Source organism: Cricetulus griseus, chromosome 4 (assembly GCF_003668045.3).
Source record: "Cricetulus griseus strain 17A/GY chromosome 4, alternate assembly CriGri-PICRH-1.0, whole genome shotgun sequence".
NCBI lineage: Eukaryota > Metazoa > Chordata > Mammalia > Rodentia > Cricetidae > Cricetulus > Cricetulus griseus.
The window spans coordinates 5,227,631-5,299,296 of record NC_048597.1 but is presented as its reverse complement, the minus strand read 5'-3'; the positions used below and the strand labels follow the sequence as shown (position 1 = coordinate 5,299,296).

Here is a 71,666-nt window from a genome sequence, read left to right as displayed (position 1 = left end):
CTGCAGGAAGCTCAGACTTCAGGGCTGACCAAACCCAGTGGGGGCTCTGGCTACCAAGTTACCTTCCAGGGACTCCATAATGCCATATTTCTATCAGCCATAGTTGTCAGTTTCATCAAAACTTTGCAGACTATGGGCTGAGGAGATAGTCCAGTCGTTAAAGTGCTGGCTATGCAACCACACAGGCCTGAGTCTGACCCCCAGAAACCATGTTAAAAAGTTTAGGCATGGCATGGGATCTTGGAGAGCCTGGAACTTGCTGGCCACAGCCAGTCAACTGAATCAGAGAGTTCCAGACCAATGTGGGAGCCTGTCTAAAAGAACAAAACAGAACGAACAACAACAAAACCAAGGAAGACAGCGTCCTAAGGAATGGTACCTCAGGTTGACATCTGACTTCCATACACGCACATGTTTACACATGTGTACCTGCACACACAGAAACGCACGCACCCACGAGTTATTGTCCACTCTGAAGTGATTTCAGACAAATTTATGCTGCCACCTGGGAAGAAATCCTAGTGCTAACATGCCCGCTGATGGCCACGTACGGCCTCCAAATCCTATAGAGAAGGAATCTTCCTCACTGTCCAATTTCCCCTGCATGAAGTCTTCTCTCTGGTCTCACCAGGATTTCGATTCCCACAAAGAGAGCCAACATAGGGCCAGCCCTTGGGAAGCCAGGGAGGCTTTGGAGCCTATGTATCTGGGCACAGAGACATGCCAACTACCCGGTGCTGTTGGACATGTCATAAATTCCAAAGGCCCTCCAAATGAGGGACTTGGGCTCCCTAATCTGGGGCTTTGGTAGCAAGTTAAGGCTTCAGATTCCTGGAGGCTGATCACCTGCCAAAAGCTCCTTAACAGGTGAATGCATTCTGAGAGGGGGGCTCACACACCTTGGATATATGATCCATCCTCCTAGCCACCAGCCCAGCATTTTAAAAGCCTTCAGGGGGGATGGTGGCAGCGGAAGAAAACTGGAACTTTGACCTCCCAGAGGCTATGGGTCTTAGTGCAGGATCAGGTGACCCATTCAAAAGCTTCCCAGGGGGGAGAAATGCATTTAGCAGGTAAGCCAGAACAAACAAAGCTCACCCAGACCAGACCAGACCGAGGTGGCTGGCCCGCTTTTTTTTTTTTTTTTTTTTTTTTTTATGACGTGGGATACACACTTGCTTGGTACATGTCATAGGAAATGAGCAGGATGTATCCTGCCATTTACAGGAAGTATACAAAATAGTCCGTGTTGCTTTTCAATGAGGATGTCACACGTTTATCAAGAAGAAAGGTCGTTAGACAAACCTGGGGTCTAGAATGGGGTGGAAATTTGGAAACTGGACTTGCTCATCTCTTTTTAAAAGATTAACTGTTATTTTTCAGATGGCCGTGACTCAAAGATTCCAAAGTCTAGGCCATGCTGAGAAGGGACTCACTGAGGTACCTGCTCCACCTCTCACACTTCCCCTTTGCCTGTTTAGTCTTCCAGGGTTTCTTTAGAGAGATGCAAACAGCTCCTCACTGTGATCTCCCCTGGTGAGCAGCAAGAAAGGTGGGCAGTTTAGATGTGGTCAGAATCCCATGTGACCAAGATGAGCCGGTCAGTGCAGGCACCATTCCACCTGGTCACCCTCGCCACCATTGAAATGGAGCCTTCTGGTTGGGCATTGGTGGCGCACGCCTTTAATCCCAGCACTGGGGAGGCAGAGGCAGGTGGATCTCTGTGAGTTTGAGGCCAGCCTGGTCTCCAGGGTGAGTTCCAGGACAGCCTCCAAAGCCATACCTAGAAACCCTGTCTCGAAAAACAAAAACAAAACAACAAAAAAGAAATGGAGCCTTCTAGCCAAGCACAGAGAGGCAGGCCCATTCCAGAACTCATGAGTCATAGTTGGAAGTTAAAGCAACCGAGCATTTGCCTCAAGCTCTATTTGGTGGAAGCCATAGACAATTCTTTGAGGAACCAGGTAATGAGCTTTCCATTCCAATCTCAATTTTTGGAGGCTAGAAATTTCTGGTGTAAATATTTTAAAGCCCTGGAATAAACAGAACAAACTTTCCCAATCTAGTCATCACAAATCTCAGCCTTTTGAGGTGCTTCCCCACAGCCCCGCAGGTAGGTGTGTGTGTGTGTGTGTGTGTGTGTGTGTGTGTGTGTCCACCAGCGTGCGTACATGCATATGGGGTGTCTGTTGAGGGTTGAACTCACATGTGGTAAACACATGCTGAACTACTGGCTATACCTCCAGAGCCCATAACTTTTGACTAAGTGCCTCTGCTATTAGTGGGGGAAAAAATGAAGCACATAATCTCAATATTCCGATTTGTTATCAATATATTAGTAAATTTCTCTACATAGTCACGCACACAAAATGTACTTTACCCATGTTTTCTATGTTAGTAAAGACCTTACTATGCTTGCACGTTATTTGTGCTATGAAATTGTGCAAAAAAGTATGTAGTAAGCGTGAGGTGGGCACCCAGGATGCCCCAGTATGTTCTCAGGAGGTCATGGCCTGAGTCCTGGGGTGTGGGCGCCCCATCCCCCTAGGGACCACTGCTCCCGTCTGCTAGCCCTTTGAGTGAAGTTCTATGCTGGTTTGGATGCTGATCTCAGCACCTCACTGAGTGTTCTAGACTGCTAAAGCCGGGGGTGTGAGGGCTGGGTGTGAACTGGGTGTTTGTAAGGAGCCACGCACATCGTCAGCCCTTCATGTCCTGGACACAGGTCGCCTGACATACCATCCGAGGTACCCGAAAGTCTGGGGTGGGTGATCTGTTTACTTGGCACTCCTGGCTGTAGACAGGTGTGACCCCCTCTTTCCAACCTCCTCTGGGGTGTCAGGGACTAGGAATGGATTTGAAAGCCAATGTAGTAACATGACATTTTATTTTGTCTGTGTTACTGTGTATCATTATAAAAAGATTTATTAATCGATCATTTTAAATTATGTGTATATATGTGTGTCTATGTGTGGGTACACAGATGCAGAGGACCTAGGTGAAACCCACACAGGCTCCTCCCAGATTGTCACTCCAGTCTCTGTGAGCCCCAATGAGCCCTGCTTAGTTGATTCTATGGGAGGTGTTCTGCTGGTGTCAGTGACCCCCTCTGGCTCCCACAGTCCTTCCTCCCGTTTCTGTCTGACTCCCTGAGCTCCACCTAATGTTTGGCTGTTGGTCTCTGCATCTGCTCCCATCACCATCAGCTGCTGGAGGAAGCACTCTGATGACAGTTGGGCTAGGCACTGATCTAACAGTATAGCACAATGTCATTGGGAGTTACTGCATTGACTTTTTTTTTTTTTAAGTGGGGGTGTTTGGATCTTCCCTAGTTCTCTGAGCCATTCAGCTTCCAGATCCTGGCCATCCAGGCAGTATCGGGCCTGGGCTCAAGTTAGATCAGTCATTGGTTGGCTACTCACACAGGCTCTGAGCTACCATGGTCCCAGCTCATCTTTGAGGCAGGCCAGGTGGGCCCTGGGGTGTGTGGCTGAGTTTGTATCCCGGCCCCACCAACAGGAGCATAGCATTGCTGCAGAAGATGGCCAGTTCAGGTCCACGTCCTCCATTGCTAGGAGTCCTTGCCAGGGTCATCCCAAGGGCCACCCTCAGGGTCACCCTCATTCCTGGGCTCCAGGAAGTTTGCATGCACTAGATGCTGCATATTTTTCCCTGGCAAAGGTTTCTCCCCCAGCTCATTTCTCCGTCTACCGAGAGTGAATGCCGTCTCCTACCTTCTCATTTTGGAGGGGGGGTCCGTTAAGCGTCTCTTCTTTAGTGTGTGCCTTGGAACTTGGATCTGAGTAATTCTGTCTCCACCTTAGTTCCAGGCCACATGCTCCTAAATATAGGGACCATCTCATCTCCCCATGGTGTCACTACTCTCTCAATTGCTTGAAGTCTCCCAGGAAAGTGGCTGCATGAGGACATAATCTGTATGGCCTTGCCACCCCTGTGTCCTCAGCCCCAGCACAGCTACAAGTCCCTCAAGCATGTCTCCGCTCATATCTTCTGAGTGTGTGCACACACAGCTCAGTGCCAGGAATCAGCGCATGTTGTCCAAAGGTGAGGGAGGGTTAAGCTCACAGACGCTGGGGCCGAGTTGTCTAGGGACATTCTTGGGCTCTGTTGCTTTCCAACTGGGCGCCCTTGGGCCAACTCCCTCTCCAGTTCTTTTTCTTTAGTAGAGAGGTGACAATAACCATATTCATATCAGAGATTACTATTAAAATCATATGAGCTGATGTATACCATATGCTTCAAGCAGGGCCTGACTTATAGGCCGTGAGAGTTTCTTGTAGTTGCCAAATATTTCATAGAAATTACTCTCCCTAGAAGGACAGACTTTTGATTGGAGGAAGTAGGAGGTGATTGTGGTGGTGCAAGGAATGATGGGAACTAGGCTGGGGGAAATCCGCAGTAAGATAAGACAAAAGCCAAACCTAGAATTCTCAAAAAAGACATCAGGTGGGTTGGAGAGATGGCTCAGTGGTTGCTGTCCCAGTGGACCCTGCTTCAGTTCCCAGCACCCACGTGGTGCCCCACAACTGTTTCAACTCCAGGTCCAAGGAGTCTGATGCCCTCTTCCTGCCTTTAGGAGAGCCTTCAGACACTGCATACACACAAGGCACAGACACGAATGCAGGCAAGGCACACCACACACACACACACACACACACACACACACACACACACTAAATAGAATTAAAGAAAATGGCATCAGGCCCTCAGAGAGGGAGACAAGCATGAGTAGGAATATCTCAGAGAGTCAATCATTTTACAAGAATTTATGATAGATTACTAATTTTGGATCCATGAAAGGAGAGTAACATACTCTCTTTTCCTTTCTCCTCTTCTGGACTTTTTCTACCCAAGACTCACACAAAGGAATATTCTTGGCATCTGGTGGCTGCTTCATCTAAGTCTGAGTTTTAAGATCCAGCCCTCTAACTTTCCTAATGGAGCCATTAAGAAAAGGGACTCTCACCAAGCATCTCTAACTCCATGTTTAGCCACAGGATACTATGCTAATCCAAATTCCTCTATTTGCATTTTCAGTTTGCATTCAGCCAGAGAGAAATCAGCAGTGTCAGCTCTGGGTTTTTGTGCATGCAGGTGTCTGAGTTACTGCTCTGTCACTGTGAAGAGACACCGTGACCAAGCCAAGCCACCTCGTTGTTTTTCATCTGAGTTCTTCTTTAACCATTAACGACTCAGGAATTAGATATTGTGGTGCAAACCTGATAGATCAAAGCAGGGGAGAAGGAGCGACCAGTTGACCTTCCCTTTTTACCAGAGCCCCAGCAAGTACGTCTGCAGCATGTCTCCACGTTCCTACCTACTATTTCTCTCTCTCTCTCTCCTTTCTTCTTCCTTTCTTTTTCTTTTTCTTTTTGTTTTTCGAGACAGTTTCTCTGTGGCTTTGGAGCCTGTCCTGGAACTAGCTCTTGTAGACCAGGCTGGTCTTGAACTCACAGAGATCTGCCTGCCTCTGCCTCCCGAGTTCTGAGACTAAAGACTTGCGCCATCACCACCCAGCACTCCCTATTCTTTCTTGTGCATCTTCTCTGTCATCCTACCTGGGTCCTCTGTACTCTCTATGGCTAATTCTTGTCATTTAGTCACTGCCTGCCCCCAGATGGAAGGTTAATTCTAGTAACACAGTCTTGGAGTTTCACAGTGTGATCAAACATCTCACAACAGCTTATGAAGGAAAACATTTCTCTTTATTTTATTTTTTATCAGTTTGTTTTTTACATTCCAATCCCAGTGCTCCCTCCCTTCCCTCCTTCCCTCCCCCAATTCCCTCTCCCACCTCCCATCTGTTCCTCAGAGAGGGTAAGGCCTCCTCTAGGAAGTCTACTAAGTCTCCACATCCACACCCCTGTGTCTAGGCCGGGCATGGTATCTCTCCATATAGAATGGGCTCCACTAAGGCCATTTGTGCATTAGAGTTAGATCGTGAACCCACTGCCAGTGTGTTACGATAAATCTTTCCGCCAAAAGCCGCCAAGCCCCACCCCCACGTGTGCGCTTTACGCCAGCTGCTCGCCCGAGTTAGGGCCCAAATTAACACACAGAGAGACTTGTATTAGGTTCAAATGCTGCTTGGCCAATGACTAGGATTCTCATCTATTAGCTCAGTCTTAATTATCATAAGTCTATATATTTTATAAGACTTATCTTATCGGATGCCTTATTGGTGTCCTCCCTTGGCAGTGGATCACATGGTGCTGCTGGAGGAGGAAGGGGAAAAAGGACATGTCCTGTTTCTCCTTCGCTTAAATATGAGTCTCCTTGCTATGTCATTTCCTGCCTGGACCACCACTTCTCTACTACATTTCCCAGAATCCTCTTTGCCTTCGAGTCCCGTCTAACTTGCTGTCTCATTGGCCAAACAGAACTTTATTCAACAATCAATAAGATAAACATACACAGAGATACTTCCCCCTCATCTCCTCTTTTCTGTCTAAATAAAAAGAAAGATAACTTATCTTTTATAATAACTGAAGGAAACTATAACCATAAGTGTCTGTCTTCAATCTATCAAAGACCCCAGAAGGATAATATATAAACTCTAGAATTGACAGGACATCTTGCTACCTGGACAGTCACCCAAAGTTCCTCTGTAACGTTGGGGCATCCATCTTCAGCCCATAGGCCACAGTGTGTCTGGCACACTTCTCCATTTCAACAGGAACCCTTCAGTATTCTCTTGTTTTGTAAGTTCAGCAGTCACTTTCTTGTGGGTCCTGCATGTCCAGTTTATACAGCAACAAACAGTATAGGCAAGAGCAGTTTCTTGCCCAAATGGCTAATCTTGTCATGTTGAAAGCAAACTCCATAATGAGTTTCTTCGCTGCCCATCCTCATTTCTGACGTAATTGGTGTGCCAGGAGCAGTTGTGTCTCACTGACGAGAAAAACCCTAAACCATTTAAATGCCATATTTCTGTAGGTCTTTGAAAGGTTTGAAGAATACCTATTCATCTCAAATACATCTCTGTCTATCTAGAAAACCTAACTAACCTAATTATAAGTTCTGACTATTATAGATGACTATATAACCTGTATTTAATTTTGTATATCATTTTAAAAGATCTGTATAAACACAATACCTAAACAATAGGAGACATATACGTATCACAAAACTGACCTTAAAGTTGTATCAATAAATGAAAATCTATACCAATGCAAAGTATTCATTCCTATATCCTATTCCCCCTTTTTTTTTCTTTAAAAAGAGATTGACTATGCTCATTATTATTTATAACCAACCCCATTTAAATGAAAACAAACATTTATAAACAACATTTGGGAATTTGGGCATCGTTCCTTCTAAACTGCTTCCTGCTGATTAGGGGCGATGTTTATACATACCATGGGAATCATGATAAAACATAGAAATTTGACCAAGTCCTTGTTTTTGTAGTCTGAAAGGCTTTATCGTGTCAGCTTCAGGGGGTCTTGCTTGATCAAACCATATTAGTCTGGAAGGAATCAACAGCTTTTGATTTTCTTTGAAAACATAATTAAAAACTTTTTTTCCAAGTAGCCTGTCCTTAGACTTAAATTTTGAAGTCAAAGCATTTTTAAAATGTGTAAGTTGGATTAATTCAGCAGCACTTATAATCAAATGTATATTAGCAGCAGTAAGTCTTTCCTCGGCAATCAAACAATTTAAAGGCAAGATAGCATATAGTATCTAGATTCTCTGTGTATTTTTCATCTTTAGGTGGCTTTTCTACTATTCTACTTTTACTTTCTTTTGTTTCTTTATTTCTGAGACAGGGTTTCTCTGTGGAAATCTGCCTGCCTCTGCCTCTCCCGAGTGCTGGGACCAAAGGCGTGTGCCACCAATGCCCCGCCTTCTCTATTTCCTCCTGTTACTTTTTTTTTTCTACAAGCCTACATATATTTTTAAACACAGTGTAAAACTTTAGCGGTTTTTCTTCATCTGAATCTGTCTTTATTGTAAATAAATCTTTACCTTCTTTTGGCCACACAATCTTTTAACTGTTAAGCAACACCACCAAAATTAAAGTGGCAGTTTTCTTAGCCATTGTCTTTGTTTTTTTCTGCTTTTGTTGAGTCAGGAAATCTCTCTTAAAGCAACCACTAGAGTCTCTGCTCTAGCAAAACAGAGACCACCCAAGAAAACACTAACAAAAAGTCGTGCTTGTCTCTGATCTTTTGCTGCTAAAATCCCCTTTTACGCTTTTGTAAAGTTTACATGGAAGTTTGTAACACTACCTCCCGCTGCCCGGGTTCTGCCGCTGTTTGACCAGTCTCTGGAAGGCAGGAAGGCGGCTTGTGGCGGTGAGATTTATGGTAACAGAATGGTGTCAGGAGTGGGAAAGATTTATCGTAACACCGGTGGCCTCATATATTGTCCCAGTCACACCATTGTCACCTATGTTAGAGGAGTCTAGTTCTGTCTTATGCAAGTTCCTCATTCGTGAGACCAGAGTCAGTGATCTCTCACTAGCTCGGGTCAGCTGATTCTGTGGGTTTCCCCATCATGATCTTGACTCCTTTGTTAGAGGGTTTTCTTAAAGACGGGAAGAGGTGACCAAGGAACATAATCCCACTCATTTCTGTGACCTCAGAAACTGCTTGTCTTACGACAGTGAGTGCAACAATGATTCCTTCAGCCCTAATGGAAGAGAACGTGAACAAAGCCCCAAAAGTTCTCTATGCTAGCAGAAGGACTAATCTGCACCTTTACCTCTACCTGGGAAACACGACGCCCAGGCTTATCACAGCGTCCACACACCAAACACAAAACCTGAAAGAGTGAGAAGCAAGAGTTCAGCTAAGGGTAGAAAACACACTCAATGATTTGTGAGCTCAGAGTTTCTATTGAAACAGGGGCCAGTGTGATTCTGGGAAAACTTCCTGGTTTGAAGACAGGCTTAGAAAAAGCTTTGAGTTTTACGTATATCAAATGCCTCCGAACTCACCCAACAGGATTTTCTTCACAGGTCACGAACAGGAGTGTGCCAGAAATGTACAGGCCAGCGATGTCTTACAAACCACATACTTCACTTATGAGTAGAAACACATTGAAACATCCTGATTCTACCCCAAGTAGGGTTGTTGTGAAGTATATTCATTCACTTATCTTCTAATTCCTAAAACAAACAAACAAACAAACAAACAACTTCTCCATTTCTACCACATCGTTAAATTACTTTTAGAATCACAGTTGCCTTAGTTACGTCCATATTATAATAATACATATGTTGAGATTGTACCTCAATTACATTCTTTACAACATGGCATAATAATGTCAGCCACCTGTCAAAGCACACACACACACAACATCTCACTTGATATTCAGATGTCTTAAAGTTTTTAATGGAAGCTTTTATTTTTCAGAGACGGTGGGTGGGGGCTGGGGATGGAGGGGAGACTTAGAGCAATTGTTCATTGGCCTAAGTTACTTTGAAGGTATGGTTGGCTGTTTGATTCTCAGAGAGGTCTTCCCCAGTCTGGAAGAGCATGAGGCATCACTACAAAGCTCATGGAAACAGATATCAAGACCTGAGGCTGCCCAGCTGGAGAAGTGTGCCAGCAAGTAAGAGCTAGGCATGGCCGTCCTGAGACGCTCACCTGGAAATTCTAATGTGCAGCTGACTTCAGCACCCCTACCTTTGAACACCAACAGTCTGGATAACAGAGTCTTTCCTTTGTATGTCCGCAGTTTATGGATTTTGCTCATAAAATGAGCTTGGTCCTAAATAAATGTGAGGCTTACAGTAGGGCCCACTTTCCTGTAACACATACAGGCTGGGGAACTGAGGGCTGGAGGTATTAAAAAGGTCAATGAGAGGAACTCAGGCTCCAAGTTGAGAGAAGAAAGAGAAGAGAGGCTGAGCTTGTCCTGGCCCTCTTGTGAAACTTTGTGGAAAAGTGAAGTAACCCACTGCATTGATACAAGCCATGAGCATCAGCAGTGAAAGCCATGGGCTTGCATGAGAAATAGGATCTTTTTTAAAAGCTTGCTTTAAAAAATGCAGGCAGGAGCAGGGGAGATGGCTTGGTGGTTAAAGCTCTTGACCCACAAATGTGAGCAGTAGAGTTGCAATGAGCAGAACCCACAAGGAATCTAGGTGGGTGTGGCAGCCCATCTGCAATCCCAGCACTCTGAAGGGCACGGCCGGCTATCTCCAGAGCAAGCTGGCTAGCTAGATGAGATGAGTGAGCAAGCTCCATGGTCAGTGAGACACCCTCCTGCATCACAAAAGGTGGGTAGAGGGAGACGTCTGATGTCAGCCATACACACACCCACCCATACACACACACACACACACACACACACACACACACACACACCTGAACACACATGATCTACACATGTGAATATGTACACACATGCACACCACACACATATACATGCAAAAATAATAAAATAAAGAATAATGAGTGAAAGCCTTCCAGAGGGTCAGTATGCTGAATGTGAAGCATATATATATTTCTATTTTGAATCCTTCACTTTTGGTAAGTGAAGTTACCGTCTGTGAGTTTGCCTCTAGCAGGAGTGCTGTGTTTTGAGGGTGAATGAAGAAGCTAACTCACATCAAGAGAGGCAGGGTTGCCTTGTGGCTTATGTACCCTGACATAGGGCATTCAGACTCAGGACATTATATACCCAGGAAGGGACTGGGTATATTAACCCGCAGAAGAGTTTCCTTGGAACTAAGTGGGGGATAGCCTCCAGACATCATGGAGGCAAGGGACAGTGGCATGTCCTTTACAGATTTTAGCTGCTATGACTCTTTGAGATGGGCAGGTCTCTGCAGAAGGAAATGCTCTCATCACCTGAACATCAGCTTTGGGTGGGTGGTGGGGCATTGGTGGTTTCTGCCTGAAGAAATTCCTGGGGTCATGAGCCAGTCATTGCTAGGGAGATCCTAAAGGAAAATATGTGAACACCACATGCAAATATACACAAATATTTCCAGTAAGAAAAAATAAAGGAGTGGTATTGAAATCTTGTTTTTATACACAGTTCATAATGTGAGTGACTTGTTCAGTTCCATCTGGGCACTAACTAGAGTCATTTGGCCAATGTGTGCCTGTTTGATAGTTGGCTGACAAGAGGCATACATAAGAATTTTGTGTTTGTATTGTCTTTTTTAAAAATTATTTTACATTTCCCACGAGAGAAGTTGTCATCTATATAAAACAGCAGTGTTTGGCTCTGCTCTCCAAGAAGAAATCTTAGTTGTGTAAGTGATGGGTGTTTCAGAGTGGAGGAGTCCTCCCCACTCACACTTCCAAAGCTACTGATGGGATCAAGGCAAATTCTGCCCATGGGGTGGAGGGTGGCTGGGCTTCCTCCAACACAACTATTGGTATTTTTATCTGATGAATGATTGTAGGGGGTCTCTCTATAGATTTTAGGGTATTTAGCAACATCCCTGGCCTCTGCCACTAGGAGCTGGTAGTGACAACAATTATGACTACCAAAACCTGTGTCTAGACATTAGCAAGCGTCCCTCAGCTGAGACTGTTTCTCACATTGTCATCTGCTTCAGCAGGCCCAGCATCCACCTAGGTTCCAGAGTTCTGTCCGGAAGAGGAGAGGAGAGCGGGAATGGATTAGAGGATACCAAAAGTTCTTTAAAATACAGAAAATACAGAAAATAGCTTTAAATGCATATATACAACAAACAAAATGTTCACAGGTAGCCGTGGGAGGTTTAAACTGAGTTTCTGTGAGTTTTAGTGTTGCAAAGTTTCTAGAAGAATTGTCACTCTTGGTTCTGGGCCCAAACGTGAATGCAACTTGGGAGGGAGAGGCTTGAACTGCAGACTCCAGGGACCAGTCTGGCATGAGGACTCCGCTGTTTCCACACCTCTTCTTACATCTAGGGACTGTGGACCCCTCTGTTTCCTCCCAAGAAGAACTTCCAGGAAGTAATTTATAAGAAAATCGTGGAGGGGTTCTTCTCAGTCTCTCCTCATCCATCTCTCCAACCATTCAAGGAAAATTTGTTCAAAATCAGATCTGCTTTGAGAGGAGTACAAGATTACGTGGGGCATCTCAAACAACCCTCTGTCCTCCAGTTGGCCCTCTGGGGTGTTTCTGTGTAATTTATACTCCATCCCAGGGCGTCTGAGAGTGGCAGGGGTGTCCTTGCAGTCACACTGCAGAGACCACAGGCCCCATTTCCAGCATCGTCACTGGGTAAATGACAAGGGTCACCCTAGTCCTTGTGACTTTCCTTGCACTTATTACACACCGCTGTCAGGGTGTGATAGCATTGTTGTCTGAGACAACACTAGTAAGGTCACCACGCTAACAATAGCAAACCATAGGCAAAGCACTGATAGGTTATCAGACGTAAAGCTCACAATGACAACGATCCTATCAGGACCACCATTGTCCCAGGGGAATGATGGATCAAGATCTTAGTGTTTCTAAGATAGGGTAGTAATTCAGGTCAGCTAATCAGACCGGAGAATCTACCCATTTTCCCCTGTTATCATTTAAGTTAGTTCTGCACAAAGTTTTTTAATCAGCTTGCAAGGTGATAGTTCAGGATTCTTCAGAACTTCTTGACTGATTAGCCAACTCTACAGTCCCTGCTTCCTAGTTTAATTAAGACTATTCTGTGCTGACATCCACTACCACCCGCTGGTGCTGGGGATGAACCCACAACTTTGTGCATGCTAGGCAAATGTTCTACCACTGAGCCAGATTCTGCCCCGATGAACCAAACTGAGCAGAGAGAGAGAGAGAGAGAAGTGATTTTGGAGCCACTTGTAGGAGAGGAAGACTAGAAAGAAATCACAAGGTGGACTTTAGCTCACCGGTAAACAAATGCTAGGGCTGAATGTTATAGATACTGTATGGGAGAACAGGTAATTGTGTGTGTGTGTGTGTGTGTGTGTGTGTGTGTGTGTGTGAGAGAGAGAGAGAGAGAGAGAGAGAGAGAGAGAGAGACAGAGAGAGACAGAGAGAGAGAGAGAAAGAGAGAGAGAGACAGAGGGAGACAGAGACAGAGAGACAGAGAGACAGAGACAGAGACACAGAGAGAGACAGAGAGAGACAGACACACAGAGAGAGACAGAGAGACAGAGACAGAGAGACAGAGACAGAGACAGAGAAACAGACACACACACACACACACACAGATGGAAACGAGTCTGTTCTTCCTGGGAAAGGTAGCAGGAACAACCGAGTCTTGACTTGCTACGGGTCTATGACATCTCCTTCATCATCCCAGTTCTGAACCTTGTGATTACTTTTCCTGTGTGGTGGGAGAGCACTATGGTGACCAAGAGCCTCTTGTCACCCCTCCCTTAGGCTGCCACCTCTGTTTAATCCTCCTTAGTATTTAAATAGCTAATCTAGCGATGGCGGCGGCGGACTTCTTAACAGTATACAGATCACCGAGTGGCCTTAGAGAGACCCATACAATCTTCATCACTATTTCCTGTTTCTTTAGTGGCCCCTATAGGACTTGTCTCTTGCTAATAATTAACACATCTGTTGAAGTCGTCGCCAAAGGGAATAGGAAAGGGTCCCCATGGCCAGCATGTTTCATGACGTCATCTTTTCCCCTCCCACATTGTAAAAACCAATGGAGAAAAGTTGTTTGAGAAACCAGTTCAGAGTGATGCATATGGATCTGAAGACATGTGTACTTGTTCAGTCAACACATTTCTACCAGGATCCTGATATGTGCCTCATTCTGTTCTAGATAATGGTAAACAAGAACCCCTTACTATCATCATGGAAACAGCATCATTGTGGGATGATAGACTAGATGCAATGAGAAGGAGAAAACTGCTAAAGGGAATGTAAGGTGGAGAAGGACTCTAGGGTGCAGGAGTTGTGCTATGCCTCTCATCAAAACCAGGAACAACAAAACCAAAGCCCATGAGATAAAGTAGCTTGTATATGCAGGTCTGTCATCTCAACAAAATGGGCTTCGTTAACCTGTCTTTGTCCAAGGGCACAGCCAAGACTAAGGCTAACGCAGTCAGAAGACAGGCTTGCCTGGGCTGTGCCAGCTCCACAAACAATTCAACAGTTTCCTGGAGGTATTGGCACCCTTATTACCAGGACATCTGCACACAGTTGCTTGAGTTAAACGTTTATTAAGTATCAGCTAACATAAATATAGACCCTCACTCGGTGGCTCTGTGAAAGGCGCAGAGCACATTGGCTCTGTATTAAGAAGCTCCACATGGACTTAGGCTCACAGTTTTCATAACAGTGCAAATAAACCTAGGTACAGTTCTCCAGTGGCTCATATCCACAATCCCTATTCACACTCAGAAATCCCCAACAGCTCCAAACACTGCAAGCTTTTGGGGGGCACTCTCCTCGAGGCAACCCAGTTTGACTGGAACTCATTTGAAGGTCAACTTTAACTGTATGTCAAGTTATGTAGTTTTTCCATTTATTTTTGGTTTTTGGTGTGTGCATATGCAACATGTATGTGATGTGGGTGTGTGTCATGTAATGCATGTGCACACATGTGCCCACACATGCAGAGGCCAGAGCAGGACACCACATGCCCTGCTCTCCCACTGTCCACTGCCTTCCCTTGAGACAGGGTCTCCCTGAACCCAAAGCTAAATTGGTGGCCAGCAACCCCCAGAAATTCTCCTCTCTGTGTTTCCCACAGTTCTGGGCTTACAGGTGCTTGTCTGGCCATCACACCTACAGAGGCATTGTTGGGGATCCAAACTCAGGTCCTCATGATTGCACAGACTGTGCTCTTACTAGTTGAGCCATCTTCCCCGCCCCACCCCTGGTTACATATGTTACACTCTCCATTCGTTGCATAATGTGCTACTTATCTGTGTCACTAAGAAATCACCTCCATATTTCATCACAAGGTGGTGGGTCACATACATCAAGTTATATGCGATATGAGAAATCATGCAATCAGTTTTTTTCCCAGAGCTCTCTTTTCTGCAGTACATCTGGTCTTGAATATTTCCATAAAGGAACATAAACACATGCCACTTGCTGTTGGGATCCCGATGCTGCCTTTGCTCGTCTCATAGAGACAGATGCGAGCGATGAATGCTCTCTGGCCCTGCTGAATGCATCAGGATTCCCTTTCTAGGTGTCTGGAGCCACGTAGGTTCTACCCGCCACGCCCATTTATCTTACCTGTGTGGGTGGCGTGCTTTGAGTAGCTGTTCTGTAGCATCTGTTCAAAGTTGTGGCTTCAGCCCTGTTTCTTCCTAGGTAGAGTTCAGCCTTGGAGGAAGGCGACATGAATGTGGGTGTCACTGGGTTTCTGTCCTCTTTGTTTTGTGCTTCTTTGACAGAAGATCTCAGACCGGATAATTAATAAGGGCAAAGAGTTTGTTGCTCACAGTTGTGGGGTCTGGGAATGACAATATCCGATGTGTTAGCCTCTCATAAGTACTCTTTTCACGCATTGTCCCGTGGTAGAAGGCGTTTCTTATATAGGAAGAAAGGGCAACAGGGAAAGGAGAAGGGAAGAGAGAGTCGGAAAGATGCACACTAAGAGAGAGAAGGAGAGAGACAGAGACAGACAGTGTGGGTGGAGAGTTAGTTCACGCCTTCCTTCCTTGTCCTAAAGCCACCAATCCCACCATACACTCACCTAACTGCATTCACTAAAGGCCACCTGTAAATACCACTAAATGTGAAGTTTAAGATAAGCTTTCTCTTTTCTTTTGAGACACGGTTTCTCTGTTTTGCTTTGGAGCCTGTCTTGGAACTAGCTTTTGCAGACCAGGCTGGTCTCAAAAACTTGCAGAGATCCACCTGCCTCTGCCTCCCAAGTGCTGGGACTTAAGGCATGCACCACCACTGCCCGGCCTCAACACATGGGTTTTCAACACATGGATTTTTCAGGGACACATTTAAACTGCAGCTCTAGCCATTCCGTCAGTGATGGACAGTGGGAATTGGAAGGGAGAATTTAGGTAAATGGCTATGTGAACCACTTCCAGAGACAACCCACGCTTGTGGGTGTGATGGCTAAAACCAGTAAGAGCCTGAGAAGTTGAACTGGAATCCCCACCCCACCACCATTTTTAGGCAGCATCCTCTGGGGTGCTTGCATGCATGGAAGCCTTGGGTTCAACCTCCAGCATTTCATGAAGACTTGTTAAGATGATGAATGTCAAAAGTCAAGGCCATCCTCAGCTATATAGTGTGCTTGAGGCCAGCCTGGGCTACAGGAGACCCTGCCTCCAAAACAACCAATTTCAAGGTTTTTATTAGGAAGGGATGTTGAAGGTTATCAAATGCACACTGTCTGCGCCCACTGAGATGAACACATTATTTTAAAAAAAGATTTATTTTGTCTTTATTGATTGGTATGCGTTATATGTGTTATGCGTGTGGATTTGTGCATGGGTCAGTGCAGGTGCCATTTGCAGCCTGAAGAGGGCACAGGATCTGTGGAACTGGAGGAAGCTGTGAGCCACCTGGTGTGGGCACTGGGAATCAAACTCAGATCCTCTGAAAGAGCAGTACCCACTCTCAATCTCAGAGCCATCTCTCCAACCTTCAGATAGTTTTAAAAACTCATCCATTCTGTTGACAGGATGAATTGCATCTCTAAATTTGCATGTGTTGAATCATAATTGCAACCCTGGGAGGAAACCGACTTGACAGCTGCGAATGCTCTTTTTGACCTGCTGTTACATTCAAATCCTTGGTGTTTTGCTAAGAATTTTTGCACCTATATTCATCAGGCATATTGGTCTATCGTTGGTGTGTCCTTTGATAACAGGGAAATACCGGCCTCACGGAATAATTTTGGGAGGCTCACTGTCTTTCAATTCCTTGGAGTGGTTTTGAGAAGATTTGGGGGCTTTCCTTTTAGACCACAACTCCCTTCTCTTTATGGGGAGGTTCTCTGACGGGTGATCCTAGGAGATCCCTAGCCCAGAGAATCCCGTGACGTTCCCCTCTTTCACATCCTGACGGCTCTTTCCGCTCCTGCAGCCCCAAACCCCTTACCACAGCACTGAGGCCCAAGAACTTGTCATGAATTAGAAAAGTGGGGGTCCGAGGATGCGGGTTCTTAGCATCTTCGGGGAAAGTGAGAGACAAACTTCCGGTGAAGAACTCTTTCCCTTGGTAAGAGCACAGATGTCTCCCTTTGCTCTCACCCGTAGGCTTCTGGAATTCACGGAAGTGGGAAGGCAGCAGGCCCACCTCCCCGATTCTTCCCTTTAGGGATTATATCTTTGCTTTAGAACCAGAGGCTCGGGAGGGTCTATTCCACTCAGTACCAGCGGAGCTTATGTCTCCTTCATGGTGAGGTAAGGGAAGGCGAAAATTAGATACTGACGTATGCGATTTAAATGGCACCGAAACTTGAAGCTGTTCCAGAAAATACCAAAGTGGCTAGTAAACTCAGTCTTTTCATTTAAAATCCACAAAAGCCACAGAAAGGCTATCATTGGCTAGGTTCCCGGGCCACCCAAAAAGGCTGGGAGGTGGGGAAGACAAACCCCGCCCAAGCCCTAGGAGGGTAGAGTTGCCTCTGAGGACTTTTGGTCAACTTCTGAGCGCTCAAGAGGCTAGCTGCGTTCTTTAGCCTTACCCCCTGGCCTGCACATCAGGACTGGGGTCTGGGTGAGAATATAGGAGAAGCACGAACGTTAAAGGAAGAGCCCAAGGATCTTGAGCCAGAGGGAAGGGACAAAGCTCTTGGGGCCGGCTGGATTTCGCATCAAGCGAGGCCGGAGTGGGGTGTCCTCTCGGAGGGGGCTTGGCAGCCCCTGTCGCTCACCTCTGAGCAGCGTCGAGAAGAGTGTTTCACCATGGCTGAGGCCGCAGAGCCCAAGGAGGTCGCTCAGGGTCCCCAGGGGCAACCTGAAGGTGCGAGGATTGAGGGACTAGGAGAACCTGGGGCGGCGGACCCGGAGGGGCAGGCAGCGAGCAAGGGAGCCGCAGAGACGCCGGCGGACCAGGGGGCGGGCGCAGAGGCGACGGCCTCGGGGAAGGAAGAAGGAGGCAGCGGGCAGGACGGAGGGATCGGGGGAGCGCGGACAGAGACTCCGAGTGCCAGCGGAGCGCAGGGTGAAGCCGAGGCTGCAGAGCGCGACCCAGAGGGCGCTGGGCTCCTGCCGGGAGCGGAGGAGGAGCCGGGCGCCCAGCCGGTGCGAGAGCGGAGCCCCGGGCTAGACCAGCAGGGCGAGGTGCCCGAGGTCCCAGAGGACGACCGCCAGCAGCCGGAGGACCCCACAACCTCAGAGGCGTGGAAGGAGGTAGAGTCCAGTCTGGAAGCGCAGGGGGGCAGTGCCCCAGGGTCGCAGATCACTACGGAAGCCCAGGGCCCTGCAGGGGAGAGCATGGACACAGATGCACCTGCAGGAGAGGCCCACGGGTCAGAGGGCGAGCCCCGGGGTGGAGGGGAAAGCAGCCCTCAGCCTCAGGCTGAGGCGACTGAGGTCGCAGCCTCGGAGATCGGGGGTCACGACCCCGGGGAGCTGGCGGGAGCTCCAGCCGAAGATGCCTCGGGGGAAGCGGGAGCCCCGGGGAAAGACGGGTCGGAAGAAGCTGCTCCGGAGGAGGCGAGGGTAGACGCTGGCGAGAATGGGAAGCAGGGCGGGCTCCAGGAGGAGACCGGGGAGGAAGAAGCGAGGCCAGAACCCCGGTTGGAGGGACGCTGTGAGGAGGGCATCCAGGAGAAGCCTTCTGACGGCAGCCCTGATGAAGAGGAGGCCAAAGCCACCGGGCAGGAGGAGTCCCAGGTGGAGCTCAGCAACCACCTCGCTGAGGAGCCCAGCGCCCAGGGCGGAGAAGAGTTGGAGCGAGTGAATGACGGCAGGGAGAACGGCCCAGCATCCGAGGTGGAGGACCCGGGACAGGAGCATGACATCACCCTGTTTGTCAAGGTAAATCTCGAATCCCCAGGCGTAGAACTACCCCGTCATTCTAATCTGGCCGGTGCAGAATCAAAACCGTGCACAAGCGCTTCCATACAGCAGCCAGAAGGGACAGCTAAGATTTCGGAAAAGCTAGGGCAGTAAGTAGATTCAGTTCAGTGGTCGAGCATTTGCCTAGCATGTGTGAGGTGCCAAGTTCCATGCCCGATACTGCACAAGAGCCTGCGGTACGCACCTGCAGTGTAAGGTTTGGGAGTCGGGTGTTCGCGGTGGAAGTGTTTGGAAGTCAGGTCTGAGGTGTTACTAGTGACATCCTATTGTCCTTTGTCCTGAACATCCTAACTGGCCCTTCTAGTTCCAAGGTTATTAAAGAATTAGGAGGAAAACAAAAAGTGGCTCGCCTTATCGGCCTTCAAAAGATTTCTGCTAAAGGAGCCCTTAATCCCTGAAGTGAAAAAATGTGAATAGGTAAGTTCAGTGTAAGAATCCCCAGACTTAACTCCCAGATGCCCAGGGTTGCCCAACATTTTCAGCTGCAAAAAGACATTTTGTTTTGGTAGAGCAGATTACGTGCTTTTGGAGGGGCGCTGTGGAAAGTCTCCTATGCTGTTGTTTACTGGACATTTTAAGATTTACTTTGGAAGAATTAACGATGCTGGAGACTTGAACATCATTGTGGAGTATGCCCTCTCTCTAGTCAGAAAGAAAGCCACGATTTCATTTTTGAAAGAGTCTGTAGATGCACGAGGAGGAAGTTTTGAGTGTAAACAGGCAATTTTTACAAGGCTTCAGAAAAAAAAAAGTGGACAAAGTCCAGCAGTGGCTCACACCGAAAGCTTTGTTTAAAAAAAAAAAAAAAGTCCTTCTTGGGACGTTTGCTGAGACCCCAGGAAGCCGGAGATAATAAGATGAAGAATGTGTTTCATGTAGAACCCTAATCCTTCAGAAATGCTTTCAGGCTTACAGGAGCCACTTCTGCTTAAACCTCCTTGGCTGAGATTTTAATAAGTAAAAAGAAAAATGTTCCCAGGAGATCAACACCAGGGTTTAACCAAGTGTCTTGAAGGCTAGGATCGGCCTGTGTCTCTAAACAGTGAGATGCTTCCCCACTCCCAGTGCTGTTTTAAAGCCCCGGGAGAGTGTGAAAAGTGATGGGGTCCAACATGTGAAGGCCCAGCCCAGGCTGGTCCTGCAGGGACTGGAGTGCATGAGCTGGGTGATTCCAGTCCATTTCACATGGGGGAAATTTTGCATTGCTCTGATCACATGGCTGTGTGATTCCAGCCAACCTGCATGGGTTGCAGTTATGAAGCAAACCAAGGCTCTTACTAGTTCCTCTGTTTCATTGTCTGACCCTCTTTAATCTGTTTATGGCCCAACTTCCTGGCCCAGGCTCAAGCCCTTTGTTTCTCCCTCCTTTCTCTCTGGCCTTCCCTTAGCATTGTGGGGGGTCCATGTCACCACCGGCACTGCAATCCTGGCTGTAGGAAAGTATTATGCACTAGAGGAGAAACACCGTCCTGGTCCTGCCAGCCTTGAAAACTGGCGCCCATTGCACCCTCTGCTCGAGTGGAGTCCCCGAAAAGTGCTCTGCCCTTGCCTTCACTTGGTTGTCACCTGCATGCAGGGGACTCCCTGCATCTTCCTGTCCTCTTCCCTGGACAGACTGAATGCAACATTACATTTCTAGTGCAGACTGCAGGCATGCACATGACGAGGCTTTGAATGAGGAGCTGGCCACTGGGTCTGCATCGAATCCTGGCTTTGTCACTTTCTTAATACTGATTGTTCAATTTCACAATAACATGGCGCCTACCCTGGGAGGTTATTACGGAGTCTCAGGGATAGATGTGTAAAGCCTTTGGAGCTGTGCAAGGCTCTGCCTTAGCATAGTGTCAGAGAGTGTGCTCACTGCTGCCTTTTCTCTCTTTGTGCCTCCTTTCTTTGACATGGTGCATTCCACTCCTGCCATTTTTAAGGGAAATTCCCTCTAGGCATTGAATTTTCATTTGCTAGGGATTAGAATGTTATGAAAACTCAAACAATGTATCTTTGTGGATATTGTGGTTGGTATAGACAAAGGTCAGGGCTGCACTGAGGGAGCTGGCCCATCGTGGATGCCCATACGATATGGGTTGGCTGACTCCAAACTCTCTGTTTGTCTTTACTCTTCTCTAAGAAAACAAATAGATCTCCCAACACTGAGGTCGGGTAGCTTCTGAGGGTCACTTAAGATCTGCCTTATTTTGATAAGGTGTCTTGGTTTCTGCTGATCTACTAATCACTCCCCCTGACAAACAAAGAAGGAACAAAGAAACCCAAAGCAACAAAGACACCCAAAGCAACAACAACAAAAACCTTGTCACCCTGTCTTCTAGATTTGCCACATTGTATGGAAAAACCCTGGAGTTGGGTCAGAATTACATTTGTTACCAGTTCGGGCTTGTTTATCTTCTTCCCAGGCCTCCTTGCCGGTGGACTCCAGTTCTCAGCAACAGGCTGACCAGCTTCGTCAGGGAGTTAAGTCACTTGCTCAGGGTGGTTTTCCTGGGGCCCAGCTGACCTGTTGAGCTCCTGAAGATGTTTGAAGTCTGGCTTTTGGCTACAGCAATATTGTTTCCAGAACTGCACTTTGCATTCTGTCCATGGCCTTTTCCCTTTTACTGTTTTTCTTACTTCTTAATAAATAAATATATATATTGGCTACAATATTTTATCTATTATTATATATACATTTATTTAGAAACAATTTATTATAATATGCACTAGAAGTTATCGAAATGCCATGGACTAGTGATAACCATAGCTTTTTTTTCATCATTTTTTAAAACTTGAATTAGAAACAAGATTGTTTTACATGACAATCCCAGTTCCCTTTTCCCCTTCCTCCCCTACCACCCCCCAACTAAAACCCTACCTATCACATATCCTTTCTTCTAATCTACACCTGACTCAACCTTTCTGCTCCCTCATGACCTCTGCATCCTTCCTCTTCTTCCCTTCTCATTCTCGTAGCTCCCTCCCCCCTCTTCCCATGCTCTCAATTTGCTCAGGGGATGGTGACCCTTTCCCCTTCTCCAGGGGACAAAGTTTGTCTCTTTTAGGGTCCTCCTTGTTTACTAGTTTCTCTGGCAGTGTGGATTGTAGGCTGGTAATCCTTTACTCTATGTCTAAAATCCACATATGAGTGAGTACATACCATGTTTGTCTTTTTGTGATTGGGTTACCTCGCTCAGAATGGTTTCTTCTAGTTCCATCCATTTTCCTGCAAATTTCAAGATTCCATTGTTTTTTTCTGCTGAGTAGTACTCCATTGTGTAAATGTACCACATTTTCTCTATCCATTCTTCGGTTGAGGGGCATCTAGGCTGCTTCCAGTTTCTGGCTATTACAAATAGTGCTGCTATGAACATCGTTGAACATTGTCCTTGTTGTATGAATGATAACCATAGCTTTAAGTCAGCTTATGATTTTGTCCGTCTGGTAGACTGTATTGCTCATCATTATGAGAGTTATCATGTTAATAACTTGTTATTTATTTTATTCTGTCAATGTACAAGGATATATTCTTGTTCAGCAGCTATGGCTATGTGCATCATGTTCAAGGAAGACTCCCTTGAGTTTTTGTGTGTCAAATTAACGGCTAATCATTAATTGCTAGTCTTTTTTTTCTTTAGAGAAGAGTTAACTAGGTCACCAAACTATAGGGTGATTTCCTAAATATATTTATTAAGAGAGCTCTTTTTCTTCTTCTCTCAGGACTAGGAGAGGACTTCATGAGAGCACGAACTGGGGGGGGTGTGGAGGGGGGCAACAATCAACAAACTAAATATCCTCGGTGGTTTAATGATCAGGGAAGTCTGGTTCACAACACTGTTTGAAATCCAGCTTGTGAGAAGGGTTAGGGCTGGGGGAGTCTGAGATAGGGCTTTTCTGACATGTCTTACATGACATCAAAATCCTCCTTATGACTACTGAATGACCCTGGGCCAGAGTCTAAGGATTCTCAAGCTGTATTTTCCACAATTCACATTTAACTAGAACATATAGGTGTAACTGTCTGTTGGCTTGCCTGGACCATCAGAAAAAAAGAAAAAGTAAAACTGAAATTTGATGAAAGTAAATTAAAACTCAAGGAAGATGTAGCTTTGGGCTATGTCATTAGAGGTGCCCCAAATAAATAAGCTAATTAAAAGACCATTAAACACTACAACACTACACAGCTGGATGGCAATATACCAGGACCTGCTTCTTAGAGACTACTGGTTGACCAGCAGGCTGTTGCTCCCTGTGGATATTCTGCCTGGAGAGAACATGCTGAGACCTGTTGTGTGGAGTTTAGGTTCTCTAGGGAACCTCTGGGAGGAGATGTTATTTTCCCAACATAGTGTGTGCACTATGTGTCCTCACTCAAGGAGAAAGAGCAGCAAAGTACCCCTACAACTTTATCTTTCCACTCTTTGTTTTCTGATTATCTTCTAAAATTGCTTTGAAAATGGCACACATGAAATCAGCAGTGTTGCTTAGCAGAGTGATAAGGAGGATGTGTGATTTTTTTTGCTTCTTTCCCACAACTGGACACAGTGTGTGTATTGTATATGCCACACTGCGGTGGGGTGGAGGAGATGGGTAGCCACACCCCTCCCTAATCTGAAAGAGATAGGGCCTACTTGTTTCTACCCTCCAACCTCATGTTCCTCATTCAGTCCCTGTGACAGGTTGATGGTTTCAAGGTGACTGAAAGTGAGAAGCAAGTTCTATACACAATCCTAGGTCCCCACAATCCCAGCCCCATGTCCGTTGGAAGAGAAATTCTCTCTGGGGACATCTTGGCTGTAGGGCTATGGATGCTGGGACTTGGCGTTGAGGCATCTGTTTCTCTGCCCCACCCTGTGCTCACATGCCACAGCCGCTGTCACTGAGCCTTATGGGAGCAGTTGTGTCTCCTGCTCTTCAGCACAAGCCCCTCCTCCTCACTTGAGGTCTCTTAGGGCCCAGATTTCACACAGCCAGAATTTCTCAGTGTGGCATGCTCGGCTGCCCTATCTCTGGGGGCATCTGAAACAAGTAGATCCTTTAAGTCTTTTACCCTTGCATTTTGGATACACAGATAAGACCTAAGACTTGAAGGACCATGTAAAACCCCAGATTCTGGTTAACGTTTTGGGGCAGGTAATATACTGGGTTTCAGGATAATCTGTTATCTTGAAATACACCAAGTACTGTATTTGGACACTGGGTTAGAATCAGAGCACATTGGGGGCGTGTTTTAGATGCTATAAATGATAGACCTGAAGTTACCATAACAAAATACTGGATGCTGTGTTGTTTATAAAGCAGAGAAGTTTATTTGGTTCATGGTTCTGAAGGATGGGATCAAGAGCATGGCATTTGCTTCTGGATGGTTGGGTCTCAACATGACAGAGGTGTCATTAGATGAGACTGCAGGTCTAGCTACTGTCTCTACTTGATCAATGTTGTCATGAGTACCTCACCCTAGTGACATCATAATCCTAACCATTTCCTAAAGTTGCCACCTCCAAAGAGACCAATATGTGAATTTGGAGACCAAGTTTTGAGCATTTGAATTTTGGGGTTCATATTGATACTGTAGCAAAAAATCGAGACCACGAAGGTTCTTGTCCTCTCAGAGCTTATTTCCACGGAGGGCCGATGCTACTCAGCAAGTGATGCAGAGGGAGTATCTCTATCAGGAGCGATAACCACCAAGTTACACAGATGCAGTATCTCGTTAGCTTGGAAGCTGATGTGTGAAAGACACAGTGGTTGTTGCTTTCTTCACAAAACACACGATGACACCCAGTGAATGCTGGTGTGAGTGGAAGGAGGCACAAGCTTGGAGGGTGAGGTGCAGGCGTGTATAGCAGCAGGACCTGAAGATGCCGCTGTCTCTACTAAAGGTCTACCTTTTAGTTAGACACAAGCATTTTGCTTTCTGCCCCGCAGAAAACAGGAGACCTGCTAATCTTCAGTACAAGCTCTTCAAGTCTTTCTAAAGTGGCTGGCCTACATTTGAGCAGCTGCATCTATCCAGCAAAGCTTTTCTTCCAAGCAGCACTAACCTGTGGTGACTGATGTTGAGAAGGGCGCCAGAAGACATGTATTCAGTCAGTTACAGTTACAAGGGGCTAAAGCAGCTTCTGTTTGTCCTTATGCAAGAAATAGGGTGCAGCAGTTGGCAGCATCAACAAGAGCAGTCTGACACTCTGTGTCTCTTCTCGCTTTGCCACCTGCATCAGGCCTTCACCAGGGAGGTCTGACACAGGTCTCCTCAGGCCCACTCCTGAACCCTTTTACCTGGAAGTGGATTTCCCCTCTGCTCTGTTGGCTAGAGGTGGCTAATGGCCCTGTCCCTTCCATATCTCTCCCAGGCACAGGGAGGTGAGGAGACAGGTTGGTTCAGTATCTGTTCACTTGAAATCCAAGACTAGCTATTCATTTCTAAGTGGTCGAAAATATCAAAGGAAGAAGAATATTTTAGGACCTTGAGAAGTAGTTAAATTCAGATTTCATCAGTACCCATAGAAGTTTTCAGAGCCAGTTCTGATTGTCCCCAAATTACCTGTTTAGGATCTCTTTTACTTGGTGCCGTCAGAGCTGAGTAGTTGTGATGGAGACTCTGTAGAACTCAAAGCCTAAAATATTTACTGTTGGGCTCTTTAAGAAAAAGTTTGCTGACCTCTAGGGACACTAACTCCAGGTTGGTGCCTGAGGTAGACATGTTGCCACCTGCACAAAGCTGGGGTGTGGTTTATACGGAGAAAAGGGAGTAGGCTGTGGGGAATAAAGGACCCTAGGTTCCACCAGAGTGAGCAGGGATTATATAAGACCTAAGCATCGTATGTAGTGTTAGAAACACATTTTCTGTACAAAGCCCATAGCTTTGATTTCAATAGAGTCAAAATAAAACACAGGTTAAATATGTTCATATTCAAATCAGAACAGGAGGTGTATGTAGTCTATGTGGCTCTTCCATGAATGGGCTCTACATTCTTTTTTGTTGTTGTTGTTTGTTTTTTTTGAGACAGTGTTTCTCTGTGTAGCTTTGGAACCTATCCTGGCACTTACTCTAGAGACCAGGCTGGCCTTGAACTCACAGAGATCCACCTGCCTCTGCCTCCCGAGTGCTGGGATTAAAGGCGTGCGCCACCAATACCCGGCTCTGCATTCTTTTGAAAGGATAAAAATTAGCCTAAGGGAGAAATGAATGTAACATGTATGCCACAATGAAAAGCAAGTACTCTTCCACCTTTGAGTATGCGTTTTCCAGCTTGTCTCCCTAGAGATAGCCACTAAAGGTCTTTTAGAGGCATCTGTGCATAGCAAACTTGGACGCAAGTCCCCTCAGTGGATTTGTTATTAATTGTTTTGTAGGATTATGCCAAGACTTAGAATCCTCAAGCTTAAACATTTATTGTTTAGAGTTACTCCGATACAGGAATTTTGGAGCAGCTTGGATGGGTCGAAGTCAGGATGCTGGCTCGAGGTGAAGGATTGATGGAGGCAGGGCACCTCCTCCCGAGATGGCTGACTCACTTGCTTTTTGGTGGGAGGTTCAACTCCTCACCATGTGGGAGACTGTTGGGCTGTGTTCTCATCTTCCCACCTGGTTTGTGGCCGTCCTTACAACAGGAATCCAAGGAACACCAAAGAAAAAGCCATATGCCTTTTATGGTTTCATTTCAAAAGTTTCAGAGTGTCGTGGCTGAGGTTGTAGCTCAGTTAGTGGAATATCTGCCCCGCATGCTCAAAGCCTGGGATTTGACCCCTGGCACCACATAAATAGAGGTGGGAGGTGGAGACAGAGAAAAGAAAGTCAAGGTCATCCTCCACTATATACCAAGTTGGAGTCCAGCTGGCAGTATACAAGACCCTGTCTAAAAAACAGAACATGACTTCTACGATATTTTGCTCATCAGACTAGAACTACCAAGTCCAGCCTTCAAATGCCAGGCATCACCATTTAAAGGGAAAGTCAAGTATTTGCCGATAGGTTTTACCAGTATCAATTCCAGTTCTATTGTGTCTTACAAAAACAGTGCACCAGAAACACATTGTTCGATTTGTTTCAGTATGTCACCATTTTCTTAGAAAGCATCCTTGATGCTTGTTGAAAATGTCTTAGCATTCTCATGATACACCAACCGGCACTGTGCTGAACATCCTTCCCACCAGGCAGCAATACCTGGAAGCTAAGTTCTTAGGAATGAGATTTCCAGGATAAAAGGAATGTGTGTGTAGAATGTGATAATAATTTTCCTTCTCAAAGATGAGCTTTGTAAAGTCCTCTGATGTCCTGACAGCACTCTGCCTTCCCCAGGGCCTTCCCCTGAGTTATCAGGTCCTGAGTTATCAAACTGGAAGTGGAAAAGGATGGTGATGCCATTTAATGCAGGGTTCTGTCTATGATACAGATGGGTGGGGCTGCTTTCCCATGGCTGAATCGCCTGCTTCCCGCTTTCTGTGCTTGATTATGTAGGCCCTTTGTCTGATTTTCAAACAGGCTTTTGAAACCTTATTCTTCCTGATTTTTGTCCCAAAGGAATCAGACCTTTGTCTGTCTTTGCATATTCTCCACGTACTTTCACGGGAATGTGTTTGCTGTAGATTGGGGTGACCTGTTCTCATGGTCATTTCTGGTCATCGATGCTTGGGAATCAGTTTAGGCTACTCCGGCCTGGATGTCTCTCACTTCATTTGCTGTGATATTTAAGTACTCTTCTTAAATGTCCAGGGATTCCCTCTTCCACCTTCCATTTCTCCTTTGGGTTTTAATTATCAGGAACACTTGACAAGCAGAGGGGTAGGGGTTGGGGGGCCAGGTGGTGACCTGGAGCCATCCTGCTGAGTGCCTGCCTGATGCTTGTGCTATGCTCTCTGTTTTGGACATGGGATGCAGCAGCCCAGCAAGGAGAAGTTCACTGTGTATCTTGACAGGACCACGATTGCATCTCAAGCCACAGTAGGATGAAGGGATGAGTGCAGGACAACCATTGCTCCCATCCCTGAGCTGAGGCACACACCGTGTTCTGATGTGGCCCTAGAACAATGGCCAAGCTATTTGGCACATCACCACCATCACGTGTGTTGGAGCTTCCCAGAACGCCTTGTTCTTGGTCTGGATAGGCAGAAAATCAACACTTTTTCTGGTGCCTTTGGTGTCAGGACCTTGGAGGGCCATTCAAAGAAACCCGGGAAGATGCAATCGTTCCCCCAGCTTTGTTTTCTTTGTTCGAGCTCCAAGCTGAAGGCCTTCTACTCTGCTCCCATGAATAATCAGACTGGATGAAGTTTTAGGTTGCACTTGATGGTTTCCCAGCACCATTTAATACTCCCGGCAGAACCCAATACTCAAGAAAGCTCAAAGGTGGCAGCGATCAGGTATGAGGGGCCAGTCTTTTCTTCACTGGCATCTTAACCAATGTATGATGACTCTGAGCTGTAAGCGGCAGCCACCATGGAAGAGTTGCTGCAGAGACTGGGGTTGCCAAGGCGAGCATCCTGCATGCAGCTCTTCCTGTCTCTGGGTGTAAGAACACAACTCTGCTGCTCTTAGGCTTTGCTGAAGTCTTCTGCTGTGTTCAAGTCAAAGGCTGAGTCTATGGACCCCCTGAGTGTGGTGGGTTAAATATGACTCTACCAGGCTTTTTCTCTTAGGCCACCAAGCAGCTCCCAAATCCTGACACAGAGACTTTATTAGTTTTGACTGCTCGGCCTCGCTTAGGCTCACTACTCAACAGCCCTTTTTGAGCCACCATCCTCCTAGCGTAACTTAAATTAACCTGTTTATCTACCTTTTGCGTTGGACTTTTTGCCTTTGTTTCCTCCTGTATGTCTTACTTTCTTTCACTGCTTCCTTTGTCTGTCTGTCTGGCGGCTGCCTGGCTTCTGGCCCCTGCATCTCCCTCATTCAGCCTTTCTTCTTCTCTGTTCTTTTTCCAACTGAGCCCAGATTTCTCCTCTTCCTTTTTCTCTCTGCCTGTCAGCCCCGCCTGTCCTTTCTCTGTCTGACTATTGGCCATTCAGCTTTTTATTAGACCAATCAGGTGCCTTAGGCAGGCAAGGTGAAACAGATGCAATTCATTTTTTGATAATTAAACAGATGCAGCATAAACAAATGTAACTCATCTTTGCCTAGTTAAATATTCCACAACATGACTGTATTCTGTGACATGCTGGCCACTGAGAATATGATTTGGTTTTCCTCCCTCTGAATCTGATTTAACCTTTTTGACCCACGTGATGACTGGTAGACTATCACCCCCCCTACAATGGTGGTGTTGGTGGTCTAGGTCCAGCCTGGGGGCCTCCAGGTTTGTTTTGTTTGTTTGCTTTTTTGGCTTCTTATTCAAGGAATTGAAGCAAATGCTTAAACAGATGGCAAAAGTAGCACTGAAACTTTGTTACGGTGGACCACATGAGTGAGGGGACTCAAGTAGTGTGACAATTGTTGGGGCCTTCTTTTCTGGGGTTCAAGGGGAGCGAGAGTTCGGTTGCTAAGGGGTGTATTATGGTGGTTCTCTATTTTGACAGATGGTCTTAGATTATGCAAACCTCTGCTCGATACACCTGTCTTTTTCCATCATCATGCATCTGATTTTAATAATATGTACATCCAATCATGCCTAAGCATAAGATAAATAGGCACGAGTCAAATCACAGATTCTCCTAAAAGTTCTCTCAGATAACAGTTTGTCTTATACGTACATCTGGAACCAGTCTAGGCCAGATTGGCTCATTGTCTTTCGTTCCCATGTTTGTTTTAGAATGTTTTGAATAGAAATGGGACATTACTAAGGAGCTGCCAAGGGGAGCAGCTTACTTCCATTGTTAAAATCAGATAAACATATAGCTCAGTGCAGGTGTAGATGAGTGCAGGTGGGGTCCTGGGTTGTTAAGGGGTTGCTAGGCATATTGTTCACAGAGAGGTGTGTGTATTAGGCACAGGTAAGGGTGTAAGACTGCCAGATGCATTGTTAGGAGGAAGGTGTGCAAAGCCCAAGGCAAGTATAGCCCCAGGCAGCTGTCCTCATATTTGCCCATCTCAGTGCTAGGTGCTTTTTACTGCCGAAGATTGCATGACTTCTGCCCATTAACTGGTAATCCTAAGGCCACCATGAAGGGGACACCTCCTTCAGGCAGTCCATTTGATGGCCCTAGCTGATCTCACCCTGACAGCCATGTTCACAGGGCACTGAGCACCTGTGTGAAGTTACATCATGTTTCCCACAGCTAGCCCATGTACAGGCTGAATACTGAGTGACTTTGTCAATGCCATGTGAGGTGCAAACATCACTTGGACAGCTGTGTCTAAATGACCCGGCAGGACTGGCGAGATGGCTCAAAGGGTAAACAACAACAACAACAAAAAACACTTGCTGTGTAAGGCTGGAAAGCGGAGCTGGAAGTCTGGATCCCACAAGATGGCAGGAGAGAACCAAGCCCTGAGGAACTGTGTCTCCAGACTCCCCTGTGCTTGCTGCGGGGACATGCGTGCAGCTGGTCACGCACACACAAATATGATGACTTCTAAACTACCACGATTTACAGCAAATCACTTTAGATCCCTGATTCTGGGATAGTCTGTCACGTGGCAATCAGTGATGGCTCCGTGTAAGCTCGTGTATTTCTAGGTTGGTCAAATATGAGCAGATAAGACAGGAGGGCCCAAGTTGGCAGGGATGGAATGGGCAAGGGCAGCAGCAGGACGGTGGGTAGAGGGGGTGGCTCCCAGCCACCGTCAGTCTTTCAATTTGGTTTCTGCATATTTTCCCCTTGGAGTCAGTCTAGGGATTGGAATACTCTGTCATTCAAGAACTTACAGCATGGGGTATGCAGCAGCAGGCTTTCAGAACAAGGTGTTCCTTTGTTGTAATAATTCCCTGTGAGAATTTTACAAGGAACTAAGCTTTTCATCTCCATGTAAAAGCTCCGGCTGGTATTGGGCCATATTATTAACTAAGGATTAAAATAGCCCTGCATTTTCTGAGCTTAATTCATATAAGGAAAAAAAATGTCAAGGGACATTTTATTTGTTTACTTACTTTTCATGACTTGATTTTACTTGCTGTGACAAGGAACACCGACATCACTAAGCATTTGAAAGCCGAAAGCTATGTGGTTAGTCAATTAAGCTATGTGGGTCAACTCCTTGATCTCTCTAATAATAAATTAATTGTTACAACAATTGACAAGAATAAAAACTATGCACAGTTTAGGCTACGTTTAGGGCTAGGGGACTGTTTGAAAAGGTAGCGTCTGAGTTTCATAGTCTTGACCTCTAAAGTGTATCTGGGAGTGGGTGAGGGTGGTGAACAGAGCCATTTCTGAGTTAAATGGGGAGGGGACTTTTCTCCTACTAGAGCAGAATTCCCAAGGAACCCGCAGACACAGTTGATCCAGGGTGAACAGACAATGCACCCGGCTCCCCCACAGGGCCAGCTCACTTTGCAGATTTTCATTTGAGAGGGGGGGAAAAACACTACATTTTATTTTTGCTAAAATAAGCCTTGCTTCACTTAAGACAGTTTTCCCCTTTGTGGTCTTAAGAGAAGTGTGACCCATATTTGTGTGGTGGGATCGTGAGACAGGGTAATGAACAGTACCGAGGGAGGGCGTGGACTTGAGGCCACCACAGCTTTTCTTTTCCTTTTCACTCTGCAAGGAACCTCATCTCTGCCTCAAGTTTGGGGCTTTTTGCTGTCCTTGCTGGGGCAGATAAGGGACAGAGGGACACAGAGCCAACCGGGTGGCTTCTTTTGCAGTTAGTGAAGGTCCCAATCCCTAAGGAAGCCAGAGACTTTCCAAGGTGTCTGCAGGCACCTTTTTGTGTCATGCCAGTCTCTGCCCTCTCTTTCTCAACTTCAGGGTGGTCTACTGTGGTCACCCCGGTGGCCCCTCCCTCCCTCCCTCCTCCTCCTCCTTTTTTTTGGGGGGGGACATAGTTTCTCTGTGTAACAGCCCTAGCTGTCCTAGAGCTAGCTCTGTAGAACATGCTGGCTTTGAACTCAGAGATCTGGCTGCCTCTGCTTCCTAAGTGCTGGCACTAAAGGCGTGTGCAATCACCCTCAACCTCTTTCTTTCTGTCCTCCTCCTCCTCCTCCTCCTCCTCCTCTTCCTTCCTTTTCTTAGTTTTTCAAGATAGGGTTTCTCAGTGTAGCCTTAGCTGTCCTGGCACTCCCTCTGTAGACCAGGTTGGCCTTGAACTCACAGAGATCCGCCTGCCTCTGCCTCCCGAGTGCTGGGATTAAAGGCATGCGCCACCACCCATGAGTCTTTGTGTGGTTTGCTCCATGCCTGTGCTTCAGGGAATGATGTCAAGCTGATCCCAGGTTGGGGAACCCTGAAACAGGGTTAACCCCTCTCCTCCTCTATTCCCAAGTATGGGGTGGGGATGGAGGACCTGCCAAAGAAAGCATGTGACATCGAGAAGACTTCCTTCTAGCTCAGCCAGTGTGTTGGCCTTGGCCGGCCGGTTGTGTTTCTCCCTTTAGCAAGCAGCTGATCCCGCTGGGCCTTGGGCCAGCGCCCTTCTCCTTGTGTCGGTCAAGCCAGGCTGAAGTTGGAAATGGGGAGGATAAAGCTTCCAGATAATTCTGTATTGTCTGAAGTATCCTGAAATGCTCCATTTGAACTGTCAACACCTACAGAGTGGCGCTGTCTTGGCTGACGAAGAACTTTGAAGTTTTGTGTATTAATCATCCTGACCCAGAGCCCTTGACTGTAGAAAGATTTAACTGTTACAAGATGTCAAGTGACACTGGACCATTAAAAGTGGAAGAACACTGCTTTGGGACAGAGTTCTAACAACATTTTTGTGGTTCCCCCCTTCTCTAAATACTACACGATTTTGTAAAAGTCATGACTAATTTTCTGCCTTGAAAGTTCACCCTCACCTTCTGGTTCACTCACCATCACCTTCTGGTTCACTCTGCACGACGTGACCCCACAGCCACCTCATTAACCACTGTCCCTTCTCACCAGCAGAACCACAGCCTGGTTTGCTCCTAAAGCTGGTGAAGCCTGGCATTTTGGTTTAGCCAAACAGGCTTATTTTATAGTCTCCAAGTGTCAGCAGACAGGAGGAGGCTGACACAGCCTGGGGTTCTGAAATATGGAGCTTTAGATAGACTAAATAACCCTGGAACCGAGGCCCACTGCCTGTGATGTCACCAGGCTTGGGGTCCCACTGTGACTCATGCTGTCACCTATGTTTTCTTCATAATCATTTTGTTAGCGCTCAGAGTTGTTCATTTGTTTTTGCTTTTTATTTTGTTTTGTTTTTATTCTTGTCAAAGTTCTTCCATTAAGGAAGACAACTTCAAGACAAACTAATTACCCAACTGACGTGACATAGCTCTTGTTCTAGTTATTAAAATGAAGCAAAACCTGTCAAGGACCACGCCACTCATGAGCCCCATTAAGAACTTCAATCCAAGGAGCAAATGAGCAAATTACGCCCTGTGCTGCTGTGCCAAGGTGATGAAATTATTCTGTGACCGTCCTTCAGAGTTCCAGTGACTAGCTGCAGTCATTAGTACATGGTCTCAAAATGCCCCAGCAGTTTGGACAGAGATCTGGCAAGTGTGTCTTTAGAAAATGGAGTTTATGAAGAAGGGCCAAGAGTGTTCACCTGGCTATCCCACCCCCCAGCACCTGTGAAGGGGCGTTGCCTGTAAGAAGGTGTAGAAGATGTCACATGCTTTCTTTGGCAGGTCATCTTGGTGAATGCTCCTCTCACAGGAACATTATTAGCACCTTCTTCGAGTTGTCCCTGTGCAAAGTTACCACCCTAAAACATCATTTACTGTCTACGTAGTCCTCTAGATTCAGGCTTGCGAACCAGGTTATGGGAATATGTTTTAGGAAAAATCTTCCGAATCTCCCAGATTTTGTCATGTAGGTGATCATCGCCTCCTACACAAACTGTGGACCACAGAGCACTGGTTTCTACAGTCTTTGCATGTTAAAAAGAAAGCATTCCTAAACCCACAGGGCCCCAGATCCCTGTCACATGTAACTCCCCTTAAGAGCCCCGAAGAGACTTCTGACTTACTGAGGAGCAAAAGTTGCTGTAGAATCACCAGTTCCCAGTGGCAAAGAACTTCATACATTGGCCACTGAAATCAACCTTACACCTTTGAGGCCCTTGGACCTTTCCCCTCTGTTAATAAGAAGTCCCAGGTCCTTTGTCTCTCTAGCACTTACAAATCTCACAGAGGAAAATGGAGAGAGAGCAGGTGTTCTGCCCACCTCAAGTGCCCTAAGCTATTCATGTCTGAAGAACTTTGTGAATGATCAGGGAAATTCTGAACAAATTGAGAAGCTGCATTTGAAGACACTGAAGGTTTCTGACACATGGTATGTCCTGCCCAGCATATGGCTGTCCGTCTGCGATGCTTGCTTTGCTCCTCCCTGTCTCCACCCTCCAATTCCAATTAGAACTGAGAAATAATGAACAAATCTAGAATTGTTATTTTCCTAACAAACTGTCCATGATCCACCTGCTGGTCTGAAGTTAAGATGCACTTTTAATGGTACACTGTAAGGGCCCGGGTATGTGTGGAATGGGGTGTGCAAGAGAGAAAGACAATGTCCCCATAATAGCTTTCAGTAGAATATTCAACGGTTGGGTGGGGAGGACATTTTGTTCTAGTTTTTCTAGACTTTTTATATTTATTATTTTCTTTCTCCCCATGTATCTGTGGTATAAATGCATATTCATGTGTGTGTGTGTGTGTCCTTGCCCATGGTGCCATGTGTGTGTGTGTGTGTGTGTCCTTGCCCATGGTGCCATGTGTGTGTGTGTGTGTGTGTCTTTGCCCATGGTGCCATGTGTGTGTGTGTGTGTGTGTGTGTGTGTGTGTGTGTGTGTGTCTTTGCCCATGGTGCCATGTGTGTGGATGTGTGTCCTTGCCCATGGTTCCATGTGTGTGGTGTGTGTCCTTGCCCATGGTGCCATGTGTGTGGGTGTGTCTTTGCCCATGGTTCCATGTGTGGGTGTGTGTCCTTGCCCATGGTTCCATGTGTGTGGTGTGTGTCCTTGCCCATGGTCCATGTGTGTGTGTGTCCTTGCCCATGGTTCCATGTGTGTGGTGTGTGCCCTTGCCCATAGTGCCATGTGTGGTGTGTGTGTCCTTGCCCATGGTTCCATGTGTGTGGTGTGTGTCCTTGCCCATGGTGCCATGTGTGGTGTGTGTGTCCTTGTCCATGGTTCCATGTGTGGGTGTGTGTCCTTGCACATGGTTCCATGTGTGGGTGTGTGCCCTTGCCCATGGTTCCATGTGTGGTGTGTGTCCTTGCCCATGGTTCCATGTGTGTGGTGTGTGCCCTTGCCCATGGTGCCATGTGTGGTGTGTGTGTCCTTGCCCATGGTTCCATGTGTGTGGTGTGTGTCCTTGCCCATGGTGCCATGTGTGTTGTGTGTGTCCTTGTCCATGGTGTCATGTGTGGGTGTGTGTCCTTGCCCATAGTGTCATGTGTGTGTGTGTGTGTGTGTCCTTGCCCATGGTTTCATGTGTGGGTGTGTGGTCCTTGCCCATGGTGCTATGTGTGGTGTATGTGTCCTTGCCCATGGTTCCATATGTGGGTGTGTGCCCTTGCCCATGGTTCCATCTGTGGTGTGTGCCCTTGTCCATGGTTCCATCTGTGGTGTGTGCCCTTGTCCATGGTTCCATGTGTGTGGTGTGTGCCCTTGTCCATGGTTCCATGTGTGGATGTGTGTCCTTGTCCATGGTGTCATGTGTGGTGTGTATCCTTGCCCATGGTGTCATGTGTGGTGTGTGTCCTTGCCCATGGTGTCATGTGTGGTGTGTGTCCTTGCCCATGGTGCTGTGTGTGGAGGCTGGAGGCGGTCATCAGCTGTTTCCCTCTATTGCTTTCCACCTTATGCTGTAAGAAGTGTATGTGCTCACTGAACTAGGAACCCACTGATTCGGCTGGCCACCAAGCCCCAAGGACCCTCTCACCTCTGTCCCCAGCCCTGGGGTGTATGTGAGAATTCCCGGCTTTTCATATGGCTGCTGGGGACCTGAACTCAGGTCTCCATGCTCACACAGTAAGCACTTTACTGACTGATTTGTGTCCCCAGCCATAAAGTTTATTGCTCAACACTGAAATCCTATGTAGAAGGAACCTTCCCCAAGTTCTAGGGACATCTGGTTGATTAAGGTGTCTTAAGAGGTTAAATCCTGGTTACATTTCAGTCAGGACTATTTCCTGGGGGCTATGGTGAGTGGAGAGATACACGTGTAAATATATCTTATCTCCACTAGGGGGCACTGATGCCCTCCCAAAGCTGTCCCTGTGGCTGGGTCTCAGCGGGCAGGCTGTGAATCCAGCTACAAATCTTCATTGTTCCAGAGGTGGAGGGCAAAGAGGTCTCCTGTGTTGACACCAGAACAGTTTTGGGATTTCTGGCGCTTGCACAGAAGTTCTGGCCTCTCAGCTTAGGACAAAGGAAGCTCGCTGACCATCCTTGGCGCCTGTGCCATTACACAAATCCCTGGAGTGGCTCCCGAAGGAAGTTTCTAGAAATGGGCTAAGCTGTGCCACAGGTTGTCCCTCTTTCTGACTTACTGTAGCTCGCCTGCCAGACTGTCGCAGGCAAATGTTTGGATTTCTGATTGGAAGTTCAGCAGTAGAGGCTTTCTGGTTCCAGTGTAACAGATTGCCCCAGTCTAGAAAGCTTGGGCAAGCCTGGGTTGTTACCTTATGGCTTTGCTGGGCCGAGCATGATGGCCTCTCGCTGGCATCTGGAGGGCTGGTTTCTTCGGAGGCTCTAGGGGACAGTCCACATCCTTTCTCCTGGAGGCCACCTGCTCTCCTGGATTTGTGATCCCCTCCTTTGACATTATCAGAACGAATAATTTCATCTCTGATTGTCCCTCTCCAGTGTAAACTTTCCTCACTGCAGCTAGGAGAAGGGTGTACTTTCAGGAACTGCCACGATTGGGTTAGACCATCTTAATGATACAGGGTAACACCTGTGTCTCAAAATTCATCACATGGGTAGCATTCGCACAGACCTTTCTGCCTAGTGAGGCAATGGGCTCAGGGTGCTGTGAATTAGGGTGCTGGTGCCTTTAAAGGGTCATTTTTTTCCCCTCTCTATTGCATCAGTACGTAATCTTCAAGCTGGTTTCCCTCCTTTTTGTCATTGTCAGTCAATCGTAGAGAGAGTGGTGGTCAAGAGTAGGCCTGCTTGGGAAGCCAGGTGGGGAGTATTTCCCAAGCTTCTCATGAAATTGAGCATGGCAATGGGTGCTTCCTCAGAGAGAAAATGGTAAAGGTAGTCACAGTGTTAAGGAGTGACTTGGTTTAGTACCCAGCACTTCCCCCGATTCTACTGAAAACTCTTTGTGGTCAGTGGGGCAATGGCTCTACCTGCTTTAAAAAAAACTTCAGATGCAAACTCCTTGGCTGGCCACATGAAGCATGCGGCATGGGGCTGTGGTGGCCTGGAATGGGGCAGACTCCATGGGTATTCCTTCGGAGACCTTGTCCCTGCCTGCCCTGTTGGAAACAGAGAGAGGACAAAAGCCACAGCTCACAGATTTTGTAGGTGCCCCTCCTTTTTGTTTGGGATGGCATCCCTGCGGGGTGTGGCTACTCCCTGTTAATCAAGCAGGGCTTTTTGCACTCCAGGGATGAGGGTGGAGTTACAAAGTCAACCTCATTGCCCTTTTCTCGGTGAGAAGAGGTGTTATATCGTTTATGAGCTCCAAAGGTGCCGCCACCCACTGTTTTGGCACACAAGATGGCACAACCAGAGCCCCAGCCCTGCTCCATCTCCCTTCCAACCACAGCTGCTTCTGATACGCACTCTCTTATTGTCACTGTGATTCTTGCAAGCCATCCTTGTACAACAGGGATGAGGGAAACAATCCCAGAAAGCATCACCCAGCTCTGGAAAGGCTCCGATGAAGGAAGAGGAAGGGCAGGAATCTTTCCCATTTGCCTAAGCATGAGATGATCTGGATACACACTAGCCGGGCCCTTTCATTCAAATCCTGCTGTGTGGCCCTGGGCAGGTCCCTTTGTCTGTCTGTGTCTTAACTTTCTCACCTGTAAACGGAGATAGTTCAAGTACATACATCCTTGTTAGGATCGGTTGTAGTAATTTAAGTAACATGTTTCAAACAGTAAGCAGGACAGAATAAATGCTGTGTATGTCTAAGTCACTCTTAGGATCATGGTCACTGATCATCGTCACCATTGATATTTCACAGTGTGACTGCTTAGTTCATGATCCCACCTGTAAAAGACAGGGTGGCTGTGGGCTTCTCAGGGCCTCAGGCCTATTGCTTGGAGGAGGTGACTGTAGCTATGGAGTGGAGGTGGGAGCTGGAACCCAAGGGAACCTGTGTGGCTGACTCAGGTCTTTTGAGCCTCAGAGGAGAAGCTTCACTAGGACCAGCTGCCAACAGTGTGGGGGACTCCTTCCTCCTGCCAGCTTTCCCTGCTCAGTCTGGTTTGAATTCAGGGAGCCCCCTGGAGGATGGAAGAGAAACGGACGCCTTTGTTGAGAGAGACTTGGGGCTTTGAGAGCCAGGAGGGACTTGTTCCCAGCCCGCCTGTACAGTGTCTGTTGGTCAGGTGTGTCTGTTATGTTCTGCACTGTGCTGTGCTGGGGGTGTCCACCACCTGATGCCTTGCTTTGTCGGTCCAGCTCAGCGGAAGTCAGGCCCAGAGCAGGGTGTGGATGCATGGAGAGCTGATTTGGGGTTAGATCTGGGCAGGCTTGGGCTGCCTCCTCCCTGTACCCCCATAGGTCTCACCCATTTGTCTGCTCAGTCTCCGTGGAAGCCAATGGGTCCTCGCTGTGGGGTCTGGGGCCACCTCCTCAGCATTCATTGTCAGCGGTGGAATCTGCTGTGCCCTCCCCTGTAGGTATTCTCTGGTAGGGGTGTGTCGGACTGCTTCTGGGTGACCTAGGAGGACTTTAGTAACATCTGCCCAGGTATTAGGGTGAAGAGCCATCCTGGAACTTACACTATTGAGAGACTCAGGTGGTCCTGGGCAAACCAGGCGAGCTGACCCCTGCTTGGGTGCCCTAGAACTAACCCAAGTCAGAAAGGAGACGAGCCTTTTAGGAGCATAGTGTCAAGTCTTCCCTTGGGCTCATCAGCCCTGCCACGGTCAAGGTGTGCACAGCTCACCTCAATGGACACTTTCTTAAAAGGTCAGGGTGGCTCTCTGACTTGAGTGCCAGCCCAGAGTCTTGCCTCTTTGCTTCCTGGCTGAAGATTTATTTACTTTTTCTACTAAAGACATTTGAATTTTTCCTCAGAGTAGGTATGGGATGGGTGACTTGTTGAGAGAGAAAAGAATCCGTTTCCCTAAGAAGGACATGGGCTGGCATGAAAATCACACTAATTGAGGCTTGTTAAGAAGTAGTCTAAATTCCATAATTGTCTGTTCTGATGGGCTCAGGTTTGGGAAAGTAGCGATGCTGCTGCTGATAATATGACAATAATAGCTCCCTTTATTGGGCCCCCAAGATGTTTAAGCATATCAGTAATTTTATCCCTGCCCGCTGCACCCCCCCCCCCGTGTGTGTACCCACTGTACCTCAGGTGCTGCCCACCTTGTTTTTTCAGACAGGATTTCTCATTGGCCTGGAACTTTCCAAGTAGGCTGTCTGGCCTGCCAGGGAGTCCCAGGGACCTTTTTGTCTCCATTCCACGGCACTGGGATTACAAGCATGTGCCATCATGCCTGGCTTTTAAAATTTTAATGCAGGGTCTAGAGAACCAAGCTGTGGTCCCCGTGCTTTCAAAGCAAGCACTTTACACACTGAACCATGAGCGCAGAGCAAATCTTTGTTTTTAGAAAGGAGAAAACAACTCCAGGAGTGCAAATGAGCTGACCACGGCTCGCAGGCAGTGGGGCTAAAGTCTTTGCTTTCCACTGCCTCATTAACTCTTCCCATCCCTTCTGATCACATTTTAAAGAAACTTGGTGTTGCTTAGAAATGGAGACGTCAGGCTCAGTGAGTAAAGGACATGATTGCTCTGCAAGCATGAGGACCCAAGTTCAGATCCCCAGCGTCCATGTAAAAACATGGTGCCCTAGCGCACATCTGGGACATCAGCGCTGTGGGATGGAGACAGATAGACAGATCCTAGGGGCTCAGTCAGCGAGAGACTCTGTCTCAAGAGACTAAAGAGGGAGAGCCAGTGAGGAAGACATCCAGTGTCACTTTCTGACTATCACACACATGCTTGCATGGGCAAGCACACAAGCACACCTGTGCGCGCGCACACACACACACACACACACACACACACACACACACACACACACCACGAGGGAAAGGGAGGGAGTAAATTAGAAATAAGTAAAGTTGGATCCTGAAGAGGATTGCAATTTTTTTCAGAATCATAGAAACTCAAGATGCCTCAGATTCCAACACTAGGCCATCACCATCCACCAGGAGGCTTGGGGCTGAGATGGCTTGGGGCTGAGATGGCTTCGGGACGATGCTTTTGACTGTCACTCGGGCCTCTTGCTGCCTTCCTTTTCTACTTCCTATTCTCTTTCTTTGTGGTAGATGTGACTCAGCATGTCACATTTCTTTGCAGTGGCCATTACACAGGCCCAGAAACTCATAGCTATTGACACAACAGAAGGAGCAGGGTGCTCCCATGGGGTCTTACTGGAGGGGCACTGGTCCAATAAAGTCACTGCAAGTAGTGTCCCAGTCACTGTTTGAAGATTCCTCTTTGCTGGCAACTGCTAGTGCCTGTGAGAATGACCACACAGGGACAGATAGGGTCCCTGGCTCTCGGTACTCGCTGAGGCTTAGAGAACTCGGTCCTCCCTGAAAGGCCCAGCGGGACAGTCCCCATGTATCCTGAAAGGTCCCCACCCAGGAATGGGGCCATTTGCTTGGTTTTAATGTTCCACAGAGAAGACATACAGTAGGGTTCAGGGTGGATTCTTGCCCATGTGCTCGTCTCTTTTGACCTCAGGAGTGATGCTATCCTCCATGTTCTGATGTAGCAAGAAGGCCCCCAGCAGGGGCTGGCACTGGACTTGTCAGCCTCCGGGGCTATGAGTAATGAAGGTGTTGACATTATTCATTACCCAGCCTCTGGGGTTTCATGACAGCGGCAGTTCCAGCTGGCTCTTCTCTACCTCATTCCGCTCTGGGAGGACTCTGATCACCATGCCAACCTTCCTTCTGATGTGTATATCTTCTGAGCACCCACCGTCTCTACTTAGCCTAAAGTCTCCTTCAACCCTGGGAACAATGTCCATCACTTCTTATTATCTCTCTTCAGAGCCTTGCAAAGCAGCCAGATTTATTCTCTGATTCCTCCACCCCACTCTGAGTCCCTTAACTCCTGTGGGGACCAGGAGACTTCCTGTGCCCGGGACATGTGTGTCTCCTCTCTCCTCATTTGGCATCCGGGCATCACAAAAATGCAGACAGCAAATCACTGCTTTCTCGTCTCTCCTCAACACCCGGCATTGTTTTTCATTGTATTTGCTAAGGGTAGAAAAAAATGTGCTTATATTACAGAATATGCTTGCCATTTAGACTTACATAGAGATTTCTAGAAAGAAGGTAGAACCAAGAAGTTGGGAAAGTAAGCTGGTGGGGTATATGTATAGTTGTAGGTTTCCTGACCTGGCAGCTCCTGTCACCCATGAGGCCCCAAATAACACATGGACACTATATTAATCATAAAATGGTGGCTGATGACTAGGGCTTCTTATTGGCTAGCTCTGTCTTAATTATTAACCCATTTCTATCAATCTATGTATTACCACGTGGCTGTGGCTTACCCGGTAATGCCCCGGCACGTTGTTACTCCTTTGGCAGCATGGGGACTCTGTGGCAGACTGCCTCCCTTTCCCAGAATCCTCCTCATCCTCGGCCCACCTCTTTTCCTGTCTCATTGGCCACAGTGTTTTATTCATCAGCCAATAAGAGGAGCATGTACAGAAGGAATTTGCCCATCATTTATGGTCTTTTGTGTGTGAAAGAGTGAGAGGGTGGGATAACAAGGAGCCACCAAGAATGCTTGAGGGTTGTCACTCTGTGAGACCAGCACTGAGATGTCTACGAGGTCCCCTGAAAGCAGTAGCTGCAGTCACCACGGTGGACAGAGGCTGCTACCTCTTCTTCTAGGGCAGTGGTTCTCAACTGTGGGCCACACCCCTTTGGGGGTCGCATCTCAGACATCTACATTATGATTCATAACAGTGGCAACATTACAGTTAGGAAGTAGCAACGGAACAGTTTTATGGTTGGGGGTCAGCACAGCACAAGGAACCCAGCTAAAGGCTGGAAGCGTTAGGAAGGTTGAGAACCATTGCTCTAGGGCATCAGCATGGTCATTTGGTCAAAGGGAAAAGCCTCACAGGTAGCAAACAATTCCTTCCACAAATTCGGGGTAAGAAAGTGTGGCAGATGAGTAAGGCAGGCTCTGGTTTTTGGAGGTCCTGGGGCACAGACGATCCATTCACTCTGAGACCTGCCATCTAAGTGCCCCCCTCCCCCCAAAGTGCAACATTTCAGGGTCTGAGGCTTTGCTGAAGATGAAAAAAAAAAAAAAAACCAAAACAAAACACTCCAATTTCTCAAGCTACTTAATTTGATTTAATCAGAAACGAGGACCTACAAAAACTTCCCCTGCAGGCTGAGAACCCTGCTGAGAAATCTCAGCCCAGAGTGCAATTAGCCAGAGAGAATTACCAACATTGGGAAATAAAACCCATTTTGTAGAGCCTCCCAATTATGGGGACAGTGTCAGTTATTCACTCGAATATATATGTATTTATCCCATCATCTTGCCGGGTTAATGATACGAGCAAGGCGATACACTCCCATTATTGCTCAATAATGGACCATGGAGATGGCGTATCTCCGCCTTTATTTTTGCTGGCACATCCTAGCACTGAAGCACATTAAAGTAATAAAATTAAGCAAGGCGTCCCTGTCCCTCCCACCATGTTCCCGTAACCCCCTCATTTACAGCAGACTGCGCTAGAAAGAAAGGTTTAGAGCAATTTAAGATGAGGCAATGCGGGATATGTAAATCCTGTTTTATTGGCAGTTGGGGCAGCTCGCTAAGATGCTAAGATGCCCAGCAGCCTTCAGTTTATGGGCTCCTCTGGGTTGGGGTAATTCCATGTCAAGGCCACATGGGGCATCATGGGTAGTTAAACATTTCTTCATTGTTTTTACACCATGAGTTTTGTGGCTGTCAGGACCATTCTCTCACCTGTAGACAGGCTGTTGTTTTGTTAGCTGCAAATCTGTTACGGAGCCTGCTAAGCTTGAGGTGTGTGTGTGTGTGTGTGTGTGTGTGTGTGTGTGTGTGTACATGCATGTGTAAGTATGCAAGTATGCACATGTGTGAGCGTCCATGGAAGCCAAAGGTTGGCATTGGTGTCTGTTTTGGCTGCTCTCCACCTTATTTTTTCCAAGCAGGAGCTCTCGTCCCTGGAGCTTGCCCCGAGCTCCGGAGATCTCTGTGTCTCCATCTCCTTGGAGTGGGATTGCAAGCACGGGCCACAGTGGCTTCCTTTTACATGGGCCCTCATGCATGCATAGCAAGCGTCCAGTGCCGAACTATCTCTATGATTTAAACCCAGAGTTTTTATGGCGTTGAATGACAAAAGCAATACTTATATGTTTTGGAAATATGCTGTCCTTTGACCCCTATTTTCATCAAAGGCAGAAGCTGCCAGGATTGGGAAAGTGGCGAGGACAATTTTGAGGGCAAACATGGGTGTGAGTTTGGGAACATCAGATAGAGCAGGGCAGATCCGCCTGTGTAATTCAGTTCTTCTCCAGATGCTGCTGCGGAGGCAGTGAGGCGCAGGGAGGCTTCATGGACAAGACACATTGTCCTGTGGCCTTCAGACACACTATATAACAGGAGAACTCAACAGGGGTTTGCCCCGTTCATGGTGAGCTATGACCATGGTGAGCAAGGAGAACCATCGCTCCACTCCATGGAACTTGTAGATGTTATTGTGCTCAACGGAGTTATTATAAAAACAAGAGGCTCAAAAGCCGTCGAGCAAGTCAGGGCTGGCCAGAATGCACACCCCTGCGTTCTCCCTTCTCTTGTCCTCCTCTGCTGGGTCTGACTGTGCCCAAACCTGCAACAGGTAAGAGAATGTAGGACAGGCTTCCAGACACCAGGGGCTGGGGATTCTACACAGCTTGTCTATGCCACAGAGCAGACAGCAGGAGACCAGGGCAACAGGGTAGTGGGGTCCCTGCAGGCCTGCCCTCAGGTGGGTGAGGTAGGGCGGTGTTTCAGGGTCACATGGCATCGACCCTGTTGCATGTGACACAGGTCGCAGGCCTGTGTCACAACTGTTGTGTTTGTCAGCCACGGGGGCCATCATGTCACCGACTCCACCTGGGGGAGCCCCCAGATCTTTGGCTTCTGATAGGCAGATGATCCATGTCAGCTGCAGGAAGGGAGGCCTGGGCTTGGGGGATACAGAACACAGACACGGGGCTTAGAAGACCCGAGATTCAGCAGGTCAGGGTCAGCGGGAGACTCCTCTGTGAGCTCAGTTTGAGTGGCTGGCCCTTTTAGAAATTGTCATCTTTTCTCCTCTTAACTCGTAGGAATATCCATTCATGGGTGTCTGCTCACCAATTTACCACTGATAACCCCTCCAGGTGACTCACCTCCAGAGTACTCTTTACTTTGTTTAGGTTCTTTTGGGAGTCATTTCCCTTTCTTTTCTTCACCATACGAATGGGCAGCCGACTTTCTGCCTCATGCCTTTCATATACACGGCCGTACCCTCCTCTCAATTTCCTTATAGGTGGCAGAAATAGACCTCATGGGTGGAATTCGGCTGTGCTTTGTCATTAAAGCACATGGTCGTGAATTCTGGGGCATGCATTGTTCTGTTTCCTGTTGCTATAACAGCATACCTGAGTTTGGAGAGAGAATAAAGATGAACTCACTGCCAGAGGCTCTCATACATGACATTGGCTTCTGCCCAGCTATGACGACAGTCCAATAGTGGACAGCATCCCAGGGCAGGGGTGCAGAAGTGATCACATACTAAGACGGGAAGGAAAGGCTGGGCATGGTGGTACATGCCTGTAATCCCAGCCCTGGGGAGGCAGAAGTGGCAAAACCAAGATTCAAAGTCATCTTCAGCCATGGATGCATCTGAGACCAGCCTGAGCAATACAAGGTTCTTTCTCAAAACAACCAAATAAAGAAACAACCAGACACAAGAAGCGGTTAGAGCCTGGCACTGCTCTTTTTTGTCTTTTAAAATAACATCTTACTTTCATGAGAATCACCCCCAGAGACCAGCCTGATACCTTCCCAGAGACAGTCCTCCAGGGCTTTGTTACCATCTACTAGGTCCTAGTTTTTTTTATACGTTTTTTAAAAATAAGATTTGTTTATTTTTATTTTATATGAACTATGTGCGTGCAGTGCCCATGAGGGCCAGTAGAGGGAGTCCGAACATCTGGAACTGGAGTTAAAGATGGTTGTGAACTGCCATGGGGGCGCTGGGAACTGAACCCAGGTCCTCTGTAAGGCCAGCCAGTATTCTTAACCACTGAGTCATCTCTGCAACCCCAATCCCCATTTTTCCATTGTGTGTGTGTGTGTGTGTGTGTGTGTGTGTGTGTGTGTGTGAGAGAGAGAGAGAGAGAAAGAGAGAGAGAGAGAGAGAGAGGAGAGACTGCGTATGTCTGTGTGTGACTGGTTGTGTGTATAAGCATCCGCTGGTACCATTTCTAACCTGTGTAGACTGAGTTAAATGACCTCAGAAGGCTATGTACAGTAACATGACTATCCATAAAAATTCATAATAGTTTGTGTGCTTGCACTGTGACTGCTGACATCTATCACTGTAAGAATAGGTCAGAGAAAGATCTCCTTTTTCTCCTCTCAGGCTGGTTACGATGGCGAGAGCATTGGAAACTGCCCATTTTCTCAGCGTCTCTTTATGATCCTCTGGCTAAAGGGTGTTATCTTCAATGTGACAACAGTGGACCTGAAAAGGTGAGATGAAGATTCTGTGTCATTGAAATAATTGGACATATGGTGGGCTGGAGAGATGGCTCAGAGGTTAAGAGTACTGACTGCTCTTCCAGAGGTCCTGAGTTCAATTCCCAGCCACCACATGGTGGATCACAACCATCTGTTATGAGATCTGGTGCCCTCTTCTGCTGTGCAGAATGTTGTATACATAATAAATAAAATCTTAAAAAAAGAAATAATTGGACATAATTCCCTCTACAAGCAACACACTCTTTCATGTATACAAGCATGTATACATACATATACAAACATGCACATATATGCTGCTAAGGACCATGAGCATATAATGAGGCTAATATAGGAGAGTTAACTCTCCCACCTCTGCAGCCAGAAAGGGGGTTGCAGAGGGTGAGCTCACCTATCATTTGTTAGTGTATTTCTTGGCTTTGATCTCCAGCAAGCCACTTTATTAATTCACGGACCACTTTCAAATTCTCGAGGGCTGTATCTCTTAAATGGTGAGGGCATGACTGAGCCTCGGCCATGACTCCAAATGCCAAGACTATCTACACAGATTGCTTTCCCCTCCTGTCCAGGAAGCCTGCGGACCTTCAGAATCTGGCTCCGGGGACGAACCCTCCTTTTATGACTTTTGACGGCGAAGTCAAGACGGACGTGAACAAGATTGAGGAGTTCTTAGAGGAGAAGTTAGTTCCCCCACGGTAGGCCTCCTAGAACTGATACAACTCTGCTTGTGCTTTTCTCGTTGGTCATGCACAGTACGCCAGAGGCAACAGCCGGATTAGACACCTTGAGTTAAGACGGACTCTGCTTCTGGTCTGATGTCATTCCTGTTGCTGTGATGGAAACACCCTGACAGAAGGCGACTGAGGGAGGACAAGGCCTATTTTCTCACAGTCCCGAGCGGCAGGCCATGATGGCGGGGTAGGGTGTCAGCCAGCCACATCACATTCACAGCCAAGAGCAGAGAAATGCATGCTGACACTGGCTGCTATCACCCCTGCTCCTTCCTAGGGAACGGTGCCTCTCACAGTGGACTGGATCTTCTTGTATCAATTAGCAATCAAATCGTAGCCACAGGCCAGTCTGATCTAGACAGTTCCTCAACTGAGGCTATTCTGTCACGTGATTCCAGATTGTGGCAAGCTGACACTTAAAGCCAACCATCACAGCTTCCCTTTGTATCTACAGCTTGGCCATCAGGACGGCATGGCAGGAGGCTGGGAGGAGGCGCTGTTGCTGTGTGGATAACTGTAGCTCGCGTCTGCTTCTGGGAGAGTGTGGACCCTTTGGGAAGCCAAACACCTTTACTAGACCAGGGAAGGAATTAGGTCAGGAACATCTGGTTGATCCTGTGTCCTAGGATTGGTCTTGCCAGGGCTCGATACAATGCAGTTCTCCCAAACCATGTGTTTTACTCATCTCTGAGACGCGTAGTTTACTAAAGCAGTGAGGGGAGCTTGTCATTTTAATGTCTGCCCAGAGGAAGACTTTCTCTTCCACTGCATTGTCCTTACCAGCCTTTGCTTTATTGTGACCCTCCAATTTTGAACTCTTCAAGGTACCCTAAGCTGGGAACACAACACCCGGAATCCAATTCAGCAGGAAATGATGTTTTTGCCAAATTCTCTGCATTTATTAAAAACACCAGGAAGGATGCAAACGAGAGTAAGTATTCCTGTTCTGGGCTCTGTTCCACACGGTCTTCCACATGGCTGCTGGAGAGACCCCGGGCGTCTGGCTGGTTTCACAGAGGGTATGGATGGGAGTCTGGAAATAAGGAAAATGCCCCCATCTTTAACTCTGCATATGACTTTGGAGAGACTGTTTCTAGAGTCTGGGAATTCAAAATGCAACACTATTATGGGGAAACATTTCAACCCCCAGCTGTTCCCACCGGCAGCACAGCAATTGTTTAAATGGTGCCCCTGTCACTCTCTACCTCATCATAGCTTCTCATAAATGTTTGGAAGAGTGGCCGGGTTTGGGCTGGAGGGATGGCTCTGGTGGAGGACTGGAGTTTGGTTCCCAGCCCCTACACTAGGCGACACATAACCACCCATAATTTCAGATCCAGGGCACCTGAAGACCTCTTCTGGCCTCTGAGAGCACTGCACACGTGGGATACATACACATGGGCACAGGCACACATAAATACAAAAATTTAGTTAAATATCTTTAAAAACCTGATGAGTCCTAGAAGCAGCACAGCCATGAGGACGGCACAGGGAGACTGAGTTCTGTCTGCCTCTGTGTCCTTCTGGTCCTCCTATTGTTGACCAGCCCTGTCTCAGAGAGAAAGTGTATCCTGATCTCTCTTTCTAAGGCAGAAAAAAAAAATGGCAGCCACTCACACGGCTTGTCTCAGGCATCTCTTGCGTTTGCGTTTCAGTTTATGAAAAGAACCTGCTCCGGGCCCTGAAGAAGCTAGACAGTTACTTAAACAGCCCTCTGCCGGATGAAATAGATGCCTACAGCACAGAGGACGTTGCTGTTTCCCGGAGGAAGTTCCTGGATGGGGATGAGCTCACACTGGCCGACTGTAACCTCTTACCCAAGCTCCACATCATTAAGGTTTGTCTCGGCTCCTGGCTTTGTGTTCTGTGCTGGATGCAAGGAGGAGGCTTTGCCGTCCTTTGCTCTCTAGATTTAGAGAGAGCAAAGGGCCAGGCACCGAAACAGGCCCGGAACACAGACTTGAATGGAAAACTAGCTGTTTCTGTGTACAGCTGAGCTGCGGTGTGTAGACACGTGGGACCATGAGCTCCAGGTGTTTACATGAAATGAAAACCAGCGAATGAGCTCCCTACCTCATATCCTCACTGGTATCCCCAGGGTCTCCTTGGTATTTAGCATATGTGGCTTGCAGACGATGCGTTGCTGACAGTCACAGAGATAAACTCTGTCCTAGGGTGTCCTGTCAATTATTAATATCAGCTCTCCTCCGATAGGAGCAGTTGATATAGTGACCTGGCTCAGCCTCTTCTGTAGCTGGTACCTTGTCTTCCCGGGTGGTTGAACGCAGTGGAAGATCCAATAGCTGTATACAACTAGACTTATTGGAGGGTGTTGTTTTTAAGTTTTTATTTTTTAAGTTTTAGTTCTTATTGGTCACCTGACCTAGTGAATCAGAACGTGTAGAGGCAACCCTCGGGATTCCCAGGCAGCCGGCCCCACACTTGGACTTCTGAGCCGCTTCTCTCTCTCTCCCCATCGCTGTCACTTACAGGTGTCACTTGCTATTATCATGGTCATCACTGCTTTGTGTGTGACCCTCAGATGTCCAAAGAAGAAGCCTGTGTCTTGCTTGCACTGGGGCATCTTGAGTTTTATTAAATTCTCAATAGGTTTAGAGCTGGAGTAGGAGTGTCAGGGTGGGGAGAGGTGGGAAACAGGGAAATACAAGTCAATGCCACGTTCTAAGTCTATTTGTTCAATTGGCTGCTGAAATCACTGGTTCCAAGAGTCCACGGTGGGTTACCTCGACTTTCTCTTCCTGAGCACTTTCTTCTTCCTGCTCTCTCCTCCTCAGCCTTCATCTTTCCCCTTCCCTTTTCCGTGTTGTGCTTCCCGGAGATCTGTTTGAGGTAGACACTAGCGATTCTTCGAGTGAATGCCTTGTTCAGCTCCCAACATCCAAAGTCTAACAAAGGCTTCTCAACTCTCCAAACACCTAAATCTAGAGCCATTTTCCAGTGAGACATTTACACCACCGTGCTTTTGGGTAGTCCCTCTCGGGGATGGAATTTCAGTCTGAGCTGTGAATGATCCAGCATCACACAGGTAGGCACAGGATGAAGAAGGGATTATAGTTGTTCTGACAAAATGCTTGAGAGAATCAGTGTGATAGAGAAAGGTCTGTGGTTTCAGAGGTCTAGTCACACCCAGCTGGCTCTGTTGATGTTAGGCGTGGTAAATGACACAGCACCGGCAAGCAGCTCACTCTGAGGAGGCCAGAGAGCAAGAGAGGGAGCACTGCAGAGAGCACAAAAGGGAGGACTGCAGGGAGACAAGACCCTTCCCAGACTCTCAGTGACCTAGGCTCTACTTCCTGCTACCCAATCAGCTATAATTAACCAGTTGGTGACGCCAGCACTACCAGCTGGGGACCAAACCTTCCTTGTAAAAGTGTGGAATATCCAAACCACAATGAAGAACCTGGGGCTTATCACAGCCACCCAGCACTAACCACAATGTAAAGTATTCATACAAAAAAGAACCTGGCTCTGTGCTTGAAAGCACTTGCTGCTCTTGCGGAGGACCTGAGTTTGGTTCCCAGCATCCACATTGGATAGCCCAAACCACCTGCAACTCCAGCTCCAGGGGAATACACACACACACACACACACACACACACACACACACACGTAAAAGTGGAAAGGGTTAGCTGCAGGGATGGGGGGGGCGTCCCGGGCCTAAAGCAGTCATGGTGCTAATATAAGACTTAGAAACAAAATCTTCAAGCCATTTAGCACTTACAATGCTAACTATTTAATGATCTTCCAGAACAGAGCACTTCTGAAGGAAATGAGAACCAGTCCAAGGGAATTATGGTAAAACCCAAGAGTGGAGAGATTTATAATTTATTTCCCTTCCTGAAACCCACTGAAAATGACATTAAAAATAGAGTATTAGCTTCATCTTTCACAGAACTACAAAAGAATGACAGGTCACCCACAAATGAAAAGAAATTTAAGAGATGGGGCTTTCTAGATATATATTTTTTTCTTTTACACCTTAAGAAAATTGTCCTTGATGTTCAATTTGAGTCCATTCTTTTTTTTCAAGACAGGGTTTCTCTGTGCAGTCCTGTCCTGGAACTCGCTCTTGTAGACCAGGCTGGCCTCAAACTCACAGAGATCTCCCTGCCTCTGCCTCCCGAGTGCTGGGATTAAAGGCATGAGCCACCACCGCCCAGCCAGGGTTCTTCAGGAGTAGATAATTGGGTTCTGAAATACCGAGATTTTTGCTTAGAGGGTGGAGTGCATTGGCAGTGAGGGAAAGATTACAGAGCACACCTGGGCTATGTCTCTAAAGAGACAGAGTTGAAGGAGGGTTATGCAGAGACACCTTTACAGCCTGTGCCCAGCCACTCACCCACTGGGGCACCCTGGAGGGAGATGCAATGGCAGCAGAGAAGGGATCTGACTAAGTTTTGTGGCTGCTGAACAGAGCAAAGAAGAGTTCCTTAATTCTAAGGCTAACTAATGAGTGCTCTGATGCTAACCTCTAACTCCAGCTCTAATGTGTCCCTGGGGCAGAGTAGAGGTCAGTGGTTCCCAGGTGACGCTTGCTTGTGAAGACTGAGTTTGCTCTCCAGTGGCCCTGGCCCACCCTCTTATTGCCCCACATAATTTCTAAGCAAATGGTAGCTCCAACATGTCTGCCTTACTAAACCATGACTAGCAACAAGAAAGAATCCACACTATAGCCAGAGATGATCAAAGTGGAGAAAAGCGATGAGTCTGGACCTGAAAACAAATCACCTAAAATCAAATGGGAATCAAGAGGGAAGGGGAAAAAGAAGGAGGGGGAGGACAGAGAGGAGGGAGAGAAGAGGGAGGGAGGGAGAGGAGAGGAGAGAGGGAGGGAGGGAGAGGGAGGGAGAGAAGAGAGAGGAAGGGTGAGGGAGGGAGAGTAGAGGAGAGGGAGGGGGAGGAGAGGGAGGGAGAGGAGGACCAAGAACACCATGACTTTAATTAAGGGAGTGCACCTCTGCTTTATGCAAAGACTGCCTGAGCTGCCTGCAGGGGTGAAGCCCAGGGGCCTGCTTATGTAGACAGCTATCGACCACCCAGCCGCGTCTCCAGCCCTTGGAATTTTGAGCCAGGGTCTCCCTGTGTGGTTCAGCTGCTCTCAGCCTCACTCTTCTCCAGTCTCAACATGAATACTGGAGCTCCATGCATGCTCCATCACACATGACTGCCTTATTTTTATATCAGTACTATAATTATTGTCTGCTGAGGCTCATACATTGTTAGCCATGCTCTGCTTCCAAGGCCATGCCATGTAGAGGAAACATTCCCGGAACACACTGAGACTTCACTGAGATTCTGCGGTAGGGGAGGAGCCTTTAAGAACTGCATCTGTCCCTTTCATTATCATAACAAGATGCTTGAGGGAGGGATATGCAGGAAAGCTCATTTGTCTCACAGGTTTAGAAGTTCAAGACCACGAGTCAGCTCTGGTGGGGACCTTATGGCATCCCAGTGTAAGTGTGCGTGGGGAGGTGACCATAGGTGAGACAGGGAGTGACCATAGGTGAGGCAGGGAGAGACCACAGCTAAGACAGGAAGTGACCATAGATGAGACAGGAAGAGACCACAGCTAAGACAGGAAGTGACCATAGGTGAGACAGGAAGCATCCAGATTTGCTTTTGTATAGCAGACTTCCCCACAGAATTAATCCGAGTGCCATGAGAACTACTTCAGTCTCTCCTGAGGCATTGCTGAACGATGTCCTCCTCTAAAGCCCTTCTTGAAGGTCCCAACACACATTGTCCCACTGAGACCCAAGCTTCCAACATATGACCCTTTAAGGGTTGCACTCAAACCACATCAGTCAGTAATGCTCAACCACAGCGATGATGACAACACAGATAGACAACAGAACAACCTACGGGGGAGGGGAGGAAATTCACAATGGCCTCAAGTATCTCCATGACATCAAAAATCAGTGAACAGTGGCATTGCCTCTAGAGAGGACAGGGAAGGCTGTCTGGTGTTTTATGAAAGAGTTTTATATCCTCGGTTATTATTCACCCAGACACTGGCCTCAGCAAAATAAGCACTCCTGAGCAGTGAAATTGCTATCTGATGAAATACTAAAACGATCACGAAAATAGGAATCTGAGGCAGACAAGGCATGTGTTGGAAAAGGCTGTTAAGATCAGGCGCTATCTTGACCTAACTTAGAGCACAGATTTGCTCAAAAGACATTGGCTTGCTCACGGACTATCAGAAGAGTGAGAGACCTGGGCTAGGGCCACCTAACTACCCAGTCCCAACACACACAGCTCTGCCATTTACCTGTTTGGCTTCTCTGTCCTTAATCGTTTGGTGAACACATGCCTCAAGGGCTTAGAGAGAGGAAGTAATATAATTGTGTTTTAATTGAAAATAAAATAAATTTATAAAACAAATCTACAGCTGGAAATTCAATAGGCAGGGGCAAGTCCTTCCCATGAGCTGCTTCGCTTGGAGTTGCAACCCTTTCAATGGGGAACCCCAGCTGATGTTAGCACAGAGACCAAACAGCTGCCATGGGGACAGAGTAAAGTCAGGATGTGGTAAACTTGGATGTCGTCACAGTCATGAGGTGGTGGGAGGGATGGGGCAAAGAGGAAGAGCTGGAAAGAAGTGGAGATGCAAACATTCCCTCCTCTGACATCACCAGGAGTCAAACTTGATAGACGATATTGGTGGCCTCTCATAAGGAGTGAATCCTCAGCCTCTGGGTTACCGAAAGGGAACGTATTGTGAATGCGCACATACAGGCAGGAAACAAAGTGTTACATTGTTGTGCCTGACTCTGAACCCCACAAACCACCAAGAGACCAGATCCGATGCAAAAGTAAAGAGTTTTTAATTTACAAGTTAACTCGGGTCCTCCATCGGTCCGACACAGCGGGTCAAGCAGGAGGGACCCCAAGCAGCAATGGGGCAGGGCTATATTGGGGGTAGACCAAGGTGGGTGTCTGGGGAATCTGCAAGTTCCATAGTAACAGTCTCAGGATTGGCACAACTCCGGGATGGGGGAACCTGTCCTGAGTTGATTGGTCAGCTGCAGCTGAAGGAAGGTTGCTATGCCTGGAGGCCGTCCGAGGGCCATTGCTACCTCCTGTATTCCACTGTTATCAGAAAAGCACTTCCAAAGCCCACCAGCTAACTTCTGATTGGTTTCTTACCACATGGAGGGTAACTGGCACTTTCTTCCCAGTAATTAGGAGAAGGTGGGGCAAGGTCAGAGGGGCTCAGCACACCCTGCTGAGTGAGAGGCCTAAGTCTTGCTTGGTCTTTTCCTCAGCCTGTCATGGCTGACAAAGCAGGGGTTGTGTGAGGGTCTGGACCCTTCAGTGTTCCATGAGGGTGGGGAGATAGCTCAAGCATCAGGACCTGAGTTTGATCCCCTAGAACACACGTGACACCAGACCAATGCCAGGCATGTAGCACAGACAATTTCATACGAAGTAACTATAGCAATTATTTTACTCTCAGTTCTCCTTATAAGCGGCTCTTTCTCACTACAAACCCTTATCATTACACAAGAACCCATATGATTACTCTTTGCACCTTGACCACTAGCCATAATATGATTCATTTCTACCCTAGCCCAAACAAACCGTGCTCCATTCCATCTTACTGAAGGAGAATCTGAGTTAGTCTCAGGATTTAATGTAGACTCAACAGGAGATCTTGTCTCACCTGTCCATTTGCATTATTTTTCATAGCTGAATATACTAATATTATCCTAATAAATGCCCTATCAACTATTGTTTTTCTAGGACCATATCACAATCCCATAAATCCAGAAATATTTACTACTAACTTCATACTAAAGACACTAATCCTCACCTCCCTATTTTTATGAATCCGAGCATCTTACCCACGATTCCGATATGACCAACTCATACATCTACTATGAAAAAATTTCCTTCCACTAACTTTAGCCCTATGTGTATGATATATTTCTATACCAATCTTTATAGCAAGTATTCCACCATACACCTAGAAATATGTCTGACAAAAGAGTTACTTTGATAGAGTAAATTATAGAGGTTTAAACCCTTTTATTTCTAGAGCAATAGGAGTTGAACCTTCATCTCAGAATTCAAAATTCTACATACTACTTGTAACCTCAGCATGGGGAGGCAGCGACAGGAGAATCATGGGCTCACTGGCCAGACACTTTAGTCACGTCTTCAAGTTCCAGGCTCAACAGGAGATCTTGTCTCACAGATGAGGTAGAGGACGTGGGGGGTGGGTTGGGGTGATGGTTCAGCCGATGACACTTGTGCTCCCGGCAGAGGCCTTCAGTATGGTTCCTACAGCTGGCAACTACCTGTGACTCCAGCAGCAGGGACTGGAACACCCTCTTCTGGCCTCTAGGGACATCTGCATATATGTGCACACACACAGACATATGTCTTTAAAGCAATAAGGGGGGACAGGAGGGATGTTTCAGAGGTTAAGAGCACTTGCTGCTCTTCCAGAGGGCCTGAGTTCAGCACCCATGTCAGGCAGCTCACAGCTGCCTGTGACTCTAGTCCATGGGAGCCAACAGCCTCTTATGGCCGTCACAGGCACCTGGACTCACATGCACAGCCCCCCCACACACATATAATTTTAGAAAGTAAATCTGAAATAAACTTAAAGTGTAGTTAGCAATCAAGAAAGTCACCGAGTGTCAATCTGACCGCCACACTGTGTGGACACACTTGCATGTCATCATATGTAGCTACACGGGCTCATGGAGATGTGTACACAGAAAGAGAAATTTCAAAAGCAAGAGGATATGTACGTTTACCGCATATCCTCATTAGTGTTAAATATCCGGGGCTGATGACGCAGCCTGCAGCACCAGCTGCCCGTGAGGCTGAGGGAAGCAGATTGCAAGCTCCCCTCTGCCTGGGTTACAGAGGGAGTCCAAGGCCTGCCTGGGAGGGTTAATAAGACCCCATCTCCAGATAAAAAGTGAACAGGGAGCTGGGCTCAGTGGAGGAGCACTTGCTAAGCTTGCATGAGACTCTAGCTTAAGACTTTTCAAAAAGGTCGAAAGCGAAGCAGGTGAGCGTCAACCAAAGGAATAAGAACTCTTGACCTGAGCATCCTGAAGTCTGTGTTCGGGAAAGAGTGCCACACCACGCTGGAGGCTTTCCACATGTCCCTTGGTCCTAATTTGCTGCCGCACTGCGCCAATGGCTGCTGGCTTCACAGTCTGATAAGTGAATACTAAGATCTGATTTGTGCTGTGTCTCCTGTTTTCATTCTACCATCCCAGGAGGAGGAGGGAGGGCGGTGACACAGTGGAAATGGCCACTGTAGCCTGGATCCCTGTGGCAGATGGAATTGTGCTTCTCCCTCCCCCGGCGAGCGTGTCACCAGTCCTTGTCACTACTACCCCAGGATGGGGTTCATTTGACATGTGGGTCTTTGCAGACACACTGTTATGCTGAAGGTGCAGTAGAGAAGACTGGACTCGACTCCAATATGACTTGCTGCTGTCCTTGCTAAAAGGGGGTTTAAGACAGAGGCACCCAAACACAGCTAGAAGACATGCAAAGACTTGAGCTGTCCTTTCCCAGACAAGAACTGCAGGGAGCTAGGAGGGCCCGAGACAGATTCTCACTGGGGACCTTCAGTGGAAGCAGAGTCCTGATGAGGTCTTGACTTTAGATTCCTGGCTTCTGGGACTATGACAGAATATTTCTAGTTCTCGGTTCTTCAGGTGTGGGGCACTAGCAAAGTCATACGTCCCTCGACACTGGACACTGTCCTTAGCATTGTCCCCATCTGGCCTGCTCCTGACAGGGAAGCCTCTCACACTGCTGCGTTTCTCAGAACACCCACCCCGTTGTTATTTTCTGGCTTCCGCTGTCTCCATGATGATGAGGTCATGCTGTTTTGTTCATGCATTGACCTTTGCACATGGGAGACTCGTGGTTGAGCAATCTGCTCAGGGCGGAGTGATGGACTTCTGCAGAAATACCACACACAGATGTTAGGATTGCTGGAGATGAGACTGGGCGTCTAGGGGGAAGACACAGCTGATTCAAAGATCCTGATGGAGTCTAAGATGAAGATTGGTCAGGCGCCTTCGCACATCATGTAACACAGTAGCTGACACCTGACAGCGGCATTGCCACAGACACAGAGAGGAAGCCACTGACATGCACTCATGCATGGTGGATCCCAAGGATCATTTTTGGTAACTTGGTGGGCAGGACTGCAGGGATCTTAGATTAGTCGTTACTATTATTGTTGTTGTTGTTATTTGCTTCGACATATTACAAAAAAAGAAACTTAAAGGAGAAAGGTTTGTTTGGGCTCACAGTAAAGCCATCACTGCGGGGAAGGCCTGGAGCCTGGAAAGGTGAGGCAGATGGTCACATTGTATCAGCAGTTAGGACACACAGGTGGTGGGTGTTGATGCTCAGCTCCCTATACCCCTTTAATTCAACCCGCCCCAGCACATGGAATCATGTCTTCTACAGCTAGGGTGGATCTTTCTACCTCAACTGACTCAGTCTAGAAACTCCCTCACAGGCAGATCAGAGGTTAGTGTCCTAGGTGAGTCTAGATACTGTCACAGAATGAGTGCATTTGGTTCCTGTACCTCTGTCACCTTTCCTGTTCCCAAGGTGCCCTAGCAATGTTATAGTGCCACCAGGGGCATCCCAGATGGCCATAGGATGACATCAGGAGCTAGGCTACGCATCTCCAAGGGATGGATTGTCTGATTTGAATCATGTGAGTGCCTTTCCCCTTCCCTCATCATTTCCTCTTGATTTTCAGATTGTGGCCAAGAAGTACAGAGGTTTTGAGTTTCCTTCTGAAATGACTGGCATTTGGAGGTACTTGAACAATGCCTATGCCCGGGATGAGTTCACTAACACATGTCCAGCTGACCGGGAGATTGAACACGCATACTCAGATGCGGCAAAAAGGATGAAGTGATGCTGGCTTGCTTCCTGTCTTTTTCTCAGACGAGTGAGCAAGGCTTCCAGGAGAGCCTTCTGTGCATTTCCCCAGAAGCAGCGTTTGCACAGTATCTCTGACTCTCTCAATGCCACCACAGGGTGTGTGGCCTTCAATTTGTCCACTCATTCCTACATCTCACCTATGCTAATCTATGTCTTGGAGATTCACTACTCTTGTAATCCATGTTTAGGGCAGCAGTGTTTCGTGCTTTGTTTCAAAGAGCACTGGCTTTGACTTCCATCCCCTCTATTTTAAAGAAGTTAGAATTTCTTTGATAGTTTTGATAATCACATATAAAGCATGCTTTTCTCTTCTTAAATATTAGTGTAAAATGAAACACTGTTTTATACTTTAGAGCACTATTAGATGGCATGAAGAAGAAAGTAAAAATCACCTAAAACTTACTCTTTGTAACTTTTGATAAGAAATTGGCGAATCTTTCTAGAATCTTCAACCTTTCATGTATGCCTGTTCACACATCACGCATAATTTCCTTCATACATGGTGTGGCATTTGTAAGAGGCTGATGAGGGGAGCTCTTGGTGCCTCTGTGGTCATCACAGAAGACTTAAGACAAAGGATTTGTCCCCATGAGTCACATAGGGACTGTAGGTCCCCCTGCAGTGCCAAGGGACAGCAGGGACTAGGGTGATGGGACCAGGGTGTCCTCTTCTGCCTCGAGGATGCTGTCGCCTCTGAGTCCAGGAAAGATGTGGAGAGCATGCCCCTGTGCCTTTGGTTGTAGCTTCCTTCCTGATACCTTCTCTTCTCTCTCCTCTAGAGGGACCGTGCCTTCACGGGGACTCTTTCTGTCAGCAGCAGCCTTATGTCATGTGAGCCTTTGATTTCTGCTCATGGCAGTTCTTCAATGAGGAGGATGTGGCTGAGGCTAGCTCATTCGTGTCTACTTTCTTTCTCATTCTGAGGCCAAGCAGGGCAACTAAATTCCAGAATAAAACTCAGAAAGTCCTACTCTTAACCACTCCTACTCTTTAATGAGGAGTTCAGGAGTGTCTGGTCTACTGTGGCATTCCCTCCATCATCCCTGGGGCCACCCAGCATCATAGCTGGGCCCAATGGGTAGCTGCTGGGGTCCAGCCCGGTCATAGACGAGGAAATATGAGGTTGCTTAGCTGCTCCACCAGGCATCTCAGATAGTGTCTCCACCGTCGCACATCTCCCAAGAAACGTCTCTTGTAGACTTGGCTGAGGAGCACGGCGGGTGCTGGAACCCTCATGCGTAGTCAGCTCAGTGGGCAATTTGTTTAGATGAGAGTAAGATTCACTCAAGCAGTAAGATCCTAAGATTGGGTGAAGAATGTCTGGTAAGGACACAAAGTCCAACACGGAGGCCGCTTCATCTCCTTGTTTCTTAGAAGCTCTGGCTTCAGCCCCGGTAGTCAGTTTCTTTTTCACTTGAAGGAAGAAGGTTTTCAGGGTCATGAACAGCCCCTGTCACCATGGTCCACATTATTTCACATCTCTTTAGGAGTCAGCTTTGTAAACCCACTTTTACAATGTGACATTCACACTTGGTAAATGAGTAGATGACAGGGTGTTAGTCCTGTTAATTTTGTTCTTTTAGATAGTAAGATGATCACCAACTGTGTGCCTTACAAATTAAACATTTTAAATCAGCTTTATTGTTTTCCTTTAGTTTCTTTGTGTGTGTGTGTGTGTGTGTGTGTGTGTTGTGCCTGCATGTGTGCCTTTGTGTTTGGATGTGTATCGGTGCTGTGCATGTGTGGTGACTGCATGGGAGGCATGGCAGAGCTCTTATTCTTTGGGGCAGAGTCTCTCCATCAAACCCAAAGCTCTATGTGGCCTGTCTCACTAGACAACTTGCTTTAGGGATCCCTCTCCACCTCTGAGGCTGGACTTACAAGGCGAGCCACCATGCCCACATGACATTTGCCTGTATTCGAGGGAGCTGAACCCAGTGTAGCAGGCAATTCAACTGCTGAATCATTCCCCAGTCCCAGTAAAGACTCAAGTGAAACCAACCTCTCTCCCTCTCTCCCTCCTCTCCCTCTCTCCCTCTCTCTTTCTCTCCCTCTCTGCCTTTTCCATTTTGACTTAAAGGAATAAAATGAAGTTCCTTTAAAAAAGGTGTGATCAAATTTGAACCAGAGGTGGCTGGTGTGAGGTGATCCATATGTGAGCTATGAACCACAGACGTGTCAGTGGCGCCTCAAGAGGCCTGAGCAGGTGTCCAGGTGACAGACACAGACTCTAGGTCATTCCATTTATACTGGTAGCTATGAGAAGGTGGCTCCTTGGGGCAGTCACCCTCAGTCCTGGTCCTTGTTGCAGGCGTCACTCCTGTACTGCTCTGCCTTGAGCCCTACCCACCCCAGCCCCACTCCAGCCCCACCCCAGCCCACCCCCAGCCCCACCCCAGCTCCACCCTCAGCCCCACCCAGCCCACTACCAGATCCACCCCTTCCCCCAGCCCCCCCAGCCCCAGCCCCACCCCACCCCACCCCAGCCCCACCCCCAGCCCCACCCCCAGCCCTACCCCACCCCAGCCCCAGCCTCAGCCCCACCCAAGCCCCATCCCCATGCCCTAGCCCCACTCTCAACCCCACTGTCAGTGGTGAAATTCCAGAGAGACAGATTGTAACATTTGGGATAATACAATTCTATTCTCATTTTTATTTGTTGTTGCTACTGGAGAATTAGAAAACAATTTTAATATTTTTATTAGAAAGCCAACTTTCCTGGTAGGGCTGACTACAGACAACCACAGCCTGGGAAAGAGCACCACATGGGTGTCCTTTCTAGGTCCTCCCAACAACTGGAGATGGAGGAGCAGTCAGCCTGCGGGGCCTCCACCCCCGTGTACAGACCCTCTGCACACATGCGCACTTACACGCAGTAGCACTCAGCCTGCAGGGCCTCCATCCTGTGTGCAGACCCTCTGCACACATGCACACTCACACGCACCTGCATACTTTCACAAATACGTGCACATGTGTACTTAACACCCTCACACATCCCCACACTTGCTCTCCCAACTCCCAGAGCAAGTGGCGCTCAGGGCTCTCCTTCAGTTTATGCTTCATTCTGAGATTACATAATCCACAGTCTACAGAATGGACACATTAAGTGATAAACATTACAAAATGACAATGGTTTAGCTTTTCCTCTTAAGTCGCTTACCTTTCAAAGTTTCACTTTCTGATTCATCTGGGTGTGGTCACTTCGTAGGCTGGATGGGTAGTTGTGATCCCTGGCCACAGGGACAGGCTCATCTGGGACTTGCAGGTCAGGTCTGTCTTCCTCTATCCCCTGTGTGCCTAGGAAGCCACCACTGCTGCTGTAGCCTGGCTTAGGCACAGTATAGTCAGGGAGAGCCCAAAGCTGCCATCGTGTGGCCTAAACTAGGGCAGGCAACTTGGTAGGGTCGTGGTCCAAGGGAAGTTATATTCTGAAGCAGTAAGCCACACCCACCGATGGCATGGGGAGCCATCTGTCCAGAGAGTTAGGCCTCAGGTCAGACCACTAATAGGGTCTCATCCTACACACTGACCACTTCATTCATAACCATCCCTCTCCCCCACCCTAGATCACCCTGGGTGCTTCCAGGCTTTCCCGCTCTTTGGTGGATTTAACCACCCTCTTGGAAGGAAGCCAGTTTTCCTCTGAGGGTACTCTCACCTCTTCCTCAACCCTTCCTATAGTAGCTTCCTATAAAACTCTTAGTGGCACCAAGGGCTGGCCTAGGATTGCCCACAGTCCCTCAGATCAGCTGTCTCTGTGGCCCTGACAGAGTGTCTTTTCAAGTGGCTGCCGTTTGTGAATCTAGGTTAGGTGTCTCCTGAAGCTTTGATTGTCTATGTACCAACCCCTACCAAGGCTCTTCCAGTGTTCCCATGTCTACAGGCTTCAGTGAAATCTTGTGATAATCCCAACACCCGGAAGTGAGTTAGTCCTTTCTGAGAAGGCACCCTGGTTTGAGAGCAGGAAATGTTTTCAAATGATGTTAAGGCTTTCACTTGCTAATTTGATTTTCCCTTTCAGGGATTAAGTACTTAGAAGTTGAACATGTTTCCAGCCCCTTTCCCCAGAAGGGCTTTTGAGGCAGTACTGAGAAAACAAAAACCAAACAACAGCCAAATCCTGAGCAGACATAGGGTCTGAAAACTTAGCTGGGCATATCTGGAGCCCCAGAACTGGGGAAGACCAGGTAGAGAGTGAGTCCCTAGATTTACAACATATGTGGCTGTATGTCAGTTAATATTTAAAATTTTAATCTTCTGATTGCCTATTGCCATAAAATATAAGTTGTCAGAATGGACTGGGCATGAATTCACAAGTCTATGGGAATTTGACCCTCTGTCACACAGGTGGGAACCATTTCTACTCTGACTTCTCAGCTTCCTAAGACACAGGGATGTTGGAAGGTGATCACCTGAGCCTCATCTGTCCTCTTCCGTCTCTGGGCTGACCGGGTGTGGAGGGCTTTGTCAGGCACACTGATCTGAGGGGCTCCACACTAGCCTGACAGCTTGAGTGGGAAGCCATCTTGTTTGGCTTGGACACACTGCTTCCAATTGTCTGATACTTGCAAGAGACTCAAAGAAACAGGAGCGGTGATAAACCAAGGGGCATAAGTCTCCCTAAAGCCAGAGCCCTAGACCTATGCAAGCCAGTGTCTCCTTCTCACCAGTAGGTGGCACTTCCTCCCACCCCAAAGCCTTCTCCACCACCTTCTGGGTTGGACTTGAAGTACCAGTTGACCAGTCTGATGCAGACATAGAATTGAGAATTCAGCCAAGCACAGCTCAGGTCTCTGGGTGTCTTCTTAGGGGACTAAGCTGTCAAAGGGTGGCCTTGCAGGGCCAGAGAACAAAGTGTGAATTCACCCTGTTGGTCCCAGGAAGCCCACCCCTAAGTATTGGGTTGGTTTTTTTTTGTTGTTGTTGTTTTGTTTTGTTTTGTTTTTTTGTTTCCAGTACACTGAAGAATGCCATGGGAGGGAGCATTTTGCTCAGTCCTGTAATTTTCAGTCTTGTCATGGAAGTGCCATGGACAGGAAGCCCCTGGTTATGCCTGACACCAGTACAAGTGGGACAGTGGTGTGATGAAATCAAATGTGTGGATGGCTAGTTGTCTACCAAGACATTCAGAGACTCAGAGACCCAGCTCCAGACGCAGGGTGTCCCTCTGACAGAAGGGGCCTCAGCACTCCACAATACGCAGTCTCTCATGGCACCAGGGATGTCCCACGGTGTCTGCCTACCTCCCCTACCCTACCCACTCTCTTCCCCCGGACAAACACAGGTGGATGAGGTACTGTCTCACATGTAGCTGGGGTCATCATCAGCCATTGGCTAGATGTCTTCTAAGGTTATCTCTTGTTCAACTCTGATTCTGAGCCCTGGGTGTAGTGTAGTGAGGAAGAGCATTGTGGGTGGGGCCTGCAGATGACAAAGGTGTCTGTGGTTAGCTCTGAGTACACATGCATGTGAGTGTGGACACACACACACACACACACACACACACACACACACGCACACACGTATTCGAATGTAGTGTGTTGTTACGTGTTCTCTCAAAATCCACAGGAACTTAGAGCTGCACAATGTGACCTTATTTCAAAAGAGTATCTTTGCAGATGAAGTTAGTTAAATTCCCATGAGGTCCTATTGGGTGAAGCCAGTCCCTAATTCCAGTGTTGCTGATGACATCATAAGAAAAGACACTACACAGACACACACAGGGAAGGGGCCATGGGCAGGTGGGGTGAGAAGCAGGAGGGGTGCAGAGGGAAGTCTGGGAACTCCAAGGACTTCTGCCACCACCAGAAGCCAGAAGAGGCCAGGAAGCATCCTTCCCCTGAGTGCTCACTGGGAGCTGGGCTCTGCTGATAGGTGAATTTTAGTTCCAGCCTCTGGGCCAGTGAGAGGGTAACACATTTCTGACGATTTAAGGGCCACCCAGTGTCTTCATGAGACATTGTTACTGAATCCCCAGGAAATGAATAGCTGAGTCCTGCTTGGGTGATGTGGGAGAGAGCTGTTAGTTACTCTTACTAATGTGACCGGACTCCTGACAATGGAGGACAAGGGATTTGTCCAGGGTCGTGCTCTGGGCAATACTATAGCCCATCGCTGTGGCAGGAAGGCCTGGGGCCAGGAGCCGCTTCAGGCTGCAGCAGTAGAAATAAGGCTGTGGGTTATGTTGCTGAGACTGGAAGTGGAGTTAGCCTATAACCCTCAGGTCCGACTCTAAGAGCCCTACATCTGTCTTCTAATCCTCACACCCAAAAGGTTGCAAATCAGCGCCAGCAGTTGGGGACCAACTGTCCAAACACACGAGTCTACGGGGCACACTCTGCATCTGACATAGCAACAGCTGACCCTCCCCAGCCTCACTTTCCCTTTTCTGTCAATGCAGGGATTGCATGGCGTTGCCTTCTATGCCTTTTCAATCTGTTCAGCGCTCAACCCTGACTGGGGCTGATGGGCTCAGCCCCAGTGATAATATTTGAGAACAGTCCCCAAGCACAGAAATGCATACTGTCTCTATTAGTCACTGTCTCTTTGTTGTGACAAAATATTTGACAAAAGTAACTTAGGGGCCAGGGTTTATTTTGGCTCACAGCCTGAATGCACAGGGAAGTCATGGTGACAGATACATGGCAGCTGGCCCTATCACATAGTCAGGAAGCAAAGAGGGCCAGGGCTCTGCTTTTCACTCAGTCCAAGACCCCAGCCCATTGGATAGTGACACTCACATTTACAGTAGGTCTTCCTCCGCAGTTAAGTCTCCTGGAAACACAGTCATCGGCATGCCCAGAAGTGTGCTGCCTTGATGAGTTTAACCCCAGTCACGTTGACAGTCACAGTGTCCATCGTAGCTCTCACACCAAGGCAGGCTCTTGGCTTGGAAGTTGCTCAACACCCGCTTTAGGAATTTTTGGTAGACATTTTGCTTTCTGAAGGGGCCACTCCCCACATTTGGGGCATGTATGATATCTGTAAATATAGGAACGGTGTCTACTCACCTGATCGCTTCTTAAGAGGTCAGCACCGATCACCCTCAGTGACGACAGTGGGATGCCTGTCCACAGAACACATCCATCAGTGGTGTAAGCAATAAAAGTGGCCCCCATAGGTCCATAGGGAGTGGCACTATTAGGAGGTATGGCCTTATTGGAGTAGGTGTGGCTTTGTTGGGGGGAGTGTATCACTAGGGGGTGGGCTTGGAGGTCTCAGGAGCTCAAGTCCAGACTCAGTGAGTGGCTCACAGAAAGACCTGCTGCCTGTGGAGAGCTCTCAGCTCCTTCTCCAGCACCTTGTCTGCCTGCACGCCACCGTGCCTCCTGCCATGATGATAATGGACAGAACCTCAAAACTGTAAGCCAGCCACAGTGAGATATTTTCCTTATTAAGAGTTGCTGTGGTCCAGGTGTCTCTTCACTGCAATAGAAACCCAACTAAACTTCCCTTTACCCACACCTCAGCATGCTTCACCAATGAGTAGTACACACACACCTTGAAAAGTATGTCCAGAAAACACGGACGTGGAGAAATGCAGGCATGCTTTCCCCCTGCAGTACTTAAGGTGGAGTATTTGGTTTTGATCATAGTGATCATGGTGACAACAATGGTATGTGTGAGTTCCAGCATATGTGTGTGTGTGTGTGTGTGTGTGTGTGTGCGCGCGCGCGCGCACACACGTGTGTCCGTGTGTCTGTCTCTGTGTGTGTTACATACAGGGGCCAGAGGAGGCCATCGGGGGCTCTCCTCTCATTGCTCTCTACCTTACCTTTTAAGAGGAGATCTCTCATTGAATTGGAAGTTTGGGTTTTTGTTTTTTGTTTTTTGCTTTTTTTTTTTTTGGTGATTTTTTAAATTTAAATCAGAAGCAAGCTTGTTTTACATGTCAATCCCAGTTCCCTCTTCTTCCCCTCCTCCCCTGCTCCCCAAGGATCCCCTATCCCATCCCCTTTCTGCTCCCCAGGGAGAGTGAGGCCTTCCATGGGGATCTTCAAAGTCTGTCATATCATTTGGAGCAGGGCCTAGTTCTCCGCACCCCCTCCCCCCATGTGTCTAGGCTCAGGGAGTATCCCTCTATGTGGAGAGGGCTCCCAAAGTTCATTCGTGGACTAGGGATAAATACTGATCCACTACCAGAGGCCCCATAGATTTCCTAGGTCTCCTCACTGACACTCACGTTCAGGGGGGTCTGGATCAGTCCTATGCTGGTTTCCTAGCTATCATTCTGGGGACCATGAGCTCCCCCTTGTTCATGTCAGCTGTTTCTGTGGGTTTCTCCAGCCTGGTCTTGACCCCTTTGCTCATCACTGCTGCCTTTCTCCAACTGGATTCCAGGAGTTCATCTCAGTGCTTAGCTATGGGTGTCTGCTTCTGCTTCCGTCAGCTACTGGGTGAAGGCTCTAGGATGGCATATAAAGTAGTCATCAATCTCATTATTGGGGAAGGGCATTTAAGGTAGCTTCTCCTCTGTTGCTTAGATTGTTAGTTGGTGTCATCCTTGTAGATCTATGGACATTTCCCTAGTGCCAGATTTCTCTTTAAACCTATAATGGCTCCCTCTATTATGGTGTCTCTTTTCTCACTTTCCTCTATTCTTCCCCTGACTCAATCTTTCTGCTCCCTCATGTCCTTCTCTTCCTTCCTCTTCTCCTCTTCTCATTCTCCTAACTCCCTCTCCCCTCCCCCATGATCCCTATTTGCTCAGGGGATCTTGTCCCTTTCCCCTTCTCTGGGGTACCATGTATGTCTCTCTTTGGGTCCTCCTTGTTTCCTAGCTTCTCTGGTGATGTGGATTGTAGGCTGGTAATCTCTTGCTCTATGTCTAAAATCCATATATGAGTGAGTAAATACCATGTTTGTCTTTTTGTGACTGGGTTACCTCACTCAGGATGGTTTCTTCTAGTTCCATCCATTTGCCTGCAAATTTCAAGATTCCAAGTAGTACTCCATTGTATAAATGTACCACATTTTCTCTATCCATTCTTCAGTTGAGGGGCATCTAGGTTGCTTCCAGTTTCTGGTTATTACAAATAATGCTGCTATGAACATAGTTGTCCATGTTGTATGAATGTGCTTCTTTTGGGTATATGCCTAAGAGTGGAATTGCTGGATCTTGTGGTAAACTTCCATTTTCCTGAGGAATCGCCATACTGATTTCCAAAGTGGCTGTACAAGTTGGCACTCCCACCAGCAGTGGAGGAGTGTTCCCCTTTCTCCACATCCTCTCCAGCATAAACTGTCATTGCTGTTTTGATTTTAATCATTCTGACAGGAGTAAGATGGTATCTCAGAGTTGTTTTGATTTGCATTTCCCTGATGACTGAGGATGTTGAACACTTTCTTATGTGTCTTTCAGCCATTTTAGATTCATCTATTGAGAATTCTCTATTTAGTTCTGTACCCCACTTTTTATTTGGATAATTTGGTGTTTTGGTGATAGGCTTCTTGAGTTCTTTGTAAATTTTGGAAATCAGCCCTCTGTCTGATGTGGGATTGGTGAGGATCTTTTCCCACTCTGTGGGCTGCCATTTTGTCTTGTGGACTGTGTCCTTTGCCTGACAGAAGCTTCTCAGTTTCAGGAGGTCCCATTTATTAATTGTTGATCTCAGTGTCTGTGATAATGGTGTTATGTTCAGGAAGAGGTCTCCTGTACCAATTCGTTCGAAGGTACCACCTAGCTTCTCTTCTAAGAGGTTCAGTGTGGCTGGATTTATGTTGAGGTCTTTGATCCATTTGGACTTAAGTTTTGTACATGGTGATAAACATAGATCTATCTGCAGTCTTCTACATGTCTGTATCCAGTTATGCCAGCACCATTTGTTGAAGATGCTGTCTTTTTTCATTGTATAGCTTTGGCTTCTTTGTCAAAAATCAGGTGTTCTTAGGTGTGTGGATTAATATCAGGGTTTTCAATTTGATTCCATTGGTCTACTTGTCTGTTTTGTGCCAATACCAAACTTTTTTCAGGACTATAGCTCTATAATAGAGCTTGAAGTCAGGGATGGTGATGCCTCCAGAAGTTCCTCTATTGTACAGGGTTGTTTTGGCTATCCTGGGTCTTTTGTTTTTCCATATGAAGTTGAGCACTGTTCTTGGAAAGTCTGTTTTGTGAGCCCCTGAGAGAGCCTCTGCCCTCTCCTCCCCACTCAACACTGGGGTTACAACTACAGGCAGCCATGCCTGCCTTTTTATGTGGCTGCCGGGGATTCAAACTCAGGTCCTCACACTTACTGTAAGTGCTCTTACCCAGAGCCTTCTACTTAGCCCTGAAATAGCTCTCTTCTAAACCATGTAACCAAGGTCACAGGCTTACCAGCTTAGCACACACAGCAACTGGCCACAGTCCTAACCCCTGAAGCTGCACCCCTTTATTTTTCCTTTTAAGCTGACTTTTTTTTCCAGGTGTTTTATCCCAGTGACAGAAATCTGACAAATCTATAAGAAGTTGATGTGTTCCATGTCTGGCTGTTTTGTTCAGAGTCACAGAGGCCAAAAGGCAGGTATTAGCTGAAGCTGGATTCCCATAGAAGGTTTGAGGTTTGAGGTCAGCTCCTGGTGTCTAAACTACTTCACCTCTCTGACCTCTAACTCCTTTTCAGGGCTCATCTGACTAGTCCCCGCCCATACAGGGGACTGTCCTTTACAAACAGCTGATGAAATCAGACCTTTACAGAATGGAGTCCATACACTCAAATCAACTGATTGGGACTTGCACTATATATTCCAACCCCCTTCACCTTTGTGACCCAATCACAAGAATTATATTTATTCACAGGTTCTACCCAGCCTCAAGAGTAGGGGCATGTGTACCAGGGCCTGGGAATACCAGAAGCCATCTTAGAAAACCATTGTCATAGACAAGCTAGAGCCTTTGTGATGATCCCTCTAGAGGAAGTTTCCCCCAGCAATGCACAACCCCTGGGTGAGGTCAACAGAGGTTGCATTGCCAAACCTCTTAGGTGTTCCCAAGCCAAGCCGTGGCATCAGCTGTCTGCTACCTAGCTTCTTGGCGAGCTTCCTCCAGACTCTCTTACTGTTAATCCTCAGGCTCAAACACTGTGGGGCGGGAAGGTCTGACATTCCCTGAAGTCCACTTGACCTAATTCCCAGGTTCTTCTGACAAAGCAAGAGTTTGTTGACCTCTACATCTTGGCACTAAGTGTACTTATTTACTTGGAATTTTTTTTTTATTTTATTTTTTGCCAAAGGGTGGGGAGAGAGGGTGGAGCCGAAGGAAGGGTTTGTTGGTGAATGAGGGACTTTGTCACGACTTCTCTCCAAGTTGAACAGGTGGCCAAGTGTCTCAGTACGAGATAGACGTGATTCTCCTTCAGTCCTCCCTGATGAAACCAAAGGGGAGAAAAATCTGTCCAAATAAGAACACTAAGGGAGGGACCAGGCTCCTGTGGACCTGAGAGCCGAGCAAGGCCTGCTTGTGCCATGGCAGGTCACTGGGGCAGAAGCAACACGGACAGGAACTGAGTCCTCAGGCCTTGAGGCCTTTGGTGCAGAGTGAGGGACTCAGCTGGTTACTTCTGAGATATGTTTTGTGTGACACATGTGTGATCATGTGGCCTGAGCAGCTATGTCATGACTTCCCAGCTTTCAAAAGAAGCCCCTTCCAAGGAAATGACAAAAGTTTGGTTTCTCTGGGAAATCACATTCTGGTGAGAGGTATCAGTATTTGTTTAATTAAATTTTTTTTTAAACGGTATGGCCTACTCTTCCAATTCTTGCGTTCTTATGTCCTGGAAACAAAATGAAATTTTGGTTTTCCAGGCAAGTTGGTTTTGTTCTCAGACATGACTTCCTTTAGTCAGGTTGGACGAGACGGCGGTGTCCTTGGTAAGAAATGACTGCATAGTCTCAGTCACTGAGTGCCTTCACAGATGGCATGCTCAATACCCTTGTCAGGAAGCATATTTTCTGGGGACTCTGGGTTCCCTGTTAGTGTGATGGTCATAAAGGCACACCCTCCCATCTTGTCCTGAAGGCCAGACCCAAGGAAATGCTCCTGCAAGTTTGGGAGTTAACTTGACTTCATGAGGACTCTCTAGAAAACAACAGTGGCTTGATCTGAAATGACTGAGTTTGAGGAGGTGTGACATTTACCCTCAGGACATCTTGGTAAAGAAGCATCTCATCTCTCAGAGACATCTTGGGGTTGCCCTGTCTGGTCGGGCTGATCAGACTACTGGTTGCCCCCGTAGCAGCAATCACTCTTCTGAGAAAGAGATTGTGTCTTCCTGGCACTTCAGAGACGTCTGAAGGTCCATCCCACTTTGTTAAGAGGAGTGTGAACGGCAGGGCCACTCACAGGTAAAACCTGAAGAGCCCTTAACATCCAGTTACTGTGACACCTCTGTGCTTCCAGCCTGATAGTCAGGGGCTCCCTGTCAGAGTGGTGCCTCTGCACTGTAGGAAGTGTGACCCTTACTATCTGGGAGGCAAGAGGTGTTCCCAGGGTGCTCAATGGCCGCTGGCCAGTCTTGGGTGTCTTCCAAGCAAACAACTACTGAGTCTTTTAATTCTTACCTAAAACTCAGGACATCATTAATAGTTAAACGCCCGAAGCTAATTTTGACATCACAGACATCACAGAGGAATGAGATTTCCCAGCAACCCAGCCCTCTCCTCGGCTCACCCCATCCTGTCCTGAGACTGTCTGTGGTCCCTTTTGTGCAAGCACATCAGACAGACGTGAGTTCGGATCCACACTTCATGAGAGGGTATGGGGAAGGAAGCTGATGCAGATGAGAATGGGGAAGGGAGGGGAGGGGTTAGCACAGCTGGGAAGAGTGCGATTACTCAACACTTGCGTTTTCAATCAAGGGATCTTAGCAATGAACAATGTATCCTTTGTTGGGCACAAAAAGAAAAATGCAAACCAGAAGCCAGTAGAGATTTAGTAAACAGAGCAATCTATAGGGCCCCGCAGGGGCATGTGTGCACAATGGTTGTTTTAAACTCTGGGAGAGACAGGCTTTGGTTCAACGGTCAATGCCAGTCTCCTTTGGCAGTATCTTGCATTGACCCAGGAGTCAACGCAGAACATTTTGGATTAAGTTGGATGATTAATGCTCACAAACAGTAGGCCTGCAGTGTTTATTGTATTCACTGAGCTTTAAGATAATAAAAAGGCTTATTTGGGACAAAACCTTCCTCCTTTGAAAGGCTTTCAGAGTTGTGATTAGTCTATTCAGGTGAGGGACTGCAGAGTGGTCACTGCGGGTACTGGAACTCCCAGACAGTTGTCCACGTTCCTTTAAGGACAGCTACCTCTAGATGGTTAATTTCCCACTGTCACGTTGTTGGTCGGCGATTTCTTTCTATCTGGGATCCAGACGGTTAATTATGACTCACAATGACTGGGCAAAGAGCTGCATGGCCTTGGGCAAGTTATTTAATTTTGTTGAATTTCAATTTGCTCTTGTGTGAGAGACTTTCCCACTCCGCTTGGAGCTCTGATAACAATGCTCCTGAAAATGCATGAAAACCAAGAAATTGGTGAAGCCCTTGTCAGGCTCTCTCCCAGGTGCTGGGAGAGGTTTCTGTGTGTGGCATTTTCACACCAGACACAATGGGTACACACCAAATTCAGAGGGGATATGAATTTGGACAACGTGAAGAAGGAGGCTACAGGAAGCTGACCACAGCCTGGCAGGCAGAGAGCTGGGCAGGAATTTGGGTCACTGCTGGTTGGATGTAGGACAAGCCGCCTCTCCCCTCCAAGTCACACACCTGTCATTTTGACTTTGCAAGAAGAAATGGAAGTGAAATAATCCTGACTGCCTTCAAAGCAGTATTGTGGAGAGCGAGCTACACAACTCCAAAAAGATTTTAACATGAACCACCTAGCCCTGCCCCAGATGCTTTTTGTCCCTCCCCTAAACACAACACTTTGACCTGGGAGCTCGGGAAGAGGTCCATCTGAGTCCAGGTCACCTCAGAAGCCATATCCAGCCTGAGTCACTTCCTCCAGCCGAGAAGACACGTGATGTGCCGAGCAAGGCACACGCCATCTTTCTGCCGATCCCGGTTTCAGCCATGTTCTGTCTTATCTTCTAGATAGT

At 47.4% G+C, this 71,666-nt stretch overlaps 1 protein-coding gene across 1 annotated transcript; it reads left to right on the top strand.

Moving 5' to 3' along the window:
• Positions 1-17,783: 17,783 nt before the first annotated feature.
• Clic6 (chloride intracellular channel 6) lies at positions 17,784-59,219 on the top strand. Its single transcript, XM_027415621.2, has 6 exons — positions 17,784-18,860; positions 45,777-45,886; positions 46,462-46,587; positions 47,448-47,554; positions 48,279-48,460; positions 57,401-59,219. The coding sequence occupies exons 1-6, from the start codon at positions 17,784-17,786 to the stop codon at positions 57,560-57,562; spliced, it is 1,764 nt and encodes a 587-aa protein (XP_027271422.1). The 3' UTR covers positions 57,563-59,219.
• Positions 59,220-71,666: the final 12,447 nt, after the last annotated feature.

What these genes read in the sequence shown, in the direction of transcription:
- Clic6 (XM_027415621.2), top strand. Translation starts at nt 17,784, where the DNA reads ATGGCTGAGGCCGCAGAGCCCAAGGAGGTCGCTCAGGGTCCCCAGGGG. An exon ending in ACATCACCCTGTTTGTCAAG is followed by an intron (nt 18,861 to 45,776) that starts GTAAATCTCGAA and finishes TTCTCCTCTCAG; the next exon opens with GCTGGTTACGATGGCGAGAG. An exon ending in ACAACAGTGGACCTGAAAAG is followed by an intron (nt 45,887 to 46,461) that starts GTGAGATGAAGA and finishes CCTCCTGTCCAG; the next exon opens with GAAGCCTGCGGACCTTCAGA.